Source organism: Aristolochia californica, unplaced genomic scaffold (genome assembly GCF_029961685.1).
Source record: "Aristolochia californica isolate CCGP_79_NKW_82.1479 unplaced genomic scaffold, dmAriCali1.0.hap1 SCAF_8, whole genome shotgun sequence".
Classification (NCBI taxonomy): domain Eukaryota; kingdom Viridiplantae; phylum Streptophyta; class Magnoliopsida; order Piperales; family Aristolochiaceae; genus Aristolochia; species Aristolochia californica.
Genome location: NW_027182279.1, coordinates 8199820 through 8271908, shown reverse-complemented (window position 1 = coordinate 8271908; position 72089 = coordinate 8199820). Strand labels below are relative to the sequence as shown.

The 72089-nt window shown below is 35.4% G+C and overlaps 2 protein-coding genes across 2 annotated transcripts; one reads left to right on the top strand and one right to left on the bottom strand.

The window, feature by feature from the left end:
• Positions 1-12961: 12961 nt before the first annotated feature.
• LOC137938264 (uncharacterized) lies at positions 12962-13624 on the bottom strand. The gene is made up of 3 exons (XM_068783250.1): positions 13558-13624; positions 13412-13467; positions 12962-13366 (listed from the first exon to the last, which is right to left on the bottom strand). Exons 1-3 carry the CDS (start codon positions 13622-13624, stop codon positions 12962-12964), a joined length of 528 nt encoding a protein of 175 aa, XP_068639351.1.
• A 22983-nt stretch (positions 13625-36607) lies between these two features.
• Positions 36608-40099, top strand: LOC137938263 (F-box/LRR-repeat protein 25-like). Its single transcript, XM_068783249.1, has 5 exons — positions 36608-37582; positions 37649-37762; positions 37994-38045; positions 38800-38852; positions 39992-40099. The coding sequence occupies exons 1-5, from the start codon at positions 36608-36610 to the stop codon at positions 40097-40099; spliced, it is 1302 nt and encodes a 433-aa protein (XP_068639350.1).
• Positions 40100-72089: the final 31990 nt, after the last annotated feature.

Sequence of the window (72089 nt, the reverse complement as noted above, 5' to 3'; positions counted from 1 at the left end):
GGGTAAATTGACTATGTTCACTACAAAGAGATTTCTATTTCTATGTCTCTCTAGAACTAGTTCATCATTTTCTTTCTTTACTAAGCATTTGTCCTTTTCAAATGAAACTTTGTTTCCTTTATAAAAAATTGACTAATGTTAAGCAAGTCATGCATCAACCCTTCTACATAATACACATCAGATATGAAAGAGGTTGAGGTACTTATTTTACCAATTCCTTTTATGGTACCTTTGTTATTGTCTCTGAAACTTACATGACCTCCATCTTTGGGATAGAGTTCAATGAACTTCTTCTTATCACTGGTCATGTGCCTCGAGCAACCTCTATCAAAAATCCAAAATTTTTTTGGTGCCTTGGCTTGGAGACATACCTACATCACTGTTGAATTTATGGGAAAGATAAAACTTTATTTACTTGTTGTAATCAGTGTACACGAACCTCTATTTATAATAGAGGAAGGTAGTAGAGTCCAATTACAATAAAACTACCTTTGTCCCAATTACACCCGAACTCTAACACTGAAAGATAAGTCCTAGCATAATTAAATAACTCAATATAGATAAAAGACAAACCTAACTCAAACTAAAACTCTTCTTGGACGTGACCATTAGATAAAGATACTTTCTTGAGTCCTTCTTGATCTTCCAACTGATGTGATAAGGATGCCAACTCATGGTAATCGTTGTGGGTCCTACTTATTATGTCCTTGGGCCCATCTTGTGGGCCTTCTTTGGTTGTTTTGCCCATCTTATTATACTCTTAGATATGTGGGCCTTCCTTGGTCATGTGGGCTTGAGCCTTATCTTCCAACAATCATGAAAAGTTTAATCCTAAGAGATCCATTTTAGGTTGGGTCCCTTTAGGATAACATTTGAGGTTCTAGCTTATTTGGGCTTCCAAACTTGTTTGCCCAACTTCTTTTGGGTTACTAAAACCTTTTTGGTTGATTTGGGTTTGATGCCTTTTTAATTCTTAACTTCACAAATGTGATCATAGTGACTCATCTCATTGCAATAGTGGCATCTAATGTAAGGAATGGGAGAAAATTTATTGTTTTGCTTTGTACTATTCTTTCCAACTTTCTTCTTAGGTGTGGATTTGAGAGAGAAGTTTGACTTGATGTTCTAAGTCTAAACTCTTCTTTTAAAATGCAAGTCAATCACATGGTAGCTTGTCTATCAATCCATTTAGTCTTGAGGCATTTTCTATATATATTCCGTTAGCTCCCTTCATGACAACAAGCTCTTCTTTGAGCCTTGCAATCTCATGTAATTGAGCATTGCATTTTTCTTTATATTTGTTTAGACAATGAATAGACTTTTTTCTTCATCCCAAGCTGAGATCAAGACTTTCTTCTTTTTGTTCTCGGGATTTTTGCTTGTAGATGGGGTTCTTTCTTCAAGCTTTGGATATTTGTTCCTTCTATGTCCTAGTTTCCCACACTCAAAACAAACATTAGTTTCCTTATAGAATTTATCATTTTGAGTTCTACATTGGCTTTTTATGAAATTCTTCTTTTTCCTATAGATTCTTTAAAGATGTCTAGTGATGAAACTTACGTCATCAGAACTTTCTTCACTAGAGTTACTTTCAACACTCATCTTGGCCGTAAGAGCAATTTTCTTAGCTTGCTCTTCCTCAACATCTTGAGGTTCCATCTCATAAGTGAGAAAGATTCACAGTAGCTCTTCTGAGCTTATAGTTCTAAAGTTATCATTCTCATGCAAGGTTATCTTCCTCGTCTCTCTTGACTTTGGAAGTGCCTTGAGTAGCTTGTCATTTTGTCTATAGAAGGAAGTCTCTTCTCCTAGATTGTTCAACTCATTAATTATATGAGTGAACCTAGAGTTCATCTCAGATATTGACTCACCTAGTTTCATTTTGAATTCATCGTCTTGGGCTAGCAATAAGCTAATTCTAGAGTCTTTTACTCTAGTGATTCCTTCATGTGTGGCTTCTAGTTTATCCCAAAATTTCTTGACAATTTTACATGTGGAGACCCTATTGAACTCATTTGGTTCTAGGTTTAAGGCCTTAGAGATTGTCTTGAGCTGCTCTTTGTCTTTCCTAGTTAGCTCATTGAATTCGTTTTCAATTGGAAGGCCATATTGAAGTTTTTGAGGCTCAAAAGGACCATTCTTGGTTACATGCTATATTTCCAAATTCATAGATTGAAGAAAGAACTTCATTCTTACCATCGAATATCCATATTTTGTTCCATTGAACATAGGTGGCTAGTTGGCATATTGTTCTTTGGGAAGGAACAATTTGTCTTGAGATGCCATTTATGTTTTTTTCAAAATCAAGAGGATTTTGATTTCAACTCAGTGTTTGGCCCACTATGATAGCAATTGTTGGTTCAATGGCTTCTCAAGGGGAGGATAAATTGAGAATATCGAATAAAAATTAAGTTGCACGTGTAATAAAAAATCATGCATAAAAGTAAATCAAACCATACATACACCATAGGAGACAATTTTTTTTTTTTTTTGTTATTGATGTTCTCCTATTGGTATTCACTGCCCAAGAACCATTGCTTGGGAAATTTCACTATTCAAAAGCTCTAATAGCCGAAATTGCATAAAGAGATTTTGGCTTTCTGTAAGCCACTTATAGCTCAATACATTTATTTTACAACACCAATCTTCCCAAGAGATTGCTACTAGATTCTAGCTCTAGGAGGCCCTTTGTATCTAGATTCTATAGGTTCTAGCTGAACCTTTCACAAATTTAAGTAAAAATAAAGGAAAAATGTACACCCTTACTTGGAGAGATCATTCTCCTTGAGAGATCCAAGCTTCCTCTTCCTTGACAACACAATGTGAAGTGATTGAAGGAGTTTGACTATATGAAAACAAGGATGGGATGGAAAGAGACGTGGAATTTGAAAGAATACGACTCACTCTTTCACTCTAAAGCACTTTTAAGAGATTTTGAAAGATTGAGAGTAAAAGCTTAGGATATTTTCCAATAAATGCTCATTAAATTTTCAATACAATGTTTGGTGGGGTATTAAAAACTTTCGCAATATCGAACTAGACAGTTTTTGCCCGTTTGAAAAAATCAGTACTTTGATTGATCGTTCAATTGATCATAACAACTACTTTTTTATTTGACATTGACATATTGATCGAGGGACTGATTGATCAATATATTACCATTTTTCCAGAAAAATTAAGTTGCTCAATCATTGACTAGGGGATGATCGATCAATCAGAATTTCTTCTGACTATGCAATACAAGTATGATCGATTAGTGCATTTCCTATGATTAGTCATGCTTTATGTCCCTGATTGGCAAGATTCTGTTTGATTGGCAAGAATCTGTCTAATCGATCAATCCGGTGGGGTGATCAATCATTCCATGTAAAATTTGTTTGCCTGGGTAGAATTGATCAATCAACCAAATGGGATGATTGATCATGCTTTATAGCATGAAATGGCCATGTTCTGGATGGTGGATGAATCAACTATGATTTATCAATCATGCTTTATATTTCCTGCCCCTACACTTCTAGATGATCAATATTTCCAGTGTCAGTTCAACTATGTTGACATTTAAAATATGAGAATGTTTTTCTCTAAGTTCTCTCACAAGTTCTAAGTGATGTTCATGATGTTCTTAAATATATCTATATGCATTTTATGACTTAAAGCTTCAATTTCACAATTGCACTTAACCAAGGGAGTTTAAGAATACTCTCTTACATTGTGACTGAGTATGGACATTTAACTTTTACATTTGAACTCTTGTCTTCTCATTGTTTTCTTCCTTGTGGGTGCTTCTGCTAGTGATGTCCTTCAATTATGCTCGAGATCTTGTGTAGGCTTGATCGTTTTGAAGTTTAAAACCTTGAGATGCATTGACTCTTGATGGTGAAATAGATGAATACTTAGTTTTTAAAATTTTTGGATTAATTAGGTTTTGTTATCATAAAAAATAACATAGGAGTCAACCTATGCTCAACACTTAGCCATGATTGAAAATCAAGAGACCTTTGCTACGTAGTCATTTGTTAACTTGCTAGGCATCTATACTTAGTGTTGTCATAAGTCCCTATGTGGACAAGTGTTGTTCTTGCCATAAAACTCAATGTGGGCAAGTATTTGCTATTGCCATAAGACCTTGTATAGGTAGGTGTTTTTGTTTCCGTAAGTCTTTATGTGGGCAAGTGTTGTTGTTGATGTCGTTGTTGTTGCTATTATTTTTGTAAGTCCTTGTGTGTAAAAAAAGTGTTGTTATAGGTTATGCATTTAGAGTTTGCTAACTATAAGCCCCTAACTGTTTGGGGAAGGTGTTGTAATTGAACCTGTGTGGGTCTAATTTGTAGATGTCGTTTGGCTTTACAGAGTAGATCCTTTAACTCCAAGGTAAGAGATCCGTGGAAGTAGACCCACAATCTAAAATAGTGATTGTGAACCACTATAAAAGTTGTTGTGAATGTGATTATGATTGATTATTTTAAAGTTCTTAATTTTTTAGTAAACCTATTCACCCCCTATAGGTTTACTTTGAACAAATCCTTTCCAAACTCTGTCTTAAGTCACATGCCAAGTGTTGCTACTCTAACGATTTTAGCTTTGTGATGAAAAATCCATAGGAATTAGTTATTTGTTGTATTTTTTTCTTGTGAGTGTGGCACACACATACATGGGAGTGGGATCCCTACTCCAGAGTCTTACACTTGCCCTCTACTACACAACCTAAAGCTACACGAAGAAACATGAACATAGAAGACATGCCCAAGGAATGAATCATGAACATAGAGATCATGCCCAAAGAAAACCTATAAGAAGAGAGGTTCACACCCATGCAAAGGGGGACGTCTTCATGCATGGATGAATCTCAGCCACCTCAAGGATCTTCTATAATTAGTTATCCTACAATCATCCACACGAGGGACCCACCACAAACATAATTAGCTATTCAAGATTCTCCAACAAATCATACTATTAATAAAAATAAATCAAGGATATTTATTCTCACAAATCACTCAATAAAAGGGAGATAATCAAGGACAAATGAATCACTGAAGTGAAGAGGATCAAGATCCAAGAATCGTAGAAGAAGAATGGAAGGAACAACCCATTGATTTGTACAAATTTTTAAAGACACCTAGTTGACACTAAGACACTTCAACATGTGGAATTCTAGACCTTTGTATTTCTTTTTTGTGGGGTTTTGAAAAACTATGTAAACCCTTGTATACTTAGTCTTCACACTGATTCAATTCAAGCAATTCTTTTTGTTTCTCTGTTGGTGGTTTGAAGACTTGTTCTTGAGCATTGGAGTGTCTGCCCAAATCTTGCATGATTACTTAAATTTTCTCACCTTCATCATCTGGTTGCTTCACAATCACCACCTTTATCTATCCTAGACAAGGTTGAGGAAGACCATACATGAAATTTAATGGGATGCCTTTTGTGATTTTCTCTTCTGAAACACTTAAAAACATCATTTTGGATCTCGATCATTTAGTCCTCATACCAAGGGATGCCCTTGTCACTTATTTCATGCATTGAGTAATATGTGGTGGACTTTGCGTGTGTTGATATTAGCTTTGAAAGATGATACATAACTAATACAATCCAACAAAAGATGCATATTAGATTTAATGATACAGATATTACCAATTATGCCAATTCTTGTGGTTGATACGTAACACATTACCCACCTCGTCAACTTTTTAGTGTTGCTAATTATAGCAAGTTAAATTAAAAAGATTAAAAAAATCTTAGCTAAAGTGTAGTTTTGGATAAAATTGAAAAGCCACCTACAAAATAATAATTGTCATTTCAAATGGGAAGTGTAGTATCCCATAACAATGATAACCTATCACCATAATTAGAAATGAAAATTATTATTTTGTACGCCTTAGCTAAGATTTTTTGGTCTAAAGGCAATAGAAGTGAAAATTATTCATAAAGATGTTTTATTTCTTGAATATCATCCATTTTAAAATCATTGATGATGAGATTCATCTTGGATATAATAAATGTTTTGGCTGAATTTATTTTAAAATCCATCAATATATATGTGAGATTTTGTGATTTGTTTGCTATGATGTTTTGAGTCTATAAAGTAAATTAAGGCAATGAATAGTGTGCAAGAAGCATGAATGAAGAAATGAGAAAGAACTCATATTATAAAATCAGCAGATCTTTTTTGAGTAGTAAAAGTAGAAGAAAGCAACCTCATAAGGAGTTTGAGATAGATGCCAGCAAATAAAGAAGCCGCGGAAATGAGATAAGTTGAAAACCTAAAATCCCAAAATCTCATTTGATGTCTGCAAATGAAAAACTAAAGGCTCAAAAGGAACTATATAGAGTATGGTGAAAGAAATGGAGCCTAGGGCTAGTTTATAGAAGAATTTGGGAGAAATGTGAATGAAACCAAATGAAGGGTCGTGCATAAAAGAGATGAAGCAATCATCTCAAGTTGAGAAAGTTGGTCATGAGACCAAGAGTGTCAAATGATCATAGTTGGTAAGAAAAATGAAAAGGAGAAAGAAGCAGAAGGGTAAAGAACGAGAAACTGTAGCCCAAAAGGAGGTTATACACTCTAGACAAGGGTCTTGAAAATTAGCTTCTAGGGAACCACTTAGTAAATCTAGGTGAAAGTAGAGCCTTGCTAGCTCAGCTCCAGAAGTGAAAATTGACTAACAATTTTGACCAGTGTTTTAGTCATTGTGTATGGTTTTGTGAGTATGAAATGAGACATGTAGTCCCAAGATCCCTAAAAAGAGAGTTGTGTTTTGATTGTGATATTACTTGAGACTACTTCAGAAATCTTGAAAGCATGAAAATAAAGGGAGGGTAAAATTTAAGGGGGAGTACAATTACAAGCTAACGTACATATCTTTGGGGTAGTAGAATGCAATAGCCAGAGAGAGACCATTGCATGACGTCGGGGGAGCATCACTATAAGGGGAGCATACCTATAGTCTCCATTATAAATTTTGATGATATCAAAAGGAGGAGAAAATTTGGAGTGAACGTATAAAAATCCACCCAAAGTGAACATAGCATTGAACTTTGGGGAGTTAAGATAAAAGAGTTTGATTTTAGTATTTGGTATTCCTTTTATACATTCATAACATTTTTATCACTAAAAACTTATGAGTGTCTGCTATAAAAATGTAGGGAATGTTGGTTTTAAGAACCCCATTGAGATAATTTTGATGATAACAAACACTCAAGTTACCAATTATATGGCTTAAGTAAGTTATGTAGTTTAAAAATTCCTCAAATAAAATTTTTGTATTCATTTTATGCACTCATAACATTTGTATTACTATAAAATTATGAATGTTTATCATCATAAAAATGGAGGGAATGTTGGTCTTAAGATCTCTATTGAGATAATTTTGATGATAACAAACACTCAAGTAACCTATTATATGCCTTAAGTATGTTGTGTAGTTTAAAAATCCTTCAAAGGAAATTTCTAGTAGCATGTGCATTTGATTGGCTATGGTCCACTTCAACTATCCATATAAAATTAGAAATATTAGATTCTATGATTCCATTAATTTATCTTGAGTTTTCTCTTAAGGTTGAGTGTAGAAGAAGAAGAAGGAAGGAAATTGAAGAAGAGAGGAGAAAGAAGTGGAAGAAGGAGAGGAAGGAGAAAGCTACACAAGAGAAAGAGAGTTAAGAGGAAAAGAAAGAGAAGCTTAGAGCATGTTCCTCTCTTCTACCTTAGAAAGACTAAATTTAGACAAAGTTGCCCGTTTATATAAGTGATATAGATGGATAGACATATAACAAAAAAAAATTATAATTTAGCATTTTCCCTTCTCCAATGCTCCCCGCAAGTTGATGCACACACCTCATAGGCACCCAATTTGAAACAAGTATACAAAAGAGGTCTCATTGCAATCTCTTTGGTGAAGATATCAGTCACCTGGCTTTGGAAAGAGACATATTGAAGGCAGATAATCCCAACTGATTTATTTTTTTCAAATGAAATGATAATCATTCTCATTATGTTTTATTTCTTTAGAAAAGACTGAATTGTAGATAACTTAAATAGTTGTTTGATTGTCACAGTGAAGTTTCATTGAGGTAGATTCAAAGAGAAGTGACTTCACCCATAATATTTCACTCAATATATGTGTCATTGCTCTATATGTTGCTTTTGCACTGGATTAGGTAACCACGTTCAATTTCTTATTTCTACAGTCTAGGAACTTATTTAGTTTATTGAACTCAAAATTTTTTTTGAAAGAAATCTTGAAAAGCAAATGGAAAGAAACTTCATAACTCAACGAAACCCCAATAAAGTATAACAGAATTTTTTTCACATTACTTTGTAAGCATTGAACCGGACCTAATCTTACTCGGTCAAATTACTATAGGACCAGACTAACGGCCGGATCTTCCAGTTTTAAGCTAAATCTATTTTCCCTATATAAGAAACAAAAAATCATTGAACCGATGGGTCAGTTTCGGTTCTGACACCACTCATCCATGTGGCAGTTTGCCTAATGGCTCTTTTTGCTTCCATCCTAAAATGGTTACTGACACAACAACATCTATCACGCCCCATCATCAGGTTTGTAACAACCAATTTCCTGGTGTCTTACAAGTTACAACTAATTTTCAGGTTTGTTACAACCAATTTTATGAGTGCATTCAATGACTGCATTGTTTGTTACAGCCAGAAATTCATAAACAAGAGTAATATAAAGCAGGAAAGAGTAGGGAAGACCCCCGATTTGCTGGTGTCTTACAAGTTACAGCCAACTTTCAGGTTTTTTACAACCATTTTTATGAGCACATTGAATGTCTGAATTTTTTGTTACAATCAGAAATGTGTAAACAAGAGTTATATAAAGCAGGAGGGAGTTAGAGCAACGAGAGTAGGGGAAAGAGAATCAAGAGTGTTTTGTCTTTCCTTTCATCTTCTTCTTCTTTTGTGTCTTGTAAAGAAATTGCAGCAGAGAAGAGGAACAACATAGCTGTTCAAAGTTGAGATCCTCTTTTTTCTAGGAAATTGGTTACTTGTACTACAATCGATCCATTTGTAAGCCTTTTCTCATTGATTCATCTGTTTAAAATGTGCTAATACTCTCTCCATCGCTATTTGAATCCTCTTTGTTTTTTTTCCTTTAATGGCGCTTTCTTAAATCTTCTCAACTCTATTTAAGTTCGTCTGTTTGCTTATCATAGGTAAACACTACGGAGTCATGACAAGAATTTTATTGGAGCTCCGCTAGTACTTGAGATATTGACAAGTTGAGCAATTCAGTTTTTCAAATTGAAATGCTCAACCCAACTGTTCTAGATGCTGAACTGGTTGGGTTGAGCATTCAATTTGACAAATGTGATGGTTCAAAGTAGCAGCTGGCTGGATTGAGCATTCAATTTGAAAGTCTCGAGTACAAGTGGTCTACATCCCTGGATAGTTCGAAGTAGAAGTCGAGGTCAATGGTGAGCATCTCGGAAGCTTCATTTTGGGAGGGGATGTCTTTGAAAGTGGGCTTGTCACAACTCGACCCTTGACCTCGAGACTCTTCAGCTTCGGCTTGCTTATCTCCATCTCTTTAGCCAAAGTTGATCAATCTTCATTACTTTCCTTTTTTAGAGATTTGAAACCATTGAAATTGTATTCATCAGGTTAAGTTGAGTGAAGATATCGATGGACAAGAGAAAAAACAGTCCACTTTTTTGTAGTTCTTCATCCAACGAATATCATCAAGTTCAAGCTACTTAACTCCACTCTTAATCTCTTCAATTGAAGATGATCAATCTTCACTGACTTCAGGGAGTTGTAGCAACTCAAAGTCAAGTCCTCGAGAAGAGGGGACCCACTAATTGTCTCACCTAATTGATCACCAGTAATGGCCACACGATAGAGAGCAACACTTCTTAGGGTTTTGAAACCCTTGACATCTTGTGGAGGCTCCAGTATCCAGCAAGTTAAGTTGAGAGATGATATTGATAGACAAGAGAAGAAAGAGTTTGACATTCTGAATTTATTCATCCCCCACCTGATATCATCATCATCTGTTGAGTCTGAGTGCCTTACACTTCCACTCAAATCAAGCACAAGCTCCCCAAATCCTTCGACTTTGACAAATTTAATCCATTCTGAGAGATCGGATGAGTATCTGTCACCGAGACAAAAGAATGGGAGAAACTTCTTAATCTTGTCCAGAGTATGGAGTTGTAGAAGTTAGTAAACAACTTGTTCATCCATAATAGTCTCAAGCCTATAATGGCTTCTTTAAATTTGTTGTAACCTCCTTGTCAAGCCTATAATAGTGTTGTAAATCCATAGGGTTTCCACATGTTTATCCATTGCCTAGATAGAATTGATGTCATCACTGCACACTTCAATTGAAGAAAAGAGAGTATGTAGTTGAATAATATTTTGTAGTAGCTTGCTGATATTGCCAGTCTTCTGAGTAAAGGTTCTCTTATGCTTTTCGTTTGTTACACACTGCTATTTGTGATCTGAAATAAAAAAAAATTATTGTGTTAATCAATCTATTTTCTGGGCAAAAACTTGAGTTCAAGTGATCTATATCCTTGGATAGTTCGAATTAGAATTCGAGGTCAAGGGTGAGCATCTCCGTAGCTTCATCCAGGGAGGGTGTTGTTGAAAGTGGGCTTTTTCCAAACTCGACCATTGTACTTAAGACTCTTCAGGTTCGGCTTACTTATCTCCATCTCTTCAACCGAAGATTATCAATCTTCATTGCTTTCATTTTTTAGAGATTTGAGACCATTGAAAATTTAATGAGGTTCCTTTATGCATCATGTAAAGTCGAGTGAATATTTTGATGGACAAGAGAACAAACAATCCGGTTTTCTGAATTTCTTCATCCATCGAATATCATCAAGTTCAAGCTACTAAGCTCCTATTGCAGACAAATCAATCCACAGGGTTCAAAAAAAAAATGAATATTCTGTTGGTGTTGTTTGTGATACGAAATCAATATGCTGTAACTCTCCATATTCTCAATAAAATTTTAGAGACACGTTTTCTGTGTATAGTAATGAATCTTCTCTGGGCTGTACATTTATTCCATAACTAGTCCCCTCAACAGGATTGTTTACTGCATTGAAGAGATGATTCGCAACTTCCTCTCACCCCCTCAACCTCTTAAGCAAAACGAGAGCTGAGTGAAAATTCGAGAGATAACAGAAAATCAGATTGATTTTGGATCTTCAAAGAAACGAAAGTGATAATGACAAAATCGCAGAACCCAATTGCGATTTCCGTTTGATGAGTTGGAACCGATTTCAGTTAAACTCAATTAGTTTCAATCTTGACTATGACTCTTTGCCAAAAATCTACCAAGCGAACGTCTTTCTGTTGCTGTAACTCGCTGCTCATCTAATCATCGTCTCTGCACGCTCAGCTCTGACTCCCACACATTAGACTCTATGCTCTTCTCTATTCTATTTTATTTTCCATTTCAGCTTGTTGTCCCTGTTCTTCTTCTTTCTTCAGCTGTGTTTCTCTTCTCTTCCGTATTTTCCACTTCAGGGCAGTTTTTCATCTGCGAAAGAGGAAGATAAGCAAGGAGGAGAGGATTTCTCTGTATCTATGATAAATATTGGCATATCAAGAACGTATTGTTTATATGTATGATGCATTAGTTGATGCATATTGTATTTAAGCATTAATTTTATTGATTATTTGTATTTAAGGTTTAGGATTTAGGGTTGCGGTTCAGAATTGGGTTTTTGAAAACATGGCCTTGAACACACAGCTCAAGAAACAAGGTTGTGGGAAAAAGAAATGAGCAGGGTTGGAATTGGCCAAGGTGGGGTTTAGAGGTCATGTTTGGAGTGAGGGTTAGATTTTGGTTGATAACAAGGTCAAGGAAAGAGAAACACATGTGGGTGAGAATCAATTTTCTACTTTTGGAACTTTTACATGCTTGAGTTGTTTTTTGAAAACCTAAATATAGTTTCAAATAAGATGGAGTCGAGGGAAAGGGAGCAACCTCTATCCAAAATCCAAAATTTTTTTGAGCCTTGGCTTGGAGACATACCTACATCACGAAAAGTCTAAACCTTAGAGATCTATTTTAGGTTGGGTCCTTTTGGGATAACATTTGAGGTTCTAGGTGATTTGGGTTTCCAAGCTTGTTATTCCAACTTCTTTTGGGTTACTACAACCTTTCTGGTTGATTTGGTTATCCCATGTTTGTTTGATGCCTTTTTCATTCTTAATTTCATAAATGTGGGCATAGTGACTCATCTCATTGCAATAGTGGCATCTAATGTGAGGAATGGGAGAAATTTTCTTATTTTGCTTTGTACTCTTCTTTCCAACTTTCTTCTTAGATGTGGATTTGAGAGATAGAAGTTTGACTTGATGTTCTAAGTCTAAACTCTTCTTTTCAAATGCAAGCCAATCACAAGATAGCTTGTCTATCAATTCATTTTGTCTTGAGGCATTTGCTATATATCTTTCATTAGCCTCCAACAAGCTCTTCCTTGAGCCTTGCAATCTCATGTAATTGAGCATTGCATTTTTCTTTATATTTTTTAAGACAATGAATAGACTTTTTTCTTCAATTGTATCCCAAACTGAGATCAACACTTTCTTCTTTTTGTTCTTGGGATCTTTGCTTGTAGATGGGGTTCTTTCTTCAAGCTTTGGATATGTGTTCCTTCTATGTCCTCGTTTCCCACACCCAAAACAAACATCAGTTTCCTTATAGATTTTGTCATTTTGAGTTTTATATTGGCCTTTTATGAAATTCTTCTTTTTCCTATAGATTCTTTGAAGAAGTCTTGTGATGAAACTTATGTCATCAGAGCTTTCTTCACTAGAGTTACTTTCAACACTTGTCTTGGGCTTAAGAGCAATTTTTTTAGCTTGCTCTTCCTCAACATCTTGAGGTTCCATCTCATAAGTGAGAAGGATTCATAGTAGCTATTCTCAGCTTATAGTTCTAAAGTTATCATTCTCATGCACGGTTATCTTCCTTGCCTCTCATAACTTTGGAAGTGCCTTGAGTAGCTTGTCATTTTGTCTATACAAGGAAATCTCTTCTCCTAGTATGTTCAACTCATTAATTATATGAGTGAACCTAGAGTTCATCTCAGCTATTGATTCACCTAGTTTCATTTTGAATTCATCTTCTTGGGCTAGCAATAAGCTAATTCTAGAGTCTTTTACTCTAGTGATTCCTTCATGTGTGACCTTTAGTTTTTTCCAAATTTCCTTGACAATTTTACATGTGGGGACCCTATGGAACTCATTTGGTTCTAGGTGTAAGGCCTTAGAGTTTGTCTTGAGCTGCTCTTTCTCTTTCCTAGTTAGCTCATTGAATTCATTTTCAATCGGAAGGCCATATTCAAGTTTTTGTGGCTCAAAAGGACCGTTCTCTATTACTTGCTATATGTCCAAATTCATAGATTGAAGGAAGAATTCCATTCTTACCTTCGAATATCCATATTTTTTTCCATTGAAAAAAGGTGGATAGTTGGCATATTGTTCTTCAGGGAAGAGCAATTTTTTCTTGAGATGCCATTTATTCTTTTTTCAAATTCATGAGGATTATGATTTCAATTAAGTGTTTGGCCCACTCTGATACCAATTGTTGGCCCAATGGCTTCTCAAGGGGAGGATGAATTGAGAGTATTGAATTAACATTAAGTTGCACGTGTAATAAAAATCATGCATAAAAGTAATTCGATGTAAAACAAAACATGCACATACCATAGGAGACAAACAAATTTGTTATTGAAGTTCCCCTATTGGTATTCACTGCGAGAGAACCATTGCTTGGGAAATTCTACTATTCAAAAGCTCCAATAGCCGAAATTACATAAGGAGATTTCTGTTTTCTTTAAACTACGTGTAGCTCAATACATGTATTTTACAACACCAATCTTCCCAAGAGATTGCTATTATATTCTAGCTCTAGCTGGCCCTTTGTATCTAGATTCTATAGGTTCTAGATGTAACTTTCATAAATTTAAGTAAATATATAGGAAAAATGTACACCCTTACTTGGAGAGATCATTCTCCTTGAGAGATCCAAGCTTCCTCTTCCTTGGCAACACAATGTGAAGTGATCGAAGGAGCTTGACTATATGAAAGCAAGGATGGGATGGAAAGAGACTTGAAATTTCAAAGAATATGACTCACTCCTTCACTCTGAAGCATTTTTCAGAGATTTTACAAGATTGAGAGTAAATGCTTAGGATATTTGCAAATAAATGCTCATTAAAATTTTCAATACAATGTTTGGTGGGGTATTAAAAACTTTCCCAACTCAAACTAGTCATTTTTTTCCCATTAGAAAAAACCAATACTTTGATTGATTGATCATTGTTTTGTGACTAATCGATCAATTGATCATAACAACTACTTTTCTATTAGATAGTGATATATTGATTGATGGACTGATTGATCAATATATTACAGTTGGTCTAGAAAAGTTAAGTTACTCATTCTTTGACTAGGGGATGATCGATCAATCAGAATTCCCTCTGACTATGCAATACAAATATTATCGATTAGTGCATTTCCTATGATCAATCATGTTTTATGCCTCTGACTTGCAAGATTCTGTTTGATTGGCAAGATTATGTCTGATCGATCAATCAGGTGGGGTGATCAATCATTCCATGTAAAATTTGTTTGCCTGGGTAGAATTGATCAATCAATCCAAATGGGATGATTGACCAGGCTCTACAGCATGAAATAGTCATGTTCTAATTGATGGATCAATCGACTATGGTTTCTCAATCATGCTTTATATTTCTGGCCCCTGCACTTCTAAATGATCGATCACTCCAGTGTCAGTTCAACTATGTTGACATTTAAAATATGAGAATGTTTTTTTCTCTAAGTTCTCTAACAAGTTCTAAGTGATGTTCTTAAACATATTTATATGCATTTTGTGACTTAAAGCTCCAATTTCACAATTGTACTTAACGAAGGGAGTTTAGGAATACACTCTTACATTGTGACTGAGTATGGACATTTAATTTTTACATTTGAACTCTAGTCTTCTCGTTGTCATCTTCCTCGTGGGTGCTTCTTCTAGTGATGTCCTTCAATGATGCTCGAGATCTTGTGTAGGCTTGATCGTTTTGAAGTTTTAAACCTTGAGATACATTGACTCTTGAAGGTGAAATATCTGAATACTTAGTTTTTCAAATTGTTAGATCAATTTAGTTTTGTTATCATAAAAAATAACATAGGAGTCAACCTATGCTCAACACTTAGCCATGAATTTGAAGTGCCTCACATTCATACTCTGTGATCCACTTGTCTCATACTCTGAAATTAGAAGAATGGAGGTCTTCAACTTGAGTTTTTCAAGCAAGCTAAGTATTTGCTTTTACATTCATAGTTATTTTAGTACTTTGTTTGGTTAATTTGAGTTTTGATAAATTACTTTATCTGAGTTTTGAATTTTGATATCAAAATTCTTTGAAGAGATTATCGTATACTTTTAATTTTTATACATAGTGGTGCCAATCATATTGGTAGAACCACTTAAGTATTTTTTATATTATATTATGTTGTTCCATTGATCTATCTGTTTATCAAGAGGCATATTGTGCTTGATTGAAAAGCAAGAGATCTTTGTTATGTAGTCATTTGTTAACTTGCTAAGCATCTATACTTAGTGTTGTCGTATGTCCCTATGTGGACAAGTGTTGTTCTTGCCATAAGATCTATGTATGTTTGTATTTGCTATTGCCATAAGACCATGTCTTGGCAGGTGTTGTTGTTTACATAAGTCCATATGTGGGCAAGTATTGTTGTTGATGTTGCTATTGTTGTTGTTGTTGTTATTGTTGTTTTAGTAAGTCCTTGTGTGAAAAAAGTGTTGTTATAGGTTTTTTATTTAGAGTTTGTTAACTATAAGCCCCTAGCTGTTAGGGGAAGGTGTTGTAATTGAACCTGTGTGGTTCTAATTTTTAGATGTCGTTTGGCTTTACATAGTGGATCCTTTAACTCCAAGGTAAGAGATCCCTGGGAGTAGAGCCACAATCTAAGATAGTGATTGTGAACCACTTTAAATATTCGTGTTGTGGATGTGATTATGCTAGATTGATTTAAAGTTTATATTTTTTTAGTAAACCTATTCACCCCCTATAAGTTTACTTTGAGTGAATCCTTTTCAAACTCTGTCTTAAGTCTCTTGCCAAGTGTTGATAGCTTTGTGATGAAAAATCCATAGGAACTAGTTCTTAGTTGTGTTTGTTTTCTTGCGAGTGTGGCACTCACATGTATGGGAAGGGGATCTCTACTCCTGAGTCTTACACTTCCCCTCTGCTGCACAACCTAAAGTTACACAAAGAAATATGAACATAGAAGACATGCCCAAGGAATGAATCATGAACATAGAAATCATGCCCATGGAAAACCTACAAGAAGAGAGGTTCACACCCATGCAAAGGAGACATTATTCTCAGTCATGCAAGCCATGCAAAGGGGGACGTCTTCATGCATGGATGAATCTCAGCCACCTTAAGGATCTCCTATAATTAGTTCCTTGCAGCACTGCTCATTTTCTCCTGCTGCCTAGCATTACTATGCCATTACCAATCCTCTCTATTTGGCTTGGATGGTGCCTTTTTTTTTCATTGGAGAGACTACCCTATTTCTTCTACACTACTCGTTGATACGCAGAAAGCATAGGTGTTGATAACAGGGGAGAAATTATTTTCTTCTTCTCTTGATTGTTATCTTTTGGAGAAGAAGATGCTCTTCCATTATTTGTCATAGCATAAGTGTCTGATCTCTGAATCTTGTACCTCCATTGCTCATCCTTTGATCGGTGTTTAAAGAGAAGTCTCTGCTCCTCCATTGCTCGGAAGTTGATCACTTCCAACAAATCTTCCATCACTCGGTAAATTGACTGTTGGCTTCTGATATCTCTACCAAACTCGTTGGATGAAAGTTGTTGTCATCTTCTGTCAACAGCTGTTGATCATTGGAGGCTGGCTTCTTTGCTCAGTTGGACATTAGCGGGCAAAGCGTGGTTGGTTTTATCAATGCCATCTTCAATATTAATTCTGGAAACTTACTATTCTTCATATGAGAACGACCAATTGTCTAATAATGTTATTCGAGCACTGGCATTTCATATTCCATTCCAAAAATTGCTTCACCAGATAGTCAGGCACTGGTGTGTCATTCTGAAAACGTTGTTGCTTCAAAGGAAGATATCTTCGTTCAACAAGACTTGCTGAAATGTTTTTGGATCCGTTTTTGGCTGAAAAATATTGCTTGATTAATCATTTCTTCTCTTATGAGACCACATCGAAAATGATATTCCTTCCTGGCTTTGTTGTTCATGCTCAAAATTGATCTTTTGGTATCTTCGGATCTTCGTTATTGATCTTCCGATTCATTCCATTTTTACTTTGATTGCTGAGAATATATTTGCTCTATTCGGGAAGATATCTAGTTGTTTCCAAAAATATTTGATCTTCCTCTGTTCGGAAAGATCACGACAATGTGCCAGTCAGTTTTCTCTCATTTTTTCTTTATGATCTCTCTGACAGCATTGCTTTGTTTGGAAATATTTCATATGACTCAGCTGATTGTTATTTGGTTATTGCTGCCTACCGAGTGATATGCGTGATTTACTCATTTCGAGTTACTTATTTCTCGAGTGTCAACTCCGTCGCTGTTATAGGAGACGACAACACCAGACACTGTCGAGTTAATCTAATTAATCTATAAGGTTTGCATACTGATTCTGTTCATGGGTTATTTCCTGAGCACCAGCTCTGTTGCTGTTGTCGGAAACGATGACACCAAACTTGGACCGGGTTAACTCGAACACGAGCCAACCTGACTCGGTCTACTTGCTCTCTTCTTGTGTTATACTAGTCTAGGTTCATATCTTTCTTATTCAAGGATGAACTCACTACGAATTATTTCAGGTGTCCTTATTACTCTTAAGGACTTCCATTATTTACTGATTATTTGGGCATTGGCCCATTTGTCTTGCTACTATTGTGCCTCTTTGATTGAGACATTCTTATTGAAGAAAAACTCCTCAATTGCTTGCCTTGGGTTCATTATTTACTAATTGTTGTCGTCATTGGTTATTCTAATGAAGATTTGAATTTCTTACAAAAATAAAACACAAAGTGATTACCCATTAGCCTTTGGCACTCTTTTCTCCTATCGTCATTTATTTGACTCACTTACCCTTTTGGCCAAACCTTTCAGCTTTGCTTTGGTTGGTCCTTTTATTTATAATGGGTGTTTGAAATCTTTTTGAGACTTTTTATTAGTACCCTTGGGTCTTGAAAACAATAATATGGCAATTCCTACTTCAATTCAGACTCAAATACATCAAATAAAAAACTAGAGATTATATCAAATAAGAATTATGAAATGCCTAATAAGAAATTAAGACTGACCCCCTGAAACTCCTACATTAACCAACCTTTTGGCTTTTCTTAACAAAACTTTTCCCATTTAACCCGAAGGTCCCTCCCTTTCTCATGCTTGGCGTCCAAATGCCAAAAATGACCCTATTAAACTTTACTTACCCCTAGTAATCTCCTTGCTCATCTTATAATACAAACATTAAGGATTACATTGTATACACTAATGCCTTGGAGTCATTTGTATGTCTTTCAAAGAAGCTCCATTGGGAAGTTTTACTTTTTATTAGGTGTAAAATAGTATTTTATAATTTTAATTAGGGTATTACATTTTGATGTAAGGGTACGTTGGATATATATGGTTAGGAGTTTTTGCTAATAGCTTGTGAGATTTGTTAGTACATATGTACTAGCAATGGGTTGGTTCCATTCCCATGGACAAACCATTCTTCCATGTAGACCAATTTTATTTATCCTTTTCATGTTATTAGAGGGGACTAATATCACTAACAAATTTTAAATCTGTATTTACACGTTTACTCCTCTCCTCGCTATATCGAATCCTAGGGGTGGGCACAAGTAGGAATTGTAGAGTTCTTGAAAACCTAAATTCCAATACTAAAGCTTGACCCTGAAACCCAACCATTCCCCTTTCTCTAAACCTTGTCTCCACTTCATTTCCTTTTCACTCAACCTCGTCCTCATTTCAAGTGAGAAAGAGAAAATATGACTATTACGTTACAAGCTCTTGGATTACCATAATTCTAGGAAAAGAGATCAAAATGACAAGGAAAAGAGGAAGGGGAGAGAAAAATAAAAAGGGTAATGAAAGAGACTTACAATTACTTCAATCAAAGGGACGATAGATAAAATTAATTAGCAAAATAAAAATTAGTAAATTAACTAGAAGAAAATTAAATAGGAAATAAATTAAACAAACAAAATTCAATGCAGCAAACAATCCTATTGAGGGGAGAAGTTATGGAAAAAATATTTACCCCAGTGAAGATTCATTATTATACACTGAAAACTTGTCTTTACAATTTATTTGAGAATTAGGGGAGTTACAAAATATTGACTTTGTATGATAAACAACACCAACAAGATCAGCAACCTGTGAGACAATATTATCCATCTGTTCTTTGATCCCGATGAGAGCTACTCATTTACTATCTCGTTGTGGATTGATTTGTCTACAATAGGAGTTGAGGAGCTTGAACTTGATTTGAGTGGGGTTATGTAGTTTGAACTTGATGATTATCAGAGGATGAAGAAATTCAAAAAACTAGACTGTTTGTGCTCTTGTCCATCAATATCTTCACTCAACTTAACCTGATGCAAAAAAGGAGCCTCATTATGATTTCAAGGGACTCAAATCTCAAAGTCAAAGGAGTTGGAGTGCTTGTGCTTGATTTGAGTGGAAGTGTAAGGCACTCCGACACGACAGATGATGATGATATCAGGTGGGGGATGAATAAATGAGGAATGCCAAACTCTTTGTTCTCTTGTCCATCAATATTATCTCTCAACTGAACTTGGTGCATAGTCGAGCCTCTCCGCATGATTTCAAAGGTTTCCAAGCCCTAAGAAGTGTTGTTCTCTATGGTATGACCCTTAATGGTGTTCAATTAGGTGAGATAATTTGACTTGACTTTAAGTTACCGCGACTCCCTGAAGTCACTGAAGAGATTAATAGTGGAGTCATGTTTCGATGTCATCACATACTCTTATTTCTTGTCCATCAATATCTGCATTCAACTTTACCTGATGCCTAAAGGAGCCTCATTACGATTTCAAGGGAGTGAAATATCTAAAAAGTGAAAGTAGTGAAGATTAATCATCTTCGGCCCAAGAGATGAAAATAAGTAAGCCAAACTTGAAGAGTCTTGAGTAGAAGGGTAGATTTTTTGACAAGCCAATTTTCAAAGACATCCCCTCCTTGAATGAAATTTACTAAGATGCTCATCCTTGACCTCGATTTCTTCTTTGATCTATCCATGGATGTAAACCACTAGAACTCAAGTTTTTCAAATTGAATGCTCAACCCAGCCAGCTGCTACCTTGAACCATCACATTTGTCAAAATGAATGCTCAACCCAGCCAGCTGCTACCTTGAACCATCACATTTGTCAAATTGAATGTTCAACCCAACCACTTCAGCCTCTATACCGGTTGGGTTGAGCATTTCAATTTGAAAAATTGGATAGTTGAACTTGTCAATATCTTAGGTAATAGCGGAGCTCCAATAAACTTCTTGTCAGGACCCCGTCGTGTTTACCTGTTATAAGCAAGAAAACGAACTTAAACAGAGTTCAGATGATTTAAGAAAGCACCATTAAAGAAAAAAAAGCAAAGAGGATTCAAATAGCGATAGCAAGAGCATCAGAATTGCACATTTTAAAGAGATGAATGAATGAGAAAAAGGCTTACAAATGGATCAATTGCAGTACAGTAATCCAATCTCCTAGAAAAAAAGTGGATCACAACTTTGAATAGCTATGTTGTTCCTCTTCTTTGCTGCAATTTCTTTACAAAACACAAAAGAAGAAAAAGATGAAAGGAAAGATAAAACACTCTTGATTCTCTTTCCCTCTACTCTCATTATTCTTATGTCTCTCCTGCTTTATATAACTCTTGTTTACACATTTTTGATGGTAACAAACAATGCAAACCTGATGACGGGGCGTGACAGATGTTGTTGTGTTGGCAACCGTTTCAGGATGGAAGCAAAAAGTGCCATTAGGCAAACAGCCACATGGACGAGAGCTGTTAGAACCGAACTTGACCCATCGGTCCGATCATAATTGAACTGGGTAAGATTAGGTCCGATTCAATGCTAACAAAAGTTATGTGAAAAAATGCAGTTATAGCAGTCAATCAAACTGCTGACTTATATCTAATGAGACGATCGAGTGCACTACATCTCCCGTTACCGTTCGATCACAATTAACTTCATCCAAAGGTTGTTTCTTATTAGAAATATTTTTACAAAATTGCAACGGAATATAAAAGCTAAAGTAAACCCTAACACTCGTAACCCTCGTGGCTCTTTCCCTCTCAGAACGACATCACAATTTTACTGCACTCTTAGTATCACATGATTACATAGCTTAGGCCTAACAAAACCATTGTATGGCTTTTTCTATTTCTCTATAAAAATAAATATGACCAATCGCAATCCGAATGTTTATACAAAGGATTTATTCTTCTTCTTTTTTTAACTTATCACTATTAAATAGTGTCCATAAATCGCACGAAAGGTTCTCGAGGATTATTAATAATAACCAAGTCTTTAATTTATTTATTTTAATAATTACCTAAAAATATTTTCTGTAACATTGGGATAAGAATAAATCATCTATGAGATAATAATTTAATTATATAATAAATTATATTTAATAATTGATATTAACTAATTACTTGATCAATAACTCAATTAGTTACTTCACAAGTCATATTACATTAACATGACTTGATCAATTTATAATGTGCATCAATATGATCATTCAAATTATTATACTCTCACCAATTAATAATTTAAATCGCGAACCAAATAGTTATATTTAGCTTATAGTTTACTTTTTCTAACTTTGAAAGTATTTCCATCAATATACAAAGAATTTATGTGTATCTCACTAATTAATTTCTATTTTCCTTTTTAAGAAAATCTATAGAAAATTTTTTTATCAAAATGATTATTTATAAGGATAATTGAAATTTTTTAATAATATCAAATAAATTACTTAATTAAAATATATTAATTAATTTTTATATTATTTTAACCAAATTAAGTTGATTGATCATTTAATTTTTTAATTTAACTTTAATATTTTAATTAAATATTTTCTTAAAATACAACAAATAAATTATAATAATATTTAATGAAAATTTAAATTCTAATTTTAATTGTTTTATTTATTCCATTGATAAAATTCTTATCTCATTTCACATAAAAGCACTATTATACTTGATTAATGACTTACATAGCACTATGTTGGTAGTAAGAGAAAATGTTAAATATAACTATATGTGAGACTAGGTGATTAGTTATCTGTGATTATATTTTTTTCCTACTTATTCTCGATAAAATTATTCCATCTAGAATAATATATATTTCTTGATGATTTTTGAAATTCGCTGAGAATAAGTGAATATTTCTCTATAATGTTTTTGTTTTTCTACTTATTTTCAATGAAATTGTTTTATCAAGAATAGCATATATTTACCAGAATTTTTGAATTTTATCAAGAATAAGTAGATATTTCTCAATTAATCTTTGTTGTTAATGTTTCCTACTTATTCTTGGCAAAATTATTTCGTTGAGAAAAAATATATTTCTCAATGATTTTTTATTTCATAGAGAATAGTGGATATTTTTTATTTTTTCCTAACTATTTCTTAGAGAAATTTCTTCTCTAAGAATAGTATATATTTCACAAAGATTTTTAATTTCACCAATAATAAGTGATTTTTATTTTTATTATCCCTTCTTTTTTTTTTGGGGAAATTATTTGATCGAGAATAGCATATATTTCTAAGAGATTTTTAAAATTTTCCAATAATTAGTTTATATTTTTGTTTTGTCTTTCTCTAACTTATTCTCGAGGTTTTTTTTGTCAAGAATAGTATATATTTCTTGGTGATTTTTTAATTACTTTGAGAATAATTGAATATTTTTATTTTTAATTTCCCCTCTTATTCTTGGCGAAATAATTTTTCAAAAATAATATATCTTTTTGTTAATCTTTGAATTTATTTGAGAGTAAGTGAATTATTTTTCTTTTTTTTCCTAGCTTATTATTGACAGGATAGTTTCGACTAGAATATCTTGGTGATTTTTTAATTTCATTGAGAATAATTGGTTCTCTCCATTTAGTGGGAATCTTTTTCTCAACAACATTCAAATTTCATCGAGAAATATATACTTATCTCAATAAAAATTCATGGAGAAGAAAAAAATTTGAGAAACATAAATTTTCCTATAGCATAAGAAGTTAGAGCATCTCAATTGAAGATGGCTATGAACTACTTCCGACAAGCACACTCCTACTTAGGTTGTTTGATTTGGATGTAAGTTGAATTATGTCTAAACTTGTAGCCTTTGCATGAAGTCTTTACTTGAATTGGACACAATCATGTTCAAGCTAGGGAGTAAAAAGTATATAATCAGAAAAGAGTAAATGATTTTATATGTTGTGTTGGCCCCAAGATCCCTATTAAGATAATATTACTAATGATATATGTTAAGTATGAGGCGCATAAAAAAAGCCCTTTAAAAAAATTTCTAACAGCATATTCGTTCGATCCACCATGGCCCATTTCAATGATCCATAGAAAAGGGAAGAAATTTGCTCATACTAGAAAGCGCACCATCAACATCTAGTAGCACCATTTGACTTAAAAGACAAAGGAAGAATCATTTTTTTTGGAAACAATCGGTCCAAAAAAGGCAGGAAGAATAAAATGAGCAAAAGGAGATGACCATATAGGAAGAAATAAAAATTGAAGTGCCAATAGTTGAAGCAGTCAAACCCATCTATAAAAATCAAGCAAGCATGTGGTGAAATCAGAGCAAGAAGAGTTGACCCCTAAGGAAGAAGGAATTGACCTCATGTCATGATGGAGTGAGCATGTTACTGTCCCGGGTCATGGGTCGAGTAACATGGCGTGGGATTTGTGAATCCAGCACTGTTACCGAGTTGCTAGACTTGGTAAGGAGGGTTAAAGATCCCTTCTTTGGCTAATTTTCCACCAGTGATCAGTCTCCCTTTTTATAAACTCATTCTAATGTTAAAGTTATAGCTAGAATGGAATTAATTCAGGTGCAGAGATAATGGAAGAATACCTGTTCTTGCTCACGTAAATCAGGGTTTCGACCCTAATTTGATGCAGCTCGTGCTAGGATTTGAAGGCCTAGCTTAGGGGGCAGCCTTGGCTCACGTTGATGGCTGTTCTTGCTCTATTTCCGTGATGATTCCCCAACAAGAGGAGTTGCTTTAATCCTTCATGTGGAAGAACCAGAACTCTTCCCTTTTTGTTGCTCGTCAAGAGGGAATTGAACCCTACTTGTTGTTGACGCTGATGAGGAGGGAAGACCCTCTCTTTGGGCTCAAGAAAGGGGCAAGAAGCTCCTCATCTTAGTATGGATGATGATGGATGAAGTTGGGTGAAGATGGATGGCAATGGAGGGTGAAGGATAGGTTGGATTTTTGGAGTAAACCATAAACTAGATATAAAGAGGTGATCTCAACCTATTTACACTAGGTTATTCTAAAATCTCAAAGCTTACCTATTTCATTCATTCATTTCCCTTAAATAGATCTCATCATGGGGTTTTAGGGTTAGGGTTACAATAATTCCCCATAATGCCCCTACATATAAAAGTAATTAGAAATAACTCCTACTTAAAACAATATAAGAAATAAATCCTACTCAAAGTAATATAAGAAATAAATCCTATTGAGTGAGTTGTTGTTGCCTCCTTCGTTGTGGGACTCGGTGTGCTATTGAGTCCACAACATCTGCCTCCCCATGGAGAAAGACCTCAAACTCAAAAGGTGGGTAGACCAGTTTGAAGATGTCGACACGTTCCCATGTGGCAGCATTGGGGTCAGTGTCCGTCCACTGAACGAGAATGTCCCGATGGTCATTGGGCAATCGCGCGTGTAACCTCACGGCTGGGTTAAGAATAACCTTGCCATGATCAACCGGTGGTAGGAATGGAGCGGATGTAGGCTGTGCCTCGGTAATTTGAGTTGATAGGCGACTGGTCCCATGCCTTGAAGAATGAGAAAAGGTAAAAAAAATTGGGGAGATAGCTTATGACGTGGAGGTCCCGCAAGAGACTGCTGACGGTAGGGCTGGAGCCGTAGCCACATATACTCCCCAATCTCAAAAGAGACCTCACGGTGGCCTTTGTTGGAGACATCCTTCATCTGATCTTGGGCACGTCAAAGGCATTCTGTGATATTTTGTAGCAGTAGATCCTTGTCCATGAGCGCCTGATCAATCACGTCCATGTAGGTGGACCCTAGGTTGTACGAGAGAAAGCGAGGTGGACCCCGGCCATATATAACCCAGAAAGAAGTGGTTTGCAAGGCAGAGTGGAACCAATTGCCGCTGACGATCACCCACCAAGCACCATAGATACATCTCGATGGTGCAGTTCACCACCTCTGTCTATCTGTCTGTCTGTGGATGATAGGCGGAGGAGAACTTCAATTTAGTCTCACTCAATCGAAAAAGTTCCCACCAAAAGGTGCTCGTGAAAATTGCATCTCTGTCACTCACAATGGATTCTAGAATGCCATGTAAGCGGACTATCTACTCCAGGATAGTCTGAGCAACCCGTGTTGCTGTATAAGGATGAGCCAGCAGTATAAAATGTCCGTACTTGGAGAATCTATCAACCACCACAAAAAGTACAGATTTGCCGGAGGACAGGGGTAGAGTAGACCTTCCACAAAATCCATCAAAATGTCGGCCCAAACCTGGTTAGGAAGGGCCAGAGGCTGGAGAAGACCTGCTGGACTCAAGTGCTCGGCTTTGTTGTGCTGGCAGACCTGACAGTCGCCCACATAAGTCGCAATAGAGGGTTTCATGGCTTGCCAGTAAAAATCAGCTCGAATTCTGTGCAAGGTCTTTTGTATCCCCTCGTGTGTACTATCATGGTAGGCCGAGAGAATAGCTGGAATCAACTCGGACCCAGGTGGAAGGCAAAGCCGCTACTCATAATAAATAAGTGAATCCTGGATGGATCACTTCGAATTCGTTGTCCCTTCCGAAATCTTCTGATGCAGTCCCTACAGTGCAGGGTCAGTGGCAAGTGCGTCTCTCACCAAGTCCACAATGAGAAATCTCGGTTGGCTGATCGAATAGACCGACTGCTGATCCTAAAAACACTGTGACAAGGCATCTGCCACCTTATTTAATCTCTCCGCATGATATTCCACCTAGAAGTCAAACCCCAACAACTTACTGATCCAATGTTGTTGTGGCGATGTCATCAAATGCTGTTCTAGTAGGAATTTAAGGCTGTAGTGATCAGTGCGTATGAGAAAAGCCCAGCCCCAGAGATGAGGCCTCCAATGTTGGACCGCCTTGGCTAACCCAATCAATTAGTGCTCATAGGCTGCCAGCTTGTGATGAGGAACTGCCAACTGTCTGCTAAAATACGCAATAGGATGGCCCAACTGCTGTAAAACAACCCCAATGCCCACGCCCAAAGCGTCACACTCTACCACGAACAATTTGTCAAAGTTGGGAAGTTGTAATACTGGCGCAGATACGAGGGCAGCTTTGAGTGCCACAAATGACTTGGTGGCCTCCTCATTCCAAATAATGGAATTTTTCTTGAGTAGACTGGTCAATGGTGTTGTCACTGGCCCATAGTTCTGAATAAATTTGCGGTAGTAGCCCGCAAGACCCAAAAAACCCCTTAATGCAGAACACGACTGTGGCTGCGGCCACTCGTGAATAGCTCGGATCTTCTCAAGATCCACCGTAACCCCCTCATGTGAGATAATGTGTCCCAGAAAAGAACACTTGGAATGTTTCAAATAGAGCTGATGTGCTCGTAACAAGTCGAAAACAATCCTCAAGTGTGCCAAGTGCTCCTCAACCGACTTGCTATATATCAAAATATCATCGAAAAATACAAGAACAAATTTTTGAAGATAGGGGCTAAATACCTCATTCATCAAAGCTTGAAAAGTGGAGGGTGCATTGGATAACCCAAACGGCATGACGACGAACTCAAAGTGGCCATGGTGCGTGTGGAACGCCGTCTTCTTGATATCAGAGGGGTGCATCTGGACCTGATGGCATCCCAAACGGAGGTCGAGTTTAGTGAATAACCACGACCCATGTAACTCATCCAAGAGCTCATCCACTACAGGAATCGGAAACTTGTCTTTTACTGTCTGCACATTCAACTCCCGATAATCCACACAGAACCTCCATCTTCCATCATGTTTCTTCACAAGTAAGATGGATGAAGAGAACAGGGAGCGACTAGGACGAATATGACCTTGTTTCAACATATCCTGGCACTGACGCTCTATCTCATCCTTCTGAAGGTGTGGGTAATGGTACGGTCGCATGACCACTACCTCAGATCCTGGTTTCAGACAGATCTTGTGGTCACAGTGCCTCATGGGAGGCAAACCCTAAGGCTCCTGGAAGAGGTCAGAGAACTCCTCAACCAGACCCTCATTAGTACTGTCAGGCTGTTCATGTGTCTGCAAAGTGTGCATGCGGTGGGCCCTGTCCACCTGACAACCCTGTAAGAGCACCCGACTCCCGGCCAAATCAAAGCTCATGGTTAAAGCCGAAAAGTCCCACAGAATGGGCCCCAATGTTTGTAACCATTTAATGCCTAATACCATATCAAATCCCACCAGGGGAATAACAAAAAATTCAGCATTAAACTAAGTAGAGCCAATGGAAAAATTTACCACCTTACTAATCTCATAGCTAGGGACCTTCTCGCCATTGGCCATTGAGACGGTGGCTGTCGGATGAGTGTGTATCGGGAGCTGGAGATGCGATGCGGCTGTCAAACTCAAAAAATTGTGTGTACTCCCTGAGTCGACTAGTCCCACCAGTTCTTGATTGATGACATGAGCTCAAACTTGCATTGTATTAGGCGATTTCTGGCCAGTAATAGCATGCAAGGATATCTCCTGTGGTTCCTCCTCAATAATATCCTCTGGCTCCTCTGGATCCTCTGAATTCTCCACCTCGAGCCAAAATAATCATTTACATTGGTGTCCTACCCGATACTGCTCATCGCAGTAATAATATAAATTTTTGGACCGCCTTTCTGCCATCTCCGCACTCGTTAATTTTTTTATTAAGCTTGGTAGGGAATTACCAGGGTGGGGATTGGCTACCCGAGTCGTAGTCGGAGTGTGTCTCGATGAGGCTACCCGGAGATGCTCCCTGAGATGAATTATAGTGGCTCCCTTGCCACATGGAGGAAGTTTTCCTCTCACCTGACCAACCCGGCTTACGTTGCTGCAACTGTTGTCATTGTTCCATTGCATAAGCTAAATCCGTAGGCATAAGGAGTTCTACCTCTAGCCGTAAATACTCATTGAGACCTACTGTGAATCGCGAGACCTGCTGGTCAATCAATACCCTCTCACCAGCACGAGCCAACTTTTCCTGGAATAGTTTTTGATAATGTTCCACTGAACCAATTTGTCGCAATAGGAGTAACTCTCCTAGGGGGTTGCTGTTGGCGGAAGGGCCAAATCTAACTGTGCATAGATTTTTAAATTCTCTCCAAGTCATCCCAAGTCTCTCTTTCTCTACTTGAGTAACCCATAACATGGCTTCATCTATCATATGGAACGAGGCTAGTTGCACCTTATTCCATTCAGTAGTCCCTTGGTTCAATTTTTTTTTTCACATCTATGCAACCAAATTAAGGGATCAACTGAACCATTGAAAGAGGGAAACTCTAACTTAGTGTACCTTGGAACTGTGCCTCCATGCTGGGGTCCTTGGACAGCAGTGCGCCCAGGCCACTGTTCCCCTCTTCTGTGATATGGTTGAGCAACCTCTCTCACCTCTGGACTCTGATGTCTCTCTGCCCTCAACTCCGTTAGCATGCTGATGACTCGGCTCATCTCTTCTTCCAAACCACAAACCTTCCCCAACACTGATTGTGCTATTTCAAGGCTATCTTCTATCTTTTGTATCCTTATTTGGATTTCTTCATTTCTGATATTATCCCCCATGTTACCCTGCTCTGATACCAAGTTGTTACGGTCCCGGGTCATGGTTCGAGTAACACGGCGTGGGATTTATGAATCCAGCACTGGTACTGAGTTGGTGGACTCGGTAAGGAGGCTTAAAGATCCCTTCTTTGGCTAATCTTCCACCAGTGAGAATGGAATTAATTCAGGTGGAGAGATAATGGAAGAATACCTGTTCTTGCTCACGTAAATCAGGGTTTCAACCCTGATTTGATGCAACTCGTGCTAGAATTTGAAGGCCTAGCTTAGGGAGCAACCTTGGCTCAAGTTGATGGTTGTTCTTGCTCTATTTCCGTGATGATTCCCCAACAAGAAGAGTTTCTTTAATCCTTCATGTGAAAGAACTAGGACTCTTCCCTTTTTGCAGCTTGTCAAGAGGGAATTGAACCCTACTTGTTGTTGACGCTGATGAGGAGGGAAGGTCCTCTCTTTGGGCTCAAAAAAGGGGCAGGAAGTTCCTCTTCTTAGTATGGATGATGATGGATGAAGTTGGGTGAAGATGAATGGTAATGGACGGTGAAGGATAGGTTGGATTTTTGGAGTAAACCCTAAAATCGAGATCAAGAGGTGATCTCAACCTGTTTACACTAGGTTATTCTAAAATCTCAAAGCTTACCTATTTCGTTCATTCCATTTCCTTAAATTGATCACGTCATGGAGTTTTAGGGTTAGGGTTACAATCATTCCCCATAATGCCCCTACATATAAAAGTAATTAGAAGTAACTCCTACTTAAAATAATATAAGAAATAAATCCTACTCAAAGTAATATGCGAAATAAATCTTGTTGAGTGAGTCGTTATTGCCTCCTTCGTTGTGTGACTTGGTGTGCTATTGAGTCCACAACAGAGGAAAACAGTAGTGGGAGGAGTTGATTATTGTACTAAAGTGCATATAGTAAGAGTCGACAACACCGAAGGAGTTGACCACATCTGAGTGAAAAACAACAAAAAAGATTTGACTCTATGCACTAAAAAGTTCTGAAATAAAAAAAAAATCAGTTGACCCTTATAGGGTGCAAAAGCAAGAGGAGTTGAACTCTGGGGCGGAGAGGATTCAAACTATGGGGAGGATTCGACTACAAAATCAAGCTATTATAAGAAAACATTGTGGAAGCCATGTCATAGCAATTCAATTTCTTGAATATCGGTCCAAATCAAAAAATTATATGTTTCCAAATTATGTAAGTAACCTATAATATGTTCGGTAGTAAAAAATAGGAACTATTGATTTTTTCATAAATTTTAGACCTTTGTTTTCACCTTTTTTTGGTAAATGTTGGAGAATTTTCTCTTTAACCCAAACTCGCCTCTAATGAAATTCTCTCTTCTCACAATGAAAACCAAGCCTCCTAAGCTCTTGCACATGATTTAAGAAGTTTTTGCCTCCTTCAAAGCTAGCTTAAAAGGTTGATAGTTTTCTTTATTGAGCTAAGAAATTATGTGTTGTTCATTTTACTACTTAAATCTCAGTTAGTTAAACATGTGCTAAGGGATTTTAAGACCATATTTGATTCAACCATTGCATTGTGAGTAGTTGTGTTATTAACAATCATTTGAAATTAGTTTTTCAACCTCTTCTATTTTCATATCATATTAATGCATGCATATATGTTATTTTTATTGGGGCATTTGAAATGGCTTTTACTAAGTATTGAAACTTTGGGATAGAATTTCAAATCCAAGTATTTACATTTATATACTTTGAGATATATCAATGATAATTGGTCGAGTACAATGAACTGGTGCTAAGTACTTTGAAAAATCATTCACTATAATTTATAATGCTACTTATGGGTTATAGTTTGAAATTTATTATTTTTGAGTTAAATTGTTTACATCCCCCGACTTGAAAAGCCAATCCCATATTTAAATTGAGCCGATATTTTCAAATGAACACATCTTTTGCTGCCTATATTTTCAAATCAAATCATAAATGACTACTATGAGTTGTTTTAATTTTAAAATCAAGTCACTAAGGACTATTTTAAACTACTAATTACATTGGATAGATGTACCTATTTGTTTATACCAAAATTAATAAAATTTTCCTATTGAGAGATAATTAATATTGCGTTACATTGTAAAAAATTAATACTTACAATTGGGTCAAACCTTCCTTAGGTAAGACCATCCTCACCCCAAATTTATTCAAGAAAAAAAATTGTGGCTAAAGAATTGAAGGTGGGTTGTGTTTGCAGTTGTTCGAGTCATAAAACCTTGTGTAGGTAGGTGATGCTGAAAATCTCTTTGTGGGTCTTAGATTGGTGTGCCTAGTGAGTCATTGAAAATCTATGTGCTGGTCTACCTTGTCAATTGATGAAAAATCTCATTGTGGGTCCAGGCATGTATGCCTAATTAGTTGTTAAATCTGAGGGAGTACCATTGTAAGTTGGTTGTTATGGTCAATTGAATTGCATAAGTCCATTTGTGGGCAACATTGCAATTGGCCTTCGAGGTGATTTGTTTTATATGTTTTTGGGCAAGCCAAGATTAGTGGCTCCTTAAGAGTATGAAACATCTTGAGGGGGTAGACTCGCAATCAGCTAGAAGGACTTTAAACCACCCTAAAAATCCTGTGTACTTTGTAGGTAATTGCTTCTACGAATGTCATTGCTCATTGTGAACATGAACTTTAAAATTGACCTTCGATTTTGAATTAATTAAAAGCACATAGGAACGAAGTAAAAGCAGTTCAAATTAAGAATAAAAGTTAAAAAACCTACCATTTTATCAGACTATATATACCTTAATTGTAGATCATCTATATATTGGATTACCAATCAGTAAAATAGGAAATCAACATATAGATTTTTTTTTAAAAATGTTTAGAAATCATGTCCAAGAAAAGTAGCAAGCAAGTGCCTGAGATTTTACTCGCAGCTTTAATGCCCGTGAAGAGTGAATTAAGCATAGAAAAAAATAGGAAAAAAAAAGGTATCAGAGTCATTCGATCCAACGCATTGGTCGAAAGAAGGACAATGCAAACTTTGTGTTCTTGTCATTGCGTTTTTCTCTTCTTAGTGACAAAGGAATATTTTTTTCTAGAAAAAGTTAAGTGGAAGATAAAAATCTTGAGTTTCCTACCAAGAGGACCCGGTTCATCACCAAAATTATAAACATTTGTTGAAGCAAAGAAGTTTCATTATCCACAGTGGTTCAAAATCTTGAAGTCACTTGCAGCCAATACAGAAAACATCAAAGACCTCGACACGACAATCACACTCTTAGGCAGCTTGCATAGAAAATACAACTCCATTTTTAGTATCTCGATGGAGAAAGCAGATACTTGAGAGAATAAATTATCTATTTCACATAACAAGGCAATTCAGTCAATTTCTCTTATAGTAAAGTCAATGTGTCGTCCACCTCTATCGTTGGCAACATTGATAAAATTTCTTTCCAAATGGCATACTCTAAACAAAGCAAGCACACTCCTGAGAAACTTGCATTACGGTAGCTCAATCTGGCCTTTAATGCAAGATATATGGAAATAATATAATACCTACTATTGTGCTAATTTTCATTGAATTGCCCCCTTTTTGTTGACCCATATTATCAATTCCAAAAGGGCAAAACATATGGCTTACATCCTCTTGGTTTAAATTGATTGATAAAACCATTTAAAGTTGCTCTCTTGAAAAATTCAAGACAAGACTCACCGTACTCAACATGTAGTACACATCTTAGACCATGCATATTGAGATAGAAATGCATACTAAATAAGGCAAAAGAAAATTTGCGAACATATACTTTGTAGATTTTTGGATAAAGTGTCAAAGGCAATTCATCCTTCTGAGTTGGCCATAAACACTACTAAATACAAGGAAGTATCTAATTTTCTTAATTAACCATCGAAGTCCCTATGCAAGTAAATCAGGTGTACCACCGATCTTATAATATATTTACTTGTTGAATTAAATCTCCAAATCAATCTTTAGGATATGGAAATTGTGGTACTTCTATATTCAAAATTTTTTGAGTGACACTTAAATACTAACCCTTCCAAATCAAATTTTAATCCACTAAGTTTTCGTCAAAGTAAGATAAAAAAAATCAAATGAGTATGCGGTGGTTGAGGTCCCTCCTTCGGGGGTAGTTACGTGCACAAGTCTTCCAAGCAATCATAGTTGTGGGTGATACCAAATATCAGTTCTATGTATGCCTTTAATCACACAAAAGAATCTTGGAAGCAATGAACTCTATGTTACCAAATCAGTTTTAAAGCTAGATATACTTTACTTGTGAGAAAGCATTCAAAATAAATACCTTTTGGCATATGAATGTTTCTTATAGTAGTTAGCCAATATCCTTGAGGCTAAATTAGTTAGTACTCTCCAAAATAATGTAGTTAAGAAAGCTCAACTAGATATACTTGAGACAACGCATGATAAATAAATACCTTTAGGCATATTTATGTTTCATATAGTAGTTAGCTAGAACCTTTGGGGTTAAATTAATTAGTACCGACCAAAATAACTTAGTTAAGAAGGATCATTTCACATGAGCAATAGGATGAATGTGCCAGTCTCAAGATCCTCATGGATATAATTTTTATGACAACATACAATTAAGTTACTTATGCGTGAATTAAGAAGAAAGCAGACGACCCCATGGAAGGGATCAACAACATGTGTCGCTCAAACAAGCCAAATTTGAAGTGCTCATGCTCCTAGACTCAAATTTGAGGTTTTAACCATCTCAAGCTCTTAAAGGAAGTCAAAACCTGAACTTGAGTATTTCCTCCTAGAGATAATAGTATCAATGTTTTTTCTTTTAAATATTGTTTAAATATTTAAAACTATGATTGTTGAATGTGAGCCTATTGATTCAAAGATCATATTTGAATCAATACTCGATTGATTGTTTGAATGGTTACCACTCAAAACTAGTTTATCAGCCCCATGTTTGAGCTTCTTATTTTCTAATCACATTATACATTCTTGTGTGTTGATTTATTAGGGTATTTAAAATGGTTTTTACATAGTATTAGAAGTTTGGGGTAGAATTTAAAAATTCAAGTATATACATGCATTTGCATTTAAATCTTAAATTGTATTTGATTGAGAATACTAAAGTAGTGTCATCGTACTTTTAAATCAATCACTGATGTTTAGACTACTACTACACATGAGCTATACTTTCAAACCATTGATTCCATTGAGGTGAGTGCAACCCTTGCTTTAAAAACCAATCCAAGATTTACCTTGGTCTTATATTTTTAAATCTAATGATTAAAGACTATTTGAGATTTTCTTACATATATAGGTACATAGAATTGGTTGTGTTTATTATTTTCTCTTAGATTATAAAATCTACCAATTAGGAAGCTAGTAACCATTGTAAATTGGGTCAAGCATTGGGTAGACAAGACCATCCTAACCTCAATTTCATTGAGTGCATCCATGTGTGGCTGAAAAAGAAATGTTGTGAAAAATTGCTACTATGATTGTGTGATATAAGTCCTCATGTAGCCAAGCACACTTGCAACTCTCATTCTTAAGTGTAGGCTAGTACCTAATAAGTTATTATAAATCCTTGTGAAGCTCTAGGCTTGTGTAGTCTACTTTGCTACTAGAAACCCCTTTAATGGTCAGGATTATGTGCCTAGTTTGTGATTGTAAATCTAAGTGAAGATGAATTTTTGTAAGTTAGTTGTTGTTGTCAATTTAGTGGCATGAACGCCCAACACCCCCCCAAGATTTCTCCTTCATTGGACCTAATAGATTGTACCAGCTCCATTTTTCTCTTGCCTACTACTCACTTCCCTTCATTAAAAGTAGAATTCATGTTGAGTCCATTTTAAGAAAAAATGTTAGTGGAAGCATTACTATTCCTATTGATAACTAATTGTGGTAACAAAAATATACTCAAAGATAAGGCACTTAAATAATAAAGGAATAAGCTAAGACCCCTAGTTGATTCCCCCTTTAGATCTAATTGCATTAAGATATTTTAAAGCTAATTATGAACATATAAACAACATAAAATAACTTAACACGAGGATTTAATGCCTCAAGAATCATCTTATCACAAATATGAAATTGACAATAATCCAATTGTGAAAAGATGCACCCTTTAAACAAAGTTTATTGTGACCATATTGAGTTGAAACCTCTCATTATCATCTCATTTGTCATGGACATAAAGCTTCTTTGTGCCTCCATGATGAGATTTCTCCCAAATCTTGTCTTTTAAATATTGACATAGTCATGCTCCTCACATTTTGCTTCCAATAAGAACTTATTATGCTTAACTTTTGTGATTTTACTAGAACTCATATGCAAATTTTGGTTTACTTCCTCTTGGCCACAACTATGCTTGCCTCTTTTTATCTTTTAATTAGTTTTTATGTGAACATAATCTTCTCTTTCCTCAAGCACTTTTAAATAGTTTTGGATTTTCTTAATTTGGTCCACTTACCCAAGGGTGCCTAAATCACCAAGACATATAACATATCAAGTGAGACGTATTGGATATATGGTATCATAGAGCCTTGAAATATGATACATGTGTGATAAAGTGCAACACATGGTGCATACAGTATGTATCAGATCGAATATTATTCGATATGTTACCTGATACCAATATATACTATCTTACCCACTATGTCAACTTTTTGTTGTTTCCTTTTTGTAGCATCATATCTTGGCAAAAAAAAAAAAAAAACACATTTCCCATACTTATGGTATTCTTGTTTGATGTTAGTTACACAAAATAATTGTGCATCAATTAGTAATGACAAACTTTATTTTGTGGCTGCTCTTTCCAACCTTATCCAATTGTTTAAGGCACAAGAAATGGAAAATAGCCATAAAGCTTAAAATTAGTATCTTCAAACAAATTTATCCAGATGACATTTCTTCATAAATTGTTACATAAACCATATTTATGTTGTTCTTATTTTTAATTTCTTATTTTATTATTATGTTAGATCCTGATACTTTAATTGTTGAATCTTAAGATTTCCCAAATCAAGTAGCAATTCTTGAACTTCTTGCTAAACTTTTTCCTTCGGTTTAAATTTATGGAAACATTTGTAACTGTTAGAAAAAAATATAAAAAAATACAAATACAAAAGTCTTTATCCACATAGAGATATTTTTCTCTTGAATGCCATCTATTTGAAATAATGAAATGAAAAAATTAAAAAGCCCCTTATTTCTCCTACAATAGGTATCATTGAATATCAAAGCATTTTTCCACATGAACTGGAGTTAAGACTAATCATAGGTGGTAGTTGTGATTGGCATTTGTAGAGCCTTTGAAACAAAAGGCAATGATTAATCTCGTTAATGGGATTCATTCATAATTAATCCATAAGTGAACAAATGGACAAATTATTTCCTTCTAATGCAATTGAAATATGTATAATTTTTTTGTCCAAAAACAAGCCTTTGAATATATTTTTGCAATTTTTTTTCCTAAAAATAGATTGACTAACACAATAATTTTTTTGTTATTTCAGGTCACAAACATCGGTGCATAACAAACAAAAGGTCACTCAATGTACTTTCAGCATAAAAGAATCTTCACTCAAAAGAAAGACAGTATTACCAAGCTACCAGAAAATATTATTCACCATATACCCTCTTTTCTTCCATTGAAGTGTGCAATGAAGACTTCAATTCTATCTAGGCAATGGATCAACATGTGGAAAGCCTTATGGATATACACAACTATTATAGACTTTGATGACGAATTCACAAACAATTTAAAGAAGACACATTATGTACAAGTTGTCTACCAACTTTTACAGCTTCATACTCTAGACAAGGTTAAGAAGTTTCATATGTTCTTTTCTCCCGGTGACATATATTCATATATATTCATATATGATCTCAGAGAGTGGATTGAGTTTGTCAAAGTTAGATTTGGAGAGCTTATGCTTGATTTGAATGGAAATGTAAGGCACTCCAACTCGACAAATGATGATGATATCAGGTGGGGGATGAATAAATTCAGAATGCCAAACTCTTTGTTCTCTTGTCTATCAATATCATCTTTCGACTTAACTTGGTGCATACTAGAGCCTCCGCATGATTTAAAGGGTTACAAAGCCCTAAGAAGTGTTGCTCTCTATGGTGTGACAATTAATGGTGTTCAATTAGGTGAGATAATTCTTGGCTCCCCTCTTCTTGAGGACTTAACTATCAATTACTGTGACTCCCTAAAGTCAATAAAGATTGACCATCTTCAATTGAAGAGATTAACACTAGAGTCATGTTTTGATATTGAAGAGATGGACATAAGAACGCCAAACCTGAAGAATCTTCAGTACAAGGGTCAAGTTTGTGAGAAGCCTATTTTCATTGATGTCTCCTCCATAAATGAAGCTACCCTACTGCTCAACCACGATGAGCTTGACTACAAGTTGCATCTCTGGCAGAATTTCTTGACGAAGCTTTTACATGTAAGCTCCCTAGAAGTTAAAGTCACAAGCACTCATCCGATACGTTTCCATCTGCCCATTTCTGTTTTTGTAAAAATACATATTTTGGTTTGGTCAACTTGACTAGTTCCTCGTCTATGATACTCCTTGCTGAAGGGTCATGTGACGACGTTCTTTTACTTATTTGGAGTTGATCAAGCTAAGATGTCTAAGCTTTTCAGTTACACCTCTTTGTCCTTTTTCTCCTTAAAAAAAAAGATCTATATACAGGTGAACTTTTATAAATGTCCTAGGCATGTAATCATATAATTTTGTTCCTATTTTTTGACTTCCTATTTCCACTAGCAACACATAAGAGGAGATAAATTTGGTTGTTTTCTTAAGTGGAACCCCTCATTGGCTCCTTGCTCAATTTATCACTTTTTTCTCAACCGAACACTGGAGTCATACCCGTAATACAGAAGTAGTCAATGGAGTCATCATTTTTCATTCGTTTATCAGATATCTAGATACAACGATATCACTGAATGTCATGTCACCAAGATGACTTCTGGTGCATTAGTCGTGGAAATTTTTTACATTTTGTGGCAGCTAGAGCCCTATTGAAATTTTTTTCTAGTGCCAGCATATAGGAATCTGACCCTTTAGTATTTAACGAAGGAGAGAATTTTTCTCAAAACTGGGATAGTGAAAATCTCTACCTCTTCGTCAGTCTTGCCTGATTGTGTGCATATGGCAAGTTGCAACTCTGTTGTATGGTGACTACAATGTTTATGTTGTTAAATCCTCTTGAAGTTAACTATTTTTTTAATTATACATTGCACTTTTCTTATATTCCCAAGTCCTCCAAGAACATGAAAAATAGAAATTGTCATTGGTCAAACTTCTGAAGCACGGGCACTTATCTTCTAAAGGTGAAATGCATTCCTTGGACTTCTATTAAATTTAGTTCACTTGTTTTGCTATTTTTTTGTAGATGCAGGATCACTTCCTTTTGTTGAGTTCTATTGGATTGAGAAAGTATAGATCTTCACCTTTTGTTTTGAACATGCTTTTATCGCTGGTTTCAATGATGGGAAATAGTTGAGCAGATTTCGCTTCTCCTTGTTTCAGATCTCTTTGAGATCTACTGAAAATAGAATTTGAATATGCATTTGGGTTTTCTTTGTCTCGTCTCTTTAATTCTAACTTATGTATTAAATTTTGGTTAAATCAGACTTTGTCCTCTCAAATCAAGGAGATAACGAGGAAGGGAAGAGATTTTGTGGCTTTCTAGTGTGTTTCTTGCTCTACTGGCCATCATGAAGAGGAAAAGGCATCAGAGATTATGAGGAAAAAAGCTCATAATTCTATTCATCGGGTGAATAACATAGAATAGAATTTCATGGCGGGGAACAAAAAATTTAGGATCATTATTAGGTTAGTTGTTTAAGTTTTTATCAGTAATTTTAGTATTTATTATTCAATCGTTTTTAGCATCAGGATCATTTTTAGGTGTTTTTAAGCAATTTAAGTATTTATTACTCAACCAATTCTGTTTTGAATCTACTTGTGTTGTGATACACACATATATCTTTTTAATAAAAAGAGACATTTTTTTCCATTAAAGTCCTCTATTTGAAGATTTGGTTATTTTTTAAAACCATAAGTTTTCATTTTCTTCAACAACAAGTAAAACAAATTGATGAGTCACATAGATCCAAGTTCGATTTTAATCATTTGAAGAAAAAAAAAGGTTAGAATTTCGACAAAGGGTTATTTATGTATTTATATGATTTCATGATTTTTAATATTATATTTATTTAATAACTTACAGAGAAATTAAATATTATAAAAGTAACATTTAATTATGGGGGTATTTTGGTACTTTTATGATAATATTTATTTGATATATTTAATTAAGTATAAAACCTTATTTTAAATTTTTTTATTATTAATTAAGTAAGATATAAACTATTTAACTTAAAAGTATTTTATTAGTAAATTATTTTTTTACTTTCCATTATATTTTTAAAGATCATTCTAACACACAAAAATTTATTTTCTAGTGTACTTTCACTTGAGCACATTAACACAAAAGAGTGCATTCTCTAAAGAACCCTAGATTTCACTTTCTCTCTCTCTCTCTCTTTCCCTAAGGACCTGTATGGAACCCACATAAAACAAAAGAAAATAAAATAAAAGGAGAGAGAAAATTATTTTATGTTGTTTGGTAGTAAGGAATCTGTTGAAGAGAAGATATGGAAGCCTCTTACATGACTCTCACTATAAGAAGTCTTACAAATCCAAAATTTATTATGAAGCAGATCTCATAGAAGAGTTTCAATTTAAAGGTGTTTTAGTTATATTAGTCTTCTATTTATGTTGAGTTATTTAATTAAGCTAGGACTTATCTTTAAGTGTTAGAGTTTTGGTGTAATTGGGACAAAAGTAGTTTAATTGTAATTAGACTCTACTACTTTCCTCTATTATCAATAGGGGTTTATGTAATCTGATTAGCCAAAACATATGCTGACAAAAACATATGGGATAGTTATATTGTGCACATATGTGGCCGATTCTTCAGTGTTATCCGCAATGAAAACAGTTGATGCTCCCACCTTCTAAGCACTCCTAACTTTTAGTGCAAAGTAGCAATCTTTAAGATCATAAACAAGAAAAAGAACAATTATGAAGAAGAAAAGGAGAATTCAATTAAAAAATACTGAAGTGAAGCACCTGCATACTTTCTGGGACGGCCCTGGTCTTTCCCCGGAAGGAGATGCCAAAAATGATCAAAGTCTTCACAACCCTATTGATTATCGTTCGCCTGGCAGTGTCATGATTCCCCTTCATACTTTCAAGGGGAGGTCACTCTTTAAGCTGGTTCCCGGCACCGGAAACAAGAACAAGCATAGGAAGACAAGAAAGCAGCGCCAAATCTCACGGCTACCTCAAGGAGGAAATAGATAGTGATTACACTGGTGGATGATTGATGTGACAATCGTGGTCCTTTCCCATTTTTAAATCTCTTTACTGTATACCTTTCAATGCCGTTGGGTCGTCTACAAAGATGCAAAAATGTTAATCGCTGAGAACAAGCTCTTCCACTCTTTAAGCTGGTTCCCTTTATTGTATACTACTGACTTTTACTTTATATCTTGGGGTCAAGTCATTTTGGATAAGCCTTGGACCCAACTTTACAAACTCGATTCTCTGTAGTCATTATCTCGTCAAACTGAAATTGCAACTCGGTTCTACGATTTTTTCATTATCTCTTTCGTTTCTTTGAAGATCCAAAATCAATCTGATTTTATGTTATCTCTCAGATTTTCACTCAACTCTCATTTGCTTAAGAGGCTGACGTGGTGAGAGGAGGGTTGCGATGTTGGTGAACTCCGATTTCCTCTCGACCTCGTTCTTTTGGTATATAGATAGATCTAGATACATAAATAGATATAAATATAGATGAGGTGAGCCGTAGTTACGACTGGGACATGTAAAATACCTCAGATAGGAAGTAGTGCATCATCTCTTCAATGCAACAAACAAACCTGTTGATGGGACAAGTTAAGGAATAAATATTAATCCTATAGAACATTTATTACTATACACAGAAAACGAAAGCAGTGAAGATTGATCATCTTCGGATGAAGAGATGGAGATAAGTAAGCCGAACCTAAAGAGAATTGGGTACAAGGGCCAAGTTTGTGACAAGCCCTCTTTCAACGACATCCCCTCCTTGGATGAAGCTACCATGACGCACACCCTTGACCTTGACTTCTACTTCGAACTATCCAGGGATGTAGTCCACTTGAACTCAAGTTTTTGCAGAGAAAATACATTGACTAACATAATATTTTTTGTTATTTCATATCACAAATAGCAGTGCATAACAGACAAAAAGTTAGTCAATGGACTTTCAGCATAAGAGAACCTTCATTGAGAAGACTGACAGTATCATCAAGCTACCAAAAAATATTATTCACCACTTACTCTCTTTTCTTCCATTGAAGTGTTCAGTGATGACATCAATTTAATCGAGACAATGGATAAACATGTGGAAACCCCTATTGATTTATAACACTATTATAGACTTGATGAGGGTAGAGTTTCTGACCAGCCAATTTTCAAAGATCCCCTCCTTGAATGAAGTTACCAAGATGCTCATCCTTGACCTCGTCATCTTCTTCGATCTATCCAAGGATGTAGACCTCTTGAACTCAAAATTTTCATATTGAATGCTCAACCCATTCAGCTACTACCTTGAACCATCATGTTTGTCAAATCGAATGCTCAACCCAACCAGTTCAGCATCTAGACTGGTTGGGTTGAGCATTTCAATTTGAAAAACTGGATAGTTCAACTTGTCAATATCTTAGGTAATGGCGGAGCTCCAGTAAAATTCTTGTTAGGACTCCGTAGTGTTTACCTGTGATAAGCAAGCAAACGAACTTAAATAGAGTTCAGATGATTTAAGAAAGCACCATTAAAGAAAAAAACAAAGAAAGATTCAAATAGCAATGGAGAGAACATCAGAATTGCACATTGTAAATAGACGAACCATTGAGAAAAGGCTTACAAATGGATCGATTGTAGTATAGCAATGTTGTTCCTCATCTTTGTAGCAATTTTTTACAAAAATGCAAAAGAAGAAGAAGAAGATGATGAAAGTAAAGACAAAACACTCTTGATTATTTGTCCCTACTCTCATCGCTCTTAGGTCTCTCCTGCTTTATATAACTCTTGGTTACACATTTAGGACCATAACAAACAACGCAGTCATTGATTGCGCTTGTAAAATTTGGTGTAACAAACCTGAAAATTAGCTATAACTTGTAAGACACTAGGAAATTGGTTGTCACAAACCTAAAGACGGGGCTTGACAGATGTTGTTGACTTAGTAACCATTTCAGGAAGGAAGTAGAAATTTAATGGCATAGAACCGAACCTGACCCTTTTGTCCTATCGTAATTGGACTAGGTAAGATTAGGTCCGGTTCAATGCTTACAAAGTCATGTGAAAAAACTCAATTATAGCAGTTAAACAAACTGTCGATTTATATCTAATGAGACAATCAAGTATGCTATCGTGTATTGCATCGCCCATTACCATTCGATCACAACTAACTTCCTCCAATGGTTGTTTCTTATTAGAAATATTTTAACATTTCCATTACAAAATTGCCACGGAATATAAAAGTTAAGATAAACCCTGACACTCGTAACTCTCCTAGCTCTTTCCCAACAAAACACTTGATGGCTTTTTCTATTTCTCTATAAAAATTAATATGACCAATTGTGGTCCGAATGATAGGTTCCCGAGGATTATTATAAATTAATTAATCAAGTTATAGTATTCTATTGTTATATGATAAGTTATAGCTTAAATACATATAACGTTTGTGGTTTTTGAATCCTATTAATGATCATTTAATAATAACCAAGTCTTTAATTTATATATTTTAATAATACCTAAAAATATTTTTTGTAACATTGAGATAAGAATAACTCATCTATGAGATAATAATTTAATTATGTAATAAATTATAGTTAATAATTGATATCAACTAATTACTTGATCGATAACTCAACTAATTACTACGCAAGTCATATTACATTAACATGACTTGATCAATTTATAATGTGCATCAATATGATCATCCAAATTATTATAATTTCACTAATTAATAATTTAAATCTTGAACGAATTAATTATGTTTAGTTTATAGTTTAATTTTTCTAATTTTTAAAGTATTTCCATCAACATACAAAGAATTTATGTGTATTTCACTAATTAAATTTATTTTTTTATTTTAAGCAAATCTATAGTAAAAGATTTTATCAAAATTATTATATATAAGGATAATTTAAAAAATTTAATAATATCAAATAAATAACTTAATTTAAATATATTAATTAATTTTTATATTATGTTAACTGAATTAAGTCGATTGATCAGTTAATTATTTTTATTTAATTTAACTTAAATATTTCAATTAAATAAATTTTTTATAATACTACAAATAAATAATAATAATAATTATTGAAAATTTATAATTTTAATGCTTTTTGTTTTATTTATTTCATTGATAAAAATCTTATCTTGTTTCACATAAAAGCACTATTATAGTTGATTAAAGACTTATATAGCACTATGTTGGTAATAAGAGGAAATGTTAAATATAAAAATTGAGAATAGTGGATATTTTTTTATTTTTTCCTAAATATTTCTTAGATAAATTACTTCATTGAGAATAGTATATATTTCACAAAGATTTTTAATTTCACCAGTAATAAGTATTTTTTTATTTTAATTTCCCCTACTTTTTCTTGTTGAAATTATTTCACCAAGAATAGCATATATTTTTAAGAGATTTTTAAAATTTTCAAATAATAATTTTATATTTTTTTTTCTCTAACTTATTCTTGAGGAATTATTTTGTTGAGAATAGTATATATTTCTCGGTGATTTTTTAATTACTTTGAGAATAAGTGAATATTTTTATTTTTAATCCCCCCTCTTATTCTTGACGAAATAATTTTTCCAAAAATAGTAAATTTTTTTATTAAAATTAGAATTTATTCGAGAGTAAGTGAATTATTTTTCTTTTTTCCTAAATTATTATTGACGGGATAGTTTCGACTAGAATATCTTGGTGAGTTTTTAAATTTCATAGAGAATTATTGGTTCTCGCCATTTAGTGGGAATATTTTTCTCCACGACATTCAAATTTCATCAAGAAATATATATTTATCTCAAAAATAATAATTTCATGGAGAAGAAAAAACACTGAGACACATCAATTTTCTTGTAGCATAAGAAGTTAGATCAACTCAATTGAAGATGGCTATGAACTACTTCTGACAAGCACACTCCTACTTAGATTTCATGATTTGAATGTAAGTTGAATTATGTCTAAACTTGTAGCTTTTGCTTGAAGTCTTGTTTACTTGAATGGGACACAATCATGTTCAAGCGAAGGGAGTAAAAAGTATATAATCAGAAAAGAATAAATCATTTTATATATTGTGTTGGTCCCAATATCCCATTAAGATAATTTTGATGACAATAAACAATTGAATTACTAATGATGTGTGTCAAGTATGAGGCGCATAAAAAAAACCCTTTAAAAAAAATTTCTAGTAGCATATTCGTTCGATCCACCATGGCCCATTTCAACGATCCATAGAAAAGGGAAGAAATTTCCTCATACTAGAAAGCACACCATCAACATCTAGTAGCACCATTTGACTAAAAAACCAAAGGAAGCATCATTTTTTTTTTTTTGGACACAACCAGTCCAAAAAAAAGGCAAGAAGAATAGCATGAGCAAAAGGAGATGACCATATAGGAAGAAATAAAAATTGAAGTGTCAACAGTTGAAGGAGTCAAACCCATCTATAAAAGTCAAGCATAATAAGTGAAAAAGATGAAAGCCTAGAGTGAAAATACAAAATTAAGCAGTCAAGCATGTGGTGAATTGGTGCACGAAGAGTTGACCCCTATGGAAGGAGTTGGCCTCATCTCATGATGGAGTGAGCAAAACCATAGTGGGAGGAGTTGATCATTGTAATGAAGGGCATATAGCAAGAGTCGACAACATGGAAGGAGTTGGACCCCATCTGAGTAAAAAATGGCAAAAAGGATTTGACTCTATGCAATAAAAAGTTCTGAAATACAAAAAGAAAAAGTCAATGGACCCTTATAGTGTGCAAAAGAAAGAGGAGTTGAACTCTGGGGTGGAGAGGATTCAAACTGTAGAGGATTCGACTACAGAACCAAGCTATTAGAAGAAAAGTTGTGGAGGCCATGTTCTAGCAATTCCATTTCCTGAATATCGGGTCCAAATCAAAAAAATTTAGGTTTCCAAATTATTTAAGTAACCTATAATATGTTCGGTAGTAAAAATAGGAACTATTGATTTTTTTTTCATAATTTTTAGATCTTTGTTTTCACCTTCTTTTGCTAAATGTTGAAGAATTTGTTCTTTAACCCAGACTCGCCGCTAATGAAATTCTCTCTTCTCACATTGAAAACCAAACCTCCTAATCTCTTGCACATGATTTAGGAAGTTTTTACCTCCTCCAAAGCCTAAAAGGTTGATAGTTTTCTTTATTGAGCTAAGAAATTATGTGTTGTTCGATTAAATACTTAAATCTCAGTTAGTTAAGCATGTGCTAAGGGATTTTAAGACCATATTTGATTCAACGATTGCATTGTGAGTAGTTTTGTTATTGACAACCATTTGAAATTAGTTTTACAACCTCCTCGATTTTCATATCATATTAATGCATGCTTATATGTTATTTTGTTGGGGTTTTTGAAATAGCTTTTACTAAGTATTGAAACTTTGGGATTGAATTTCAAATCCAAGTATTTACATTTATATACTTTGAGATAAATCAATGATAATTATTCGAGTACAATGAACTAGTGCTAAGTACACTTTAAAAAATCATTCACTATAATTTATAATGCTACTTATGGGCTTTTGTTTGAAATTTATTATTTTTGAGTTGAATTGTTTACGTCCCGCAACTTGAAAAGCCAATCCCATATTTAAATTGTGTCAATCTTTCAAATGAACACATCTTTTACTGCCTATATTTTCAAATCAAATCATAAATGAGTACTACGAGTTGTTTTCCTTTTAAAATCAAGTTACTAAGGACTATTTTAAGCTACTAATTACATTGGATAGATTTACATATTTGTTTGTACCAAGATTAATAAAAAATTTCTATTGGGAGATAATTAATATCGTGTTACATTGTAACAAAGTAATACTTACAATTGGATCAAACCTTCCTTAGGTAAGACCATCCTCACCCCAAATTTATTCAGGAAAAAAATTGTGGCTGAAGAATTGAAGGTGGGAAGTTGTGTTTGCAGTTGTTCGAGTCATAAAACCCCGTGTAGGTAGGTGATGCTGAAAATCTCTTTGTGGGTCTAGATTGGTGTGCCTAGTGAGTTGTTGAAAATCTATGTGCTTGTCTACCTAGTCAATTGATGAAAGGAAATCAACATATAGAAAATTTTTTTAAAAATGTTTAGATATCATGTCCAAGAAAAGTAGCAAGCAAGAGCCTGAAATTTTACTTGCAGTTTTAATGCCTGCGAAGAGTGAATTAAGCATAGCAAAAAAAAAAAAAAATCGGAAAGAAAAAACTCAAAAAATGGGTTGGTCATTAAAAACTATAATAATGTGAAATAATATATATATTTTTCTCAAAATCAACAACATAAGTTGTTCTACACTATCAAAATAATAAAAATCTACAAAAATAAAAATCAGAGTAAACAAAAAAATAGACCAAGGAAATGTGTCCCCCTCCCAAGTCTTGGAAGTCATATCTCCATTCATAAGAAGGGGTGTTATGGTCCCGGATCTGACACATGGATTCGTAGGGAGGAAGAAGAGAAAAATGAAGATCAAGGCAAAGGGAAGCTTGAAAACCCTAAGTTCTTTGAGGAGAACACACACCCCTGAGCTCGTTGAGGAGAACTCAAAACCCTTGTTTACTCTAAATCAAAGCTTACCTTTCTCATTACTCTTCCCCTTAAATAGGGTTCACCCTTACAAGGTTTAAGATAAAATACTACAAAAATACCCTCATAAATAAAATATTCCAAAAATACCCTTGTGGCCTATTAATTTTTTAACTAGCATAAAATAAAGTAAATTAAAGAAAAAAATTAAAATAATATTTTTTTTGCGTGAATAATAAGAGGCAAGGCTGTCCTTCCCTAGGTAAAATCCTTATACCCTCCCAATACCATATCGAAGAGAAAGAAGGACAAAGAGAGAGAGAGAGAGAGAGAGTCTTTTTGGAGTATATATATATATATATATATATAAAGAGAGAGAGAGTGAGAGAGAGAGAGAATTGTTTTTGTATTACTGATATAATTTCTAATAACTCTGATACCAATTTGTCTGGGGGGTACTATAATTCTTCTATAGGAATAGGTTGACAATACAATAGAAATACAGAAAAATAGGGACAAGTTGACTATAACTATGGCTAAAGCAAAAGAAAGGAATAACATAAACTGGTATTAAGAAGGGGTTTCTTAATGAGAGATTGATTATAACTATGGCTAAAGTAAATGAAATAACTAACATAAGAAAACAGGCTATATTCTGAAGGCTTTTCCTATATGAAAAATCTTATACAGAATTGCAAAAAATAGAAAAAATTTTGCACAAAAAATTATAAATCAAACTATAAATAGAATAAGCATACAAAATATAAAGGAAGTTCATGGCGTTGTGACAATCAGGAACGGTCCTTGTCTTTCAATGCAGCGGGATCTGTCAGAGCTACTAGCCCTCAACCAGTAGTTTCCAGCCTAACAAAATATTTTTTTCTTTTAACAAACTATCAAAGCCGTAAGAATTAAAAGACTAACAATAATGATTAAACAACAAAAAGTAGTATTATAAATAAAAATAAAACCAGAGAGGAAAAACAGTAGATGTGAAATTTCCTAAAGGTACATCCTATACCTTTACTATTTGAAAACTTATCTTTCTTTCTTCAGGTATAGAGAACCCAAGACATGACGACTTGTATGGTTTCCTAGCAATTTTGCTTCTGCCATGAGCTCCGCGTTTTTTTCCCAACAACAAAGCCCTGACGCCTCCTTTGGCTAAACGGGCGAACATATGGGACATAGGACCATGAAACATCAAAGGATCACCATAATGCTTTTACGTCATGCAGGGGATTGACTCCAGATTAGAGAAAGAAATTATGGATTCAAATAGACAAAGGTTGAGGAGTTCCTTTTAGGAAAACCCCTAAGTGAATAAAATTACTATTTTAAAAATAAGAACTTACCTAGAAACACAGTTGATGTAGGAATTATGCAGGGGATTCAGAGGAAGAGAAAGAAGTCATGGGTTTAGAGAGCTAGGTGTGCAAGAACTGGAGTTTTTCATTCATATCTTCTATAACTTAAAACTGGGTATTTATAGACAAACCTTTGCCGACATAGAATATATAGAGATTGTCATCCGGGTTCTCATTGGGCCCCATTGTCAATGACTTATCTCATAATCTTTACAAGTGAGTGGCTAAGGTTAAACAAAACCCATAAAGGAAAAATACAAACTTTTTACAAAGTCAAAAACAAGGTGCTAGGAAACCAGGGGCATCTTCAAACCACCATGAGCTGGAAAACTTATCTTCTCAAACCATGTGCTAAAATAGTGGGCTGGAAATTTTATCTCAAACCATATGATGAAACCATGGGCTGGAAAACCATGTGCTGAAACAGTGGGCTGAATTTTTTTGCTTCTCAAATAGGATCATGTCTATCTTTATTTTGTGTCAATGATAGTCTTTTCATTTGTCTTTTCTAGATAATCTTCTCAGTATCCATTATCTTGAATAATAGTCTAAGTATCCATTATCTTTTTCTTTTGTAGATAATCTTCTTAGTACTTTTGTCATGCTATTTCCCATCTAAAGTGGTCAAATTGTGTATAGCTTCCTAGTACTTTTGTCTTGTTATTTCCCATCTAAAGTGGTCAAATTGTGTATAGCTTCTTAGTCAAAGTCATAGTCTTCGTCTTCTTCATGAGAATAACACTGAAGAGTCTGAGTACCAGTAGATCTAGATTTACTGGATATTTCTGATTCTTGTTTCTCATAACCTTGTTCTTGAAAATATTCTTTTATTAGCTTTTTAATATCTTCTGGATTTGTCTGCTGCTTGTCTTTCTTCTTTTCTTCTGACATTTTGGGCAAATGTCCAGCCGTCAACGAATTTGATGTGTCCTAACCAACTACCGTTTGAGCTGGACTAGCTAGTGAATTACCCTCACTAGTAGGTATTTGGGTAGAAAAAGTACCTGTTAATCTTGCCTTGAGTTGTTTGTTTTCTTCTTCAATGGTGTATATGTATTTTTTCTGAAAATCATTCTTTTCCTGGAGTAACCTTCTCTTTTCATTGAGTCTTTGTATGGTCTTAGATAGGTTTCACAGTGATCACAAAAAAAACAATTCTTCTAGTATCTTTGGCAATCCCATAAGATATTGTTTTAAATGCAATTGGTACCCTAGCAAGTAAAATAGAGCAAAATGTAATTTATGTTTTATAGAAGCTTGTATACCCTGCCTAAAGATTTTAGGTATCACACCAGAAGATAATAATTTGCATAACAAGATCAGTAATACAAAATTAGAAATAAAATTCAAATACATACAACAAGAATTTAAAAAAAAAACTATAAAATCCATAAGAATTAAAAAACTAACAATAACGATTATAACAACACAAAGTAGTATCATAAATAAAGATAAAACCAGAGAGGAAAAATAGCAGATGTGAAATTTTCTAAAGGTACATCCTAAACCTTTACTATTTGAATCCTTATCTTTCTTTCTTCAGGTATACTGAACCCAAGATATGACAACTTGTATGGCTTCCTAGCAATTTTGCTTCTGTCACGGGCTCCTCTTTTTTTTCCCAACAACATAGCCCTGACCCCTCCTTTGGCTAAACGGGCAACCTAATGGACATTGGACCGTGAAACATCAAGGGATCACCATAATGCTTTTACATCATGCAGGGGATTGACTCCTGATTAGAGAAAGAAATTATGGATTCAAACAGACAGAGGTTTAGGAGTTTCCTTTAGGATAACCCCTAAGTAAATAAAATTACTATTTTAAAAATAAGAACTTACTTGGAAACACAATTGATGTAGGAATTATGGAGGGGATTCAGAGGAAGAGAAAGAAGTCATGGGTTAAGAAAGCGAGGTGTGCAAGAACTGGGTTTTTTCGTTCATATCTTCTATAACTTACAACTGGGTATCTATAGACAAACCTTTGCAGACACGGAATAGGTAGAGATTGTCATACGGGTGCTCATTTGGCCCCATCGTCAATGACTGATCTCATAATTTTAACAAGTGTGCAGCTAAGGTTAAAAAAACCCAAAAAGGAAAACTACAAACTTTTTTCAAAGTCAAAAACAAGGTGCTTGGAAACCAGGGGCATCTTCAAACCACCATGAGCAGGAAAGCTTATCTTCTCAAACCATGTGCTAAAACAGTGGGTTGGAAACTTTTATCTCAAAACATATAATGAAACCATGGGCTAGAAGACCATGTGCTGAAATTGTGGGCTGAATTTTTTGTCTTCTCAAATAGGATCATGTCTATCTTTATTATGAGTCAATGATAGTCTTTTAAAAATCAGATGTCTTTTATAGATAATCTTCTCGGTATCCTTTATCTTGAATAATAGTCTAAGTATCCATTATCTTTTTATTTTCTAGATAATGTTCTTAGTACTTTTGTCTATCTATTTCCCATCTAAAGTGGTCAAATTGTGTATAGCTTCTTAGTCAAAGTCATAGTCTTCGTCTTCTTCTTGAGAATAACACTGAAGAGAGTACTAGTAGATCTAGATTTACTGGATATTTCTGAGTCTTGTTTCTCATAACCTTGTTCTTTAAGATATTCTTGAAAATATTCTTTCATCATATTTTTAATATCTTCTGGATCTGTCTGCTACTTGTCTTTCTTCTTTTCTTCAGACATTTTTGGCAAATGTCCAGTCATCAACGGTTTTGATGTGTCTTTACCAGCTACCGTTTGAGCTGGACAAACTAGTGAATTAGCCTCACTAGTAGGTATCTGGTGTTACGGTCCCGGGTCATGGATCGAGTAACACGGCGTGGGATTTGTGAATCCAGCACTCAGAATTTACTCTCTTCACGTCAAGGGTCTGTGTATGAGTATTTCTCCTTAACCAATGCTTGGCCAAGAGGAAAGATCCTCTTTTGAGGGTCCTACCGAGTTGTTGTGCTAGGTAGAAGACCCCACAGCAATGGTGACCTTGCTAGAGCAAGGTGCTCTCTTTTCTTGGTCACGACAAAGAGGTTTGGCCCTCTTTGTTGCTGCTCTAGCTAAGAATGCAATCCTTCTTTCTTAAATAACTTGAAACACGAGTTTGGGATAGATTAATACCTCTTCTTTGATGCTATGATCAGCTCCCACGTTGCACCAGGAATTTCTCAAGATTTGAGGATAAAAATCCTCACTTTGTTGCTTGGTAAGGGAGGAATTGGGCCTCTCTTGCTTCTGCTGCCGAGAAGGAGGATAAACCTCCTCTTTGGGCTCGAAAAAGGGGCAGGAAGCTCCTTTTCTTAGTAGGGATGATGGTGGATGAATTTGGGTGAAGATGGATGGCAATGGAGGGTGAATGATAGGTTGGATTTTTGGAGTAAACCCTAAACTCAGGATCAAGAGGTGATCCCAACCTATTTAGACTAGGTTATTCTAAAATCTCAAAGCTTACCTATTTCATTCATACCTATCCCTTAAATAGGGAGCTTTAGGGTTAGGGTTACAATAATTCCCCATAATGCCCTTACATAAAAAGTAATTAGAAATAACTCCTACTTAAAACAATATAAGAAATAAATCCTACTTAAAACAATATTAGAAATAAATCTTACTCAAAGAAATATAAGAATTAAATCCTATTGAGTGAGCTGTTGTTGTCTTCTTCGTTGTGTGACTCGGTGTGCTATTGAGTCCACAACATCTGCCTCCCCATGGAGAAAGAGCTTGTCCTCAAGCTCAAAAGCTGGGTAGACTTGTTTGAAGATGTCCACACGTTCCCATGTTGCAGCGTCGGGGTCAGTGTCCGTCCACTGAACGAGAATCTCCCAATGATCATTGGTCAGCCGTGCACGTAACACCGCAGCTGGGTTAAGAATAACCTCGCCATGATCAATTGGTGGTAGGAATGGAGTGGATGTAGGCTGTGCTTCGGAATGCGGCTTCAAAAGAGAGACATGAAACACATCGTGAATTTTGGCTGTGTCCGGTAATTTGAGTTGATAGGCGAATGGTCCCACGCGTCGAAGAATGGGAAACGGCCCAAAAAATCTGGGTGAGAGCTTATGACGTGGAGGTCCCGCTAGAGACTGCTGACGGTAGGGCTGGAGCCGTAGCCACACATACTTTCCAACCTCAAAAGAGACCTCACGGTGGCCTCTGTCGTATACATCCTTCATCCGAGCTTCGGCACGTCGTAGCCGTTCTGTGATATTCTGTAGCAGTAGATCCCTATCTATGAGTGCCTGATCAATCGTGTCCACGCGGGTGGACCCATGGTTATACGAGAGGAGGCGAGGTGGATCCCGGCCACATATAACCCGAAAAGGAGTGGATTGCAATACAGAGTGGAACGAAGTGTTGTAACAATATTTGGCCCACGGAAGCCATTGAACCCATTGCCGCAGACGATCCCCCACCAAGCACCGTAGATACATCTCGATGGTGCGGTTCACCACCTCAGTCTGCCCTTCTGTCTGTGGATTATAGGCGGAGGAGAACTTCAATTTCGTCCCACTCAAGCGAAACAGTTCCTGCCAAAAGGTGCTCGTGAAAACTGCATCTCTGTCACTCACAATGGATTCTGGAATGCCATGTAAATGGACTATCTGCTCCAGGAAAGTCTGAGCAACCCGTGTTGCTGTATACGGATGAGCCATCGGTATAAAATGCCCGTACTTGGAGAATCGATCAACCACTACGAAAAGTACGGATTTGCCGGCTGACAGGGGTAGGCCTTCCACAAAATCCATTGAAATGTTGGCCCAAACCTGCGTTGGAAGGGCCAAAGGCTAGAGAAGACCGGCTGGACTCAAGTGCTCGGCTTTGTTGCGCTGGCATACCTGACAGTCGCCAACATAACTCGCAATAGAGGCTTTCATGGCTTGCCAGTAAAAATCAGCTTGAATTCTGTGCAAGGTCTTCTGGATCCCCTCGTGTGTACTGTCGTGGTAGGCCGAGAGAATAGCTGGAATCAACTCGGACTCAGGTGGAAGGAAAATCCGATGCTTATAATAAATAAGTGCATCCTGGATGGACCACTTCACATTCATTGTCCCTTCTGAGATCTGCTGATGCAGTTCCTGCAGTGCAGGGTTAGTAGCATGTGCTTCTCACACCAAGTCCATAATGAGAAATCTCGGCTGGCTAATAGAATAGACCGACTGCTGATCTTCAAAACACTGTGACAAGGCATCTGTCGCCTTATTTAATATCCCCGCACGGTACTCCACCGAGAAGTCAAACCCCAACAACTTACTGATCCAGTGTTGTTGTGGCGACGTCGTAAAATGTTGTTCTTGTAAGAATTTAAGGCTATAGTCATCCGTGCGTATGAGAAAAGCCCAGCCCCAGAGATAAGGCCTCCAATGTTGGACCGCTTTGGCCAACCCAATCAATTCGTGCTCATAGGCTGCCAGTTTGTGATGGCGGACTGCCAACTGTCTGCTAAAATAAGCAATAGGATGGCCCAGCTGCTCTAAAACGGCCCCCATGCCCACACCCGAAGCGTCGCACTCTTCCACGAACAATTTTGTCGAAGTTGGGAAGTTGTAATACTGGCGCGGATGCGAGGGCAGCTTTGAGTGCCACAAACGACGTGGTGGCCCCCTCATTCCAAATAAAGGAATTTTTCTTGAGTAAACTCGTCAATGGTGCTGCCACTGGCCCATAGTTCTGAATAAATTTACGGTAGTAGCCCGCAAGACCCAGAAAACCCCTTAATGCAGAACACAACTGTGGTTACGGCCACTCGTGAATAGATCGGATCTTCTCGGGATCCACCGTAACCCCCTCATGTGAGATAATGTGTCCCAGATATCCCACGTGTGAAGCCACAAAAGAACACTTGGAGTGTTTCAAATAGAGCTGATGTGCTCTTAACAAGTCGAAAACAATCCTCAAGTGTGCCAAGTGCTCCTCAACCGACTTGCTATATATCAAAATATCATAAAAAATTACAAGAACAAATTTTCGAAGATAGGGGCTAAATACCTCGTTCATCAAAGCTTGAAAAGTGGAGGGTGCATTGGATAACCCAAACGGCATGACGACGAACTCAAAGTGGCCATGGTGCGTGCGGAACGCCATTTTCTCGATATCAGAGGGGTGCATCCGGACCTAATGGTATCCCGAACTGAGGTCGATTTTAGTGAATAACCACGACCCATGTAACTCATCCAGAAGCTCATCCACTACCGGAATCGGGAACTTGTCTTTTACTGTCTACACGTTCAACTCCTGATAATCCACGCAGAACCTCCATGTCCCATCATGTTTCTTCACAAGTAAGACGGGTGAAGAGAACGGGGAACGGCTGGGACGAATAAGACCTTGTTTCAACATCTCATGGCACTGACGCTCTATCTCATCCTTCTGAAGGTGTGTGTAACGGTATGGTCGCATGACCACTACCTCAGAACCTGGTTTCAGACAGATCCTGTGGTCACAGTGCCTCATGGGAGGCAACCCCGAAGGCTCCTGGAAGAGGTCATAGAACTCCTCAACCAGACCATCACTAGTACTGTCAGGCTGATCCTGTGTCTGCAAAGTGTGTATGCGGTGGGCCCTGTCCAGCTGACAGCCCTGTAAGAGCACCCGACTTCAGGCCAAATCAAAGCTCATGGTTAAAGCCGAAAAGTCCCACAGAATGGGCCCCAATGTTTGTAACCATTTAATGCCTAAAACCATATCAAATCCCGCTAGGGGAATAACAAAAAATTCCGCATTAAATGAAGTAAATCCAATGGAAAAAGTTACCGCCTTACTAATCCCATAGCTAGGGACCTTCTCGCCATTGGCCACTGAGACGGTGGCTGTCGGATGAGTGTGTATCTGGAGCTGGAGATGCTGTGCGGCTGTCAAACTCAGAAAATTGTGTGTACTCCCCGAGTCGACTAGTCCCACCAGTTCTCGGTCGATGACATGAGCTCGGACTTGCATTGTAGTAGGCGATTTCTATCCAGTAATAGCATGCAAGGATATCTCTGGTAGTTCCTCCTCGATAATATCCTCTGGTTCCTCTGGATCCTCTGAATCCTCCATCTCGAGCCAAAATAATCATTTAGATTGGTGTCCGACCCGATACTGCTCATCGCAGTTATAACAGAGATTTTTGGACAGCCTTTCTACCATCTCCGCACTCGTCGATTTTTTTATAAAGCTCGGTAGGGAATTACCAGGGCGGGGATCGGCTGCCTGAGTCGTAGTTGGAGTGTGTCTGGATGGTTCTGCTGTAGATGCTCCCTGAGATCAATTATAGCGGCGCCCTTGCCACGTGGAGGAAGTGTTCCTCTCACTCGACCAACCCGGCTTACGTTGTTGCAACTGTTGTCGTTGTTCCATTGCTCGGGCCATATTCATGGCATGAGCTAGATCCGTGGGCATAAGGAGTTCTACCTCTAGCCGTAAATACTCATTGAGACCTACTGTGAATAAGGAGACCTGTTGGTCAACCAATACCCTCTCTCCAGCACGAGCCAACTTTTCCTGGAAAAGTTTTTGATAGCGTTCCACCGAACCTGTTTGTCTCAGTAGGACTAACTCTCCCAAGGGGTTGCTGTTGGCGGGAGGCCCAAATCTAACTGTGCATAGATTTTTAAATTCTCCCCAAGTCATTCCCGGTCTCTCTTTCTCTACTTGAGTCACCCATAACATGGCTTCATCTGTCATATGGAAAGAGGCTAGTTGCACCTTATCCCATTCAGTAGTCCCTTGGTTCAAAAAAAAAAAATTCACATCTATGCAACCAAATTACGGGATCCACAAAACCATTGAAAGAGGGAAACTCTAACTTGGTGTACCTTGGGATTGTGCCTCCATGCTGAGGTGCTTGGACAGCAGTGCGCCCTGGCCACTGCTCCCCTCTTCTGTGATATGGTTGAGCAACCTCTCTCACCTCTGAACTCTGATGTCTCTCTGTCCTCAACTCCTGTAGCATGCTAATGATTCGGCTCATCTCTTCTTCCAAACCACAAACCTTTCCCAACACTGGTTGTGTTGTTTCAAGGCTATCTTCTATCTTTTGTATCCTGATTTGGATTTCTTCATTGCTGATATTATCCCCCATGTTACCCTGCTCTGATACCAAGTTGTTACGGTCCCGGGTCATGGATCGAGTAACACGGCGTGGGATTTGTGAATCCAGCACTCAGAATTTACTCACTTCACGTCAAGGGTCTGTGTATGAGTATTTCTCCTCAACCAATGCTTGGCCAGGAGGAAAGATCCTCTTTTGAGGGTCCTACCGAGTTGTTTTGCTAGGTAGAAGACCCCACAGCAATGGTGACCTTGCTAGAGCAAGGTGCTCTCTTTCCTTGGTCACGGCAAAGAGGGTTTCGCCCTCTTTGTTGCTGCTCTAGCTAAGAATGCAATCCTTCTTTCTTAAATAACTTGAAACACGAGTTTGGGATAGATTAATACCTCTTCTTTGATGTTATGATCAGCTCCCACGTTGCACCAGGAATTGCTCAAGATTTGAGGATAAAAATCCTCACTTTGTTGCTTGGTAAGGGAGGAATTGGGCCTCTCTTGCTGCTGCTGCCGAGAAGGAGGATAGACCTCCTCTTTGGACTCGGAAAAGGGGCAGGAAGCTCCTTTTCTTAGTAGGGATGATGGTGGATGAATTTGGGTGAAGATGGATGGCAATGGAGGGTGAATAATAGGTTGGATTTTTGGAGTAAACCCTAAACTCGGCATCAAGAGGTGATCCCAACCTATTTAGACTAGGTTATTCTAAAATCTCAAAGCTTACCTATTTCATTCATACCTATCCCTTAAATAGGGAGCTTTAGGGTTAGGGTTACAATAATTCCCCATAATGCCCTTACATAAAAAGTAATTAGAAATAACTCCTACTTAAAACAATATAAGAAATAAATCCTACTTAAAACAATATTAGAAATAAATCCTACTCAAAGAAATATAAGAATTAAATCCTATTGAGTGAGTTGTTGTTGTCTTCTTCGTTGTGTGACTCGGTGTGCTATTGAGTCCACAACATCTAGGTAGAAAAAGTACCTGTTAATCTTGCCTTCAGTTGTCTGTTTTCTTCTTCAATGGTGTTTATGTATTCTTTCGGAAAATCATTCCTTTCCTGGAGTAACCTGCTCTTTTCATTTAGTCTTTTTATGATCTTGGATAGGTCACAAAAAACAATTCTTCTAGTTTCTTTGGCAATCCCATAAGATAATATTTTAAATGCAATTGGTACCCTAGCAAGAAAAATAGAGCAAAATGTAATTTAGCTTTTATAGAAGCTTGTATACCAAAACTAAAGATTTTAGGTGTAACACCAGAAGATAATACTTTGCATAACAAGATTAGTAATACAAAATTAGAAATTAAATCCAGATACATATGAAAAGAACTTTTAAAAAAAAACTATAATTGCTGTAAGAATTAAAAGACTAACAATAATGAATATAACAACACAAAGTAGTATCATAAATAAAGATAAAACCAGAGAGGAAAAGTAGTAGATGTGAAATTTTCTAAAGGTACATCCTAAACCTTTACTGTTTGAATCCTTATCTTTCTTCCTTCAGGTATAGATAACCCAAGACATGACGACTTGTATGGCTTCCTAGCAATTTTGCTTCTGCCATGGGCCCCTCCTTTTTCCCAACTTCAAAGCCATGACGCCTCCGTTGGCTAAACAAGCGAACATATGGGACATAGAATCGTGAAACATCAAAGGATCACCATAATGCTTTTATGTCATGCATGGATTGACTTTTGATTAGAGAAAGAAATTATGGATTCAAATATATAGAGGTTTAGGAGTTCCCTTTAGGAAAACCCCTAAGTAAATAAAATTACTTTTTTAAAAATAAGAACTAACTTGGAAACACAGTTGATGTAGGAATTATGCAAGGGATTCAGAGCAAGAGAAAGAAGTCATGGGTTTAGACAGCAAGGTGTGCAAGGACTGAGTTTTTTTCATTCATATTTTCTATAACTTACAATTGGGTATTTATAGACAAACCTTTGCCGACATGGAATAGATAGAGATTGTCATATTGGTGCTCATTGGGCCCCATCGCCAATGATTTATCTCATAATCTTTACAAGTGTGCGGCTAAGGTTAAACTAAACATAAAAAAAAAAAATACAAACTTTTTCTATAGTCAAAAACATGGTGCAACAAAGTCAAAAACTAGGATCTAGGAAACCAGGGGCATCTTCAAACAACCTTGAGCTGGTAACCTTATCTTCTCAAACCATGTGCTAAAATAGTGGGTTGGAAACTTTTATGTCAAACCATATGGTGAAACCATGGGCTGGAAAACCATATGCTGGAAAACCATGTGCTGAAACCGTGGGTTTAATTTTTTGTCTTCTCAAATAGGATCATGTCTATCTTTATTCTGAGTCAATGATAGTCTTTTCATTTGTCTTTTCTAGATAATCTTCTCAGTATCCATTATCTTGAATAATAGTCTAAGTATCCATTATCTTTTTCTTTTCTAGATAATCTTCTTAGAACTTTTGTCTTGCTATTTCCCTTCTAAAGTGGTGAAATTGTGCATAGATTCAGAGTCAAAGTCATAGTCTTCATCTTCTTCATGAGAATAACACTGAAGAGTTTGAGTACCAGTAGATCCAGATTTATAGGATATTTCTGAGTCTTGTTTCTCATAGACTTGTTCTTTAAGATTGTCTTGAAAATATTCTTTCATCATCTTTTTAATATCTTCTGGATCTGTCAGTTGTTTGTCTTTCTTCTTTTCTTCTGACATTTTGGGCAAATGTCAAGCCATCAACGGATTTTATGTGACTTTACCAGCAACCGTTTGAGTTGGACTAGCTAGTGAATTAGCCTCACTAGTAGGTATCTGGGTAGAAAAAGTACATGTTAATCTTGTCTTGAGTTGTTTGTTTTCTTCTTCATGGTGTTTATGTATTCTTTCTGAAAATCATTCTTTTCCTAGAGTAACCTTCTCTTTTTATTGAGGCTTTGTATGGTCTTGGATAGGGTTTCACAGTGATCACAAAAAAAAATTCTTCTAGTCTCTTTGGCGTTCCCATAAGATACTGCTTTAAATGCAATTGGTACCCTAACAAGTAAAAATAGAGCAAAATGTAATTTATGTTTTATAGAAGCTTGTATACCCTACCTAAAGATTTTAGGTCTAACACCAGAAGATAATACTTTGCATAAGAAGATCAGTAATGCAAATAGGAAATTAAATCCAGATACATATGAAAAGAACTTTTAAAAAAAAAACTTTAATTGTCGTTAGAATTAAAAGATTAACAATAAAGATTATAACAACACAAAGTATTGTCATAAATAAAGATAAAACCAGAGAGAAAAAATAGTAGATGTGAATTTTCTAATGGTACATACTAAACCTTTACAGTTTGAATCCTTATGGTTCTTCCTTCAGGTATAGAGAATTCAAGACATGACGACATGTATGGCTCCCTAGCAATTTTGCTTCTGCCACGGGCTCCTTTTTTTTCCCATCAGAAGATAATACTTTGCATAACAAGATCTGTAATAAAAAATTAGAAATTAAAACCAGAAACAAAAGAAAAGAACTTTAAAAAAAAATTGTATAAACAGTAAGAATTAAAAGACTAACAATAATGATTATAACAACACAAAGTAGTATCATAAAAAAAGATAAAACTAGAGACGAAAAACTATAGATGTGAAATTTTCTAAAGGTACATCCTAAACCTTTATTATTTGAATCCTTATCTTTCTTCCTTCAGGTATAGAGAACCCAAGACATGACGACTGGTATGGCTTTCTAGAAAATTTGCTTCTGCCACGAGCTCCTCTTTTTTTCCAACAACAAAGCCCAGACGCCTTCTTTGGCTAAATGGGCGAACATATGAGACATAGGACCGTGAAACATCAAAGGATCACCATTATTCTTTTACGTTATGCAGGGTATTGACTCCAAATTAGAGAAAGAAATTATGGATTCAAATAGACAGAGGTTTACGAATTCCCTTTAGGAAAACCACTAAGTAAAAAAAATTTTTTTAAAAATAAGACCTTTCTTGGAAACACAGTTGATGTAGGAATTATGCAAGGGATTCAGAGAAAGAGAAAGAAGTCATGGGTTTAGAGAGCAAGGTGTACAAGAACTGGGTTTTTTCATTCATATCTTTTATAACTTACAACTGGGTATTTATAGACAAACCTTTGCCGACACTGAATAGATAGAAATTGTCAAATGGGTGCTCATTGGGCCCCATCGTCAATGAAGTATCTCATAATCTTTACAAGTGTGTGGCAATGGTTAAACAAAACCCAAAAAAGGAAAAAAACAAACTTTTTACAAAGTGAAAAGCATGGTGCTACAAAGTCAAAAACATGGTGCTAGGAAACCAGGGGCATCTTCAAACCACCATGAGCTGGAAAGCTTATCTTCTCAAACCATGTGCTAAAACAGTGGGTTGGAAACTTTTATCTTAAACCATATGATGAAACCATGGGCTGGAAAACTATGTGCTGAAACCGTGCGCTGAATTTTTTATCTTCTAAAATAGGATCATGTTTATCTTTATTCTGAGTCAATGATAGTCTTTTCAGATGTCTTTTCTAGATAATCTTCTCAGTATCCATTATCTTGAATAATAGTCTAAGTATCCATTATTTTTTACTTTTTTAGATAATCTTTTCAGTACTTTTGTCTCCCTATTTCCCATCTAAAGTGGTCAAATTGTGTATAGCTTCAGAGTCAAAGTCATAGTCTTCGTCTTCTTCTTGGGAATAACACTGAAGAGTCTGAGTACCAGTAGATCTAGATTTACAGGATATTTCTGAGTCTTGTTTCTCATAACCTTGTTCTTTAAGATATTCTTGAAAATATTCTTTCATCATCTTTTTCATTCGTCTGGATTTGTCTACTGTTTATCTTTCTTCTTTTTTTCTAACCTTTCTGACAAATGTCCACCCATCAACGGATTTTATGTGTCTTTACCAGCTTCCGTTTGAGCTGGACTAGCTAGTGAATTACCTTCACTAGTAGGTATCTAGGTTGAAAAAGTACCTGTTAGTCTTGCCTTGAGTTGTCTGTTTTCGTCTTCAATGGTGTTTATGTATTCTTTCTGAAAATCTTTCTTCACCTGGAGTAACCTTCTCTTTTCATTTAGTCTTTGTATGGTCTTGGATAGGGTTTCACAGTGATCACAAAAAACAATTCATCTAGTATCTTTGGCAATCCCATAAGATACTTGGTCTTCTCTCATAAATCTTAAGGACAGGGCTATATAATAATTAGTTCCGATACTGTGCTTAGTAGCTTCTGAGGCTTCTTGTAAATTATTGAATCCTTTATAAATAGGTCTTTGAAAATCTTGAATACTTTCTATTACTTCAGTCCTGGAATGAAAAACTCCCGGAGTTTTACCTTTAAAAACTACATAAAAATTAAAACTTTTCTTTTTCTAACAAAAATATTTTGATAAACTATTAACACTGGCTAAAATGTATTTTTGATCTTTAGGAATTCTTTGTTACGAAAGCCATAAGTTGTCTAATAAGCATTGTTCTTCTTTGCCAATAGAAATATGGGGAAAGTCTTAAATGCAATATTAGATTTAGGAAAAACTACTAATTTTTTATTACAAAAATTTAAAAATTCTTGTCCATAATTATTGAATCTTGAAGAAGAAGATCTTGAGGACATCTGGTATGGAGGATCCATCTGTTCAATTAACCAAGGACGAATAAAAAAATCTCCTACTTAATATATCTGCAAGACTATTATTTTTACCTTTGATATGTTCAAATTCTATCTTGTATCCATTTCCTGTAATTATATCTACAAGATTTAGCCATATTCTTCTACTTATCTTATTTTCTTTGCTTCTTTGGAAATATTTTACTATTGCTTCACAATCAGTTCTTAATGTAAATTCATTTTTAAAAATAATGAAAAACCGAAAAGCTTCTAAGGAGTAAATAATTGCTAAAATTTCTACATCTATGCTATTCATATTTCCTTTTTATTTTACTTTTCCACTAGCATAACAACAAATACGTTCTTATTCTTTAATACTATATTTGTGAGGTTCGGCAATAAGTACACCGCTCCATCCAATGTTGCTACCATCAATTTCAATAATGATGTAATCAGAATCTAAGGGCATTTGTAATTTAGCTAAATTTTGGATTTTTTCTTTTTCTTTTTTTACTAATTTTTTATCTTCTTGATTAAAAAACCTTTGTCTATTAGTGGAAGTTTTTCCATAGAGAGAGAGAGAGAAAAAAAACAGAGACGGGGGAGGGGGGGCTTTTAGAAGAAGCAGTAATTTCGCATTCAAGCTAATAAATTGAAAGACTTAAGATTGGCTGGCTTAACAAAATCAATAAAAGCTCTGGCGTGGAAATAAAACAAAATGGTCATTCAATAAGAGATTTTATACGAGGTCTCATTGATGACCGGCCCCACTTTCTTCTCAGTCTTTATTGCTATCCCCCTGAACCTCTCTGCTCAACTCCTCTCCACTTTCTTCTCCTTTCTTTGCTTTCTAAATAGAGAAAATAGGTAAACAAATAATTTTTGAGTTTCAATTCATCTCTTCTTCCCCTTCAATGTGCACTAATATAATAAACTAAAGTATAAATGTCGGATCTGTGGCAATTTAGGTTTTTATAATATAATCATTCATGTTTGCCCGCTAAAAGGCAACAAATAGTATTTTATGCTTGAAAAAATTATGAGATTCCTTCATACCTAGTGATGCTTCCCCATCTCACTTTGTTTAGAAACCTTGTACTATAACTTGTATAGAGGAGGATTTCCCTATAGTTTGTAGTTCTTCCATACTAACTTAGTCGCCAAATGATAGATAGGAATAACCTAGTCCTCTCGTATGCAGGTTGGTTCCTCATAGTTCTCTCTTTAACACCAATGGTAGATAGGAACAAAACTATTTCATAATATTCTAAACCAAACTGTTGAGTCAGCATACGAAAACACCTTGAGACCTACTTCAACCACATGATGTAATGAGTCAACATTGAGGCGCCAAATGACTTAATCCATAAAATCTCTTGGGATTCATCAGCCTATTCTCCTTAGTATACCTTTGATCATGAGGCAAAATCTACCTTAAAACCAATCAAAAAACATATCTCTTATGTCTTCTACTCTTTCATGGTTTGGTAAGAGTCAGAATATTGGTCAAACAAATAAGCCAAATCAATATTGGGATCCTCATTAAACTAATATTTTGGGATGTTTAGTCATGCTAACCCAGTGTAATCTCTCTGAGAATGAGACTATTCATTCTTGAAGTGAGCTCAACCATTTGGGACTAAATAGCTTATATTGTCTCCATTTATAAAAGTTAATACATAGTCAAGCCATTTTGTATACTAGGACTTACACTCTCAATTTGCCACTGTGAATGATAGGTGTTCCAATCATGAAGGCCAAGATGAAGATGCAATATGTTTCATCAAAGGAAAACTAGAATAATTTAAGTATATTGCAGCCTTATTCCTATAGCTACAAATTTGACCAATAGTTATAGACCCACCTTAAGCAATTGAAGTGACATTTCCATTGATCCTACACATGTGAGCACCATCGGATTGACCTCACAATTTAAGTTATCATTAGAAGTGGAAGGCCATTTTCAAAGTTTTCAATATGATGGAGCAAAATATTTTGTTGGATATGAAAACATGGTCTCTCATTGAGGAGCAAAATTATCAAGGCATTTATACGTCTTATGTGACGCATAAATTCAAAAAAAAATCCTTGTGGATTTTTCAAATTGAATCACTTAGAAAAGTCCACTATAGAAACTAAGTGCAATTAAGTGAATCAATAAGAGCAAGTCCAATAAAGCAAATCTCTAAAATAATTTGGACCTTCTCCAATTGACTCATGAAATTGGACTTGCCCTAATTGATTGACGAAAACTACATACAAATTTAGAGATGACAAAAATATCATTGGGTTGCATCTTTCATTTTAGTGGATTTTTTATCATGAAATTGGAGTGAAGGTAAGTATTTCTTCCATGGAGTACTAGACCAAACATAACAAGGTTTGGACATAAGCTAAAATATCTAACTACTCCAGTGTGCGAGCCATTTTCTCTCAGTTGTAATGTAATTAGAAAAGCAAGGATTAATAATAAAAATTCAACATGAATTCCAATCCTAAAATACTTATCCAACCTTTTCCCTCTCTTTTCTCCTACTATTTCTCAATCTCTATCTCAATCTCTTCTTACACCAAAATCATGTGTACCACACTCAATTCCTTTTTGATTCTTTTACTCCACTTTACACCCTATGTTCCACTCTTCTAACAATGTCAATGGCTTTATTACTAGCTAGGGTTCGTTGTCTTAGGGTTGTTTAACCCTTTTTTTGGATTCTTCAAATTATGTTTTTTAAGTGGAGCAATGTGCAACGGGACGATAAATTAATTTTAAAACCCAAAATTGTTGCTTTTGTTTTCTGTATTTGGCACTAAAATACTAGCCTATTCTGTATAAAATTAGGATTTATTTATAAGGGTCTGAGCCTAATCTATGTTTCCAAACTAATTGGTATCAGAGTCATTCGATCCAATGCATTGGTCGAAAGAAGGACACTGCAAACTTTGTGTTCTTGTCATTGCATTTTTCTCTTCTTAGTCACAAAGGAATATTTTTTTCTAGCAAAAATTGAGTGGAAGATAAAACTCTTGAGTTTCCTGACAAGAGGACCTGGATCATCACCAAAATTTTAAAAATTTGTTGAAGCAAAGAAGTTTCAATCTCCACAATGGTTCAAAATCTTGAAGTCACTTGCAGCAGATACAGAAAACATCAATGACCTCAATAAGACAATCACACTCCTAGGCGGCTTGCAATCTAGTAGCTTGCATAGAAAATACAACTCCATTTTGAGTATCTCGATGGAGAAAGTAGATACTTGAGAGAAAAAAATTATCTATTTCACATAACCAGGCAATTCAGTCAATTTCTCTTAAAGTAAAGTCAATGTGTCATCCACCTCTATCATTGGCAACGTTGATAAAATATCAAAGCAAGCTCAATCTTGAAAAACTTAAAATATGGTAGCTCAATCTGGCCTTTAATGCAAGATATATGGAAATAATATAATACCTACTATTGTGCTAATTTTCATTGAATTGCCCCCTTTTTGTTGACCCATATTATCAATTCCAAAAGGGCACAACAGATGGCTTACATCCTCTTGATTTAAATTGATTGATAAAACCATTTAAAGTTGCTTTCTTGAAAAATTAAAGACAAGACTCATCGTACTCAACATGTAGTACACATCTTAGACCATGCATATGGAGATAGAAATGCGTACTAAATAAGGCAAAAGAAAATTTGCATACATATACTTTGTAGATTTTTGGATAAAGTGTCAAAGGCAATTCATCCTTTTGAGCTGGCCATAAAAACTACTAAATACAAGGAAGTATCTAATTTTCTTAACTAACCATCTAAGTCCCTATGCAAGTAAATCATGTGTACCACCGATCTAAAAATATATTTACTTGTTGAATCAAATCTCCAAATCAATCTTTACGATATGGAAATTGTGGTACTTCTATATTCAAAATTTTTTGAGTGACACTTAAACACTAACCCTTCCAAATCAAATTTTAATCCACTAAATTTTTGTCAAAGTAAGATAAAAAAATAAAGTGAGTATGCGGTAGTTGAGGTCCCTCCTTCGGGGGTGGTTACGTGCACAAGTCATCCAATGGATCATAGTTTAGGAAGAAATGAACTCTATGTTACCAAATTAGTTTTAAAGATAGCTATACTTTACTTGTGAGAAAGCATTCAAAATAAATACCTTTTGGCATATGATAGTTTCTTATAGTAGTTAGCCAATATCCTTGAGGCTAAATTAGTTAGTACTCTCCAAAATAAAGTAGGTAAGAAAGCTCAACTAGATAGACTTGCGACAACGCATGATAAATAAATAACTTTAGGCAAATTTATGTTTCATAAAGTAGTTAGCTAGAACCTTTGGGGCTAAATTAATTAGTACCGACCAAAATAACTTACTTAAGAAGGATCATTTCACATGAGCAATTGGATGAATGTGCCAGTCACAAGATCCTCATTGATATAATTTTTATGACAACATACAATTAAGTTACTTATGAGTGAATTAAGAAGAAAGCAGACGACCCCATGCAAGGGATCAACAACATGTGTCGCTCAAACAAGCCAAATTTTCAAAAAAGATTTCAGCCCCAAAACAAGAGATGACCCTTATTTCAAAAATTCAATTTTTCAAAAAGTTAGGCCCAGATTTGGAGGTTTCAGCACTCCCAAATGATCAATAAGTGACATACCAATATGTTTGGTAATAAAAAAGGATTTAATATATATTTGATTAGATTTTTTGGACTTATTTTTTACCTTGTTTTTCTAAGCGACAAAATATCATTTTCTAACTCTAATGGGTTTTTTTTTTAATGTTGGAGAGATTTCTATTTAAGGAGATCTCTCACAAACTTGTTTTCAACATGCTACCAAAGAAAAGTTTTGAAGTGCTCATGCTCCTAGACTCAAATTTGAGGTTGTAACCATCTCAAGCTCTTAAATGGAAGTCAAAACCTGAACTTGAGTACTATAATAATGTGAAATAATATATATATGTTTCTCAAAATCACCAACATAAGTTCTTCTACACTTTCAAAAAAATAAATATCTACAAAAACAAAACAAAAAAAAGACCAAGAAAATGTGTCCCTCTCCCAAGTCTTGGAAGTCGAATCTCCATTCAGAAGAGGGGGTGTTATGGTCCTGGATCTGATACATGGATTCGTAGGGAGGAAGAAGAGAAAAATGAAGATTAAGGCAAAGAGAAGCTTGAAAACCCTAGGTTCTTTGAAGAGAACGTACACCCCTCAGCTCGTTGAGGATAACTCAAAAACCATGTTTACTCTAAATCAATGCTTACTTTTCACATTACTCTTACAGCTTAAATAGGGTTCACCCTTACAAGGTTTAAAATAAAATACTACCAAAATACCCCTAAATAAAATATTCCAAAAATGCCCTTATGGCCTATTAATTTTTTAACTAGCATAAAATAAATTAAATTAAAGAAAAATAATTAAAATAATAATATTATTGCATGCGTAATAGGGGGCAAGGTTGTCCTTCCCTAGGTAAAATCCCTATACCCTCCCAATCCCATATCGAAGAGAAAGAAGGGATTTTGGAGTATAGAGAGAGAGAGAGAGAGAGAGAGAGAGAGAGAGAGTCTTTTTGGACTATATATATATATACAGAGAGAGAGAGAGAGAGAGAGAGAGAGAGAGAGAGAGAGAGTGAGAAAGAGAGAGAATTATTTTTGTATTACTAATATAATTTCTAATAACTCTGATACCAATTTGTCTGGGGGGTACTATAATTCTTCTATAGGAATAGGTTGACAATACAATACAAATACAGAAAAACAGGGACAAGTTATTTATAACTATGGCTAAAGCAAAAGAATGGAATAACATAAACTGGTATTAAGAAGGGGTTTCTTATTGAAAGATTGATTATAACGATGGCTAAAGAAAATGAAATAACTAACATAAGCAAAGAAACTATATTCTGAAGGCTTTTCCTTTATATAAAATCTTATACAGAATTGAAAAAAATAGATAAATTTTTGCACACAAAAATTATAAATAAAACAATAAACAGAATAAGCATACAAAATATAAAGGAAGTTCGTGGCATTGTGACAACCAGGAGCGATCCTTGTCTTTCAAAGCAGCAGGATCTGTCAGAGCTACAAGCCCTCACCTAGTGGTTTCTAGCCTAATAAACTACTTTTTTTTAACAAATTATAAAAGCCGTAAGAATTAAAAGACTAACAATAATGATTATAACAACAAAAAGTTGTATCATAAATAAAGATAAAACCAGAGAGGAAAAACAGTAGATGAGAAATTTCCTAATGGTACATCCTAATCCTTTACTGGTTGAATCCTTATCTTTTTTTTCTTCAAGTATAGAGAACCCAAGACATGACGACTTGTATGGCTTCCTAGCAATTTTGTTTCTGCCACGAGCTCCTCTTTTTTTTTCCCAACAACAAAGCCCTGACGCCTCCTTTGGCTAAACGGGCGAACATATGGGACATAGGGCAGTGAAACATCAGAGGATCACCATAATGTTTTTACGTCATGTAAGGGATTGACTCCAAATTAGAGAAAGAAATTATGGATTCAAACAGACAGAGGTTTAGGAGTTCCCTTTAGGAAAACCCCTAAGTAAATAAAATTATTTTTTTAAAAATAAGAACTTACTTGGAAACACAGTTGATGTAGGAATTATGCAAGGGATTCAGAGGAAGAGAAAGAACTCATGGGTTTAGAGAGCAAGGTGTGCAAGAACTGGGGTTTTTCAATCATATCTTCTATAACTGACAACTAGGTATTTATTGACAAATCATTGCTGACTCAGAATAGATAGAGATTGTCATCCGGGTGCTCATTGGGCCCCATTTTCAATGACTTATCTCATAATCTTTACAAGTGTGCAGCTAAGGTTAAACAAAACCCAAAAAGGAAAAATACAAACTTTTTACAAAGTCTTGTTTCTCATAAACTTGTTCTTTAAGATATTCTGGAAAATATTCTTTTATCATCTTTTTTATATCTTCTAGATCTGTCTATTGTTTGTTTTTCTTCTTTTCTTCTGACATTTTTTGGCAAATGTCCAGCCGTCAACGGATTTCATGTGTCTTTACCAGCTACCGTTTGAGCTGGACTAGCTAGTGAATTACCCTCACTAGTAATCTAGGTAGAAAAAGTACCTGTTATATCTTGCCTTGAGTTGTTTGTTTTCTTCTTCAATGGTGTTTATGTAATCTTTCTGAAAATCATTCTTTTCCTGGAGTAACCTTCTCTTTTCATTGAGTCTTCGTATGATCTTGGATAGGGTTTCACAGTGATAAAAAAAAACAATTCTTCTAGTATCTTTGGCAATCCCATAAGATACTTGGTCTTCTCTCATAAATCGTAAGGACGAGGCTATATAATAATTAGTTCCTATTCTGAGCTTAGCAGCTTCTAAGGCTTCTTGTAAATTATTAAATCCTTTATAAATAGGTCTTTGAAAATCTTGAATACTTTCTATTATTTCAGTCCATGAATGTAAAACTCTCGGAGTTTTACCAATAAAAACTACTTAAAAATTAAAACTTTTCTTTTTCTAACAAAAATATTCTGATAAACTATTAATACTGGCTAAAATGTATTTTTGACCTTTAGGAATTCTTTCATAAGAAAGCCATAAGTTGTCTAATAATAATTGTTCTTCTTTGCCAACAGAAATATGGGGTAAACTCTTAAATGTAATATTAGATTTAGGAAAAACTACTAATTTTTTATCACCAAAATTTAAAAATTCTTGTCCATAATTATTGAATCTGGAGGATGAAGATCTTGAGGACATCTGGTCTGAAGGATCCATCTGTTCAATTAACCAAGGACGAATAAAAATATCTCCTACTTAATGTATCTGCAAGACTATTATTTTTACCTTTGATATGCTCAAATTTTATCTTGTATCCATTTCCTATAATTATATCTACAAGATTTAGCCATCTTCTTTTACTTATATTATTCTCTTTGCTTCTTTGGAAATATTTTACTATTGCTTCACAATCAGTTCTTAATGCAAATACATTTTTACTAATAATGAAAAGCCGAAATTCTTCTAAGGAGTAAATAATTGCTAAAATTTCTGCATCTATGCTACTCAAATTTCATTTTTCTTTTACTTTTCCACAAGCATAACTACAGACACGTTCTTCTTCTTTAATACTATATTTGTGGGGTTTGGTAAAAAGTACACCGCCCCAGCCAATGTTGCTACCAACAGTTTCAATAATTATGTAATCAGAATCTAAGGGCATTAGTAATTTAGTTAAATTTTGGATTTTTTCTTTTACTTTTTTTACTAAGTTTTTTATCTTCTTGATTAAAAACCCATTGTCCATTAGTGGAAGTTTTTCCATAGAGAGAGAGAGAGAGAAAAAAAAGAGAGGGGGGAGGGGGGGCTTTTAGAAGAAGCAGTAATTTTACATTGAAGCTAATAAATTGAAAGACTTAAGATTGACTGGATAAATGGCAACTAATAGTATTTTATGCTTGAAAAACTTATGAGATTGCTTCATACCTAGTGATGCATCCCCATCTCACTTTGTTTAGAAACCTTGTTCTATAATTTGTATACAGGAGGATTTCCCTATAGTTTGTAGTTCTTCCATACTAACTTAGTCGCCAAATGATAGATAGGAACAACCTAGTCCTCTCGCATGAAAGTTGGTTCCTCATAGTTCTCCGTTTAACACCAATGGTAGATAGGAACAAAACTATTTCATAATATTCTAAACCAAACCAATATATCACTTGAGTTAGCATACAAAAACACCTTGAGACCTACTTCAAGCACATGATGTAATGAGTCAACATTGAGGCGTCAAATGACTTAATCCATAAAATCTCTTGGGATTCATCAGCCTATTCTTCCTAGTATACCTTGATCATGAGGCAAACTCTACCTTAGAACCAATCAAAAAGCATATCTCTTATGTCTTCTACTCTTTCATGGTTTAGTAAGAGTCAGAATATTGGTCAAACGAATAAGCCAAATCAATATTGGGATCCTCATTAAACTAATCTTTTGGGATGTTTAGTCATGCTAACCCAACGTAATCTCTCTGAGAACGAGACTATTCATTCTTGAAGTGAGCTCAACCATTCGGGACTAAATAGCTTATATTCTCTCCGTTTATAAAAGTTGATACATAGTCAAGCCATTTTGTATACTAGGACTAACACTCTCAATTTGCCACTGTGAATGATAGGTGTTCCAATCATGAAGGCCAAGATGAAGATGCAATATGTTTCATCAAAGGATAACTAGAATAATGGAAGTATATGGCAGCCTTATTCCTATAGCTACAAATTTGACCAATAGTTATAGATCCACCGTAAGCAATTGAAGTGACATTTCCATTGCACCTACAGATGTGAGCACCATCGGATTGACCTCACAATTTAACATATCATTAGAAGTGGAAGGCCATTTTCAAAGTTTTCAATATGATGGAGCAAAATATTTTGTTGGATATGAAAACATGGTCTCTCATTGAGGAGCAAAACTATCAAGGCACTTATACGTCTTATGTGACTCATAAATTCAAAAAAACATCCTTGTTGATTTTTCAAATTGAATCACTTAGAAAAGTCCAATATAGAAACTAAGTCCAATGAAGTGAATCAATAAGAGCAAGTCCAATAAAGCAAATCTGTAAATTAATTAGGACCTTCTCCAATTGATTCATGAAATTGGACTTGCCCTAATTGATTGACTAAAACTACATACAAATTTAGAGATGACAAAAATATCATTGGATTGTGTCTTTCATTTTAGTGGATATTTTATCATGAAATTGGAGTGAAGGTCAGTATTTCTTCCATGGAGTACTAAACCAAACATTAAAAGGTTTGGACATAGGCTAAAATATCTAACTACTCCAGCGTGCAAGTCATTTTATCTCAATTGTAATGTACTTAGAAATGGAAAGATTAATAATAAAAATTCAACACGAATTCCTATTCTAAAATACTTATCCAACCTTTTCCTTCTCTTTTCTCCTACTATTTCTCAATCTCTATCTCAATCTCTTCTTACACCAAAATCATGTGTACCACACTCTATTCCTCTCATCTACTTTACTCTCTTCTAACAATGTCAATGGCTTTATTACTAGCTAGGGTT

Excerpts from the sequence above, each read along its gene's own strand:
- LOC137938264 (XM_068783250.1), bottom strand. The coding sequence starts at position 13,624 with ATGTTAATTCAATACTCTCAATTCATCCTCCCCTTGAGAAGCCATTGG. Across the intron at positions 13,468-13,557 it reads GGCCAACAATTGGTATCAGA|AACAATATGCCAACTATCCA; the intron begins GTGGGCCAAACA and ends TCTTCCCTGAAG. Across the intron at positions 13,367-13,411 it reads AAAAATATGGATATTCGAAG|CAAGTAATAGAGAACGGTCC; the intron begins GTAAGAATGGAA and ends TTGGACATATAG.
- LOC137938263 (XM_068783249.1), top strand. The coding sequence starts at position 36,608 with ATGTACTTTCAGCATAAAAGAATCTTCACTCAAAAGAAAGACAGTATT. Across the intron at positions 38,046-38,799 it reads TGTCACCAAGATGACTTCTG|AGGAAAAGGCATCAGAGATT; the intron begins GTGCATTAGTCG and ends GCCATCATGAAG. Across the intron at positions 38,853-39,991 it reads CTCATAATTCTATTCATCGG|CCAAAACATATGCTGACAAA; the intron begins GTGAATAACATA and ends TAATCTGATTAG.